The following is a 71,608-nucleotide window of genomic DNA, read 5'->3' as shown; positions in this document are numbered from 1 at the left end:
ATTTACCCAACTTATTCACTTGACTTTACTGTCCGTAGGCTATCTGATATCACCTAGAATTAGAACATATAAATGAATGTTCAGTTATCCAGGAAATTTAAATCAGAATATTGTTGTGGCATATTATTCTTATCAGTGACTTAATGAAATATGTTAACAGATGCTTGCTTTGCATCCTAAAAACAGCATCATTTGCCTCATCAATGTTTAAATCAAATAAAATAATTGTAAGAATGTGTAAGTTTAGTAATCCTGACTGTTTTTGTTAATATTACCTTTCTAAGGTCATGAGTCATGACAACAAACTGTGATCACAAACCCAGCTAGAAATTTTACGTTCCCACAACGTTCCCATTCATGATGTGGAGTTCTTTAAAGGGTTTGGGGACGTTATTTGGACCCTCAGGGAACATTCAGGATGTTCTGGGAACATTTAGAGGACAATATTTAATTCAGAAATCAAAAGGTTTCCAAAACATTCTGAGAACATCCCGCTGGTGTCAAAGACATCATCTGGTAATGTTCCCACAACATTACCAGACAGTCACGATGTGGAGTTCTTTCAAAGGGTTTGGATACATTATTTGGAGGACCTTCAGGGAACATTCAGGCCATTCTGGGAATGTTTAAAAGACCATATTTAATTCAGAAATCAAAAGGTTTCCAAAACATTCTGAGAACGTCCCACTGGTGTCAGGAACGTCGCTTTGGTAATGTTCCCACAACGTTCCCAGAATATCCTGAATGTTCCCTGAAGGTCCTCCAAATAACGTTTTTTAGTTCACTGGCAAAAACGAATAAATGACTTTAAAATTCGTTTTCCACATGTGGGCGGTCCTGAGATGCCCCCTTCCGCCGATTGGTCAAGCAAATCTGAGCTTACGACATCATCGGTCGTCACTCAGGTCTGTTCAACAAAATAGTCCTCTACGAGGACCCTTAGGTTTCTAAGGAGCCCCATGCACACATATGACATGCAGGAAAAATAGTTGGCTAAATTGCACGATTCACTAATTGTTACTTTTAGTTTAACGGAAGATTAACTGCTGAACTGAAGTATGCATATACGGTACAAGATCAGTTCAGATTTTAATGTTTATTTAAAAAAAATAAAATCAGTCAATGCAAAAGTCTATTTGATGTATATATGGTGTTATACTGATGAGTGATCTTCATTGAATGAAGCATCATCAAAAGATCATTGTTTATGAAAATGGAAGAGTACAAGAATACTTCAAAATAATTTGTAGTAACTGTTTGTCGCCCTCTTCTGCATTGCTGTAGTTATTACAAGGTTACAAATATCATCAACCATCAGAAAGTGTAACTCAAGACCATGAGAGTTTTTGTATGAGTGTTGAGTGTGTTTGAGTCACAGTGGGCCTCAGAGCACAGTAATACACAGCAGAGTCAGACACACTCACATCCTGGATTGTCAGAGGAACCGATTTTGAAGTTTTGGTGTGATTTGCAGTAAATCTCTCCTCAAAGTCTTTGTCATTTTGTAACAATTATCATCATCATGTATTTGGGGATTCCATTCATCTTTTGCTGGTACCAGAAGAGATACGGGGATAGATCACTGGTTTCATACGTACAGTTAATCGTTACTGATCTCCCTTCAAAAGCAGTTTGAACTCTTGTGTTCTGGTCAACACTCTCCAGAGAGTCGCATACTAGAAAAGAATTTAAAGAATTATCAAATCATATTCGGCATGTTTTAATATATTTATGGCAAATTTAGAGACTCCTTAGAGAAGGATCCTACTCACCCCAGAAATGTGTTATAAAGAAGATCAAATATCTTTCCCAGTGAGCCATTATAATAACAGATCTGTGTAAATGACTGAAATATTTCAATCCACTGGAGAGTGTGTGTAGTTGTTTCAGCTTGTCTTTGATGAGCCTGTTTTAAAACTGTCACACACACATATCGTCTGGAACTGGGAGGAGCTTGATCTGTTGAATGTTGTTGTCTTTCCTACATGTTTTTTCTTTTTAGTTTCAGTGGTGAAATTTCAGTGATTTTTTAAAAAAATTATTAATTTAGTTTATTTATAATGTATATTGTATCTTCTCTATAACTTAACTTTATCTTCTGTTTGAGTTACTGTTTTTGTCAATATCACCTCTGAATATTTCTGTAATGGATATCACTCTCTTCATCTTTTGTCATTATTTACTTTACATTTTACTTGCCTGATATCTTATAGCAAGTTTGGGGATCATTTAAATACGAAGTTTATATCGCACTCCCCTGGTTGAATTTGTTTATATGAGAGGTCAAGTATTTCAGCCCATTCTCACCCCCAAGGCGTCACTTAACTGACGCCTTGGGAAGCATTTGGACATGCTTCAATATCTGACGCTTTAGGCGCCCTTTAGCGTCAGCAAGATGACGCCCTAGGATCGCGTGTACCCTACCCCCACCCCACACCTAAACCTAACCGCGTCCTCTAACAGACGCTTTCCTATAGCGTCAGTTAAATGACGCCGTAGGATCGCGTCATGTAAGTGACGCTAAAGGGCGCCTAAAACGTCAAATATTGAAGCATGGTCAAAGGTGACGCCTTGGGGTGAGAATGCGTTGAGTATTTATGAATGCATGATGCAACACTTGTCATAACCTTTTGAGAAATCTAGATACAAATTTATGATGTGTTAAAATATTTGCACTGCATAACACGACAACAGAATAGCATTCAATGCAATCCTGTTTGTTTAGCAGGGGTTGCCACATTCTGTTGCAGTCTCTGTGGTTTTCCAAAAGAGGTTTCAAAGTAATATTCTTGTAGTTAATTTTTTTGCTGTGTAAATATTTTTGTGTGTCCTCCTTATTCTGGTTATCTATTAGGATCCTGTCTGTACCAGTTGCATCACTGAGCATTGTCACAGACTCTCCTTCTCATATATGCAGTATCATCTTTTCATTTGACCCAATGCTGTCTGGCGACACATCTGTCGCAAAAATTAAAACTATTGTAAAAAAAACCCCAAATGTTCACAAACTTCTAAATAGTTCAAAACATAGAAAATAATTAAATTAAAAGTCATTCGTACAATGTTATTTTAGGAATTTATCATTTGAAAATAAACATCAATAAATGTTGTGTAGACGTGTGTTTTCATTTTCTTCCCCCTAACACATTCAGCTCTGTGATTAATGGTTCAACTGTGAAATTACAGAACCAAACGAATCTTCAATCATGGCCCTGTCCCAAATGGACCCAGCACTCGAGGTCTTTGACCCTCTAAATAGGTGGGGCTTGTAATCAATAAGTTTGCAACATGTTCTGCCCGCTGCGTGGAACATGATCGAGAAAATCAAATCAAATCTGTTCATCTGTTTTCTGGATGTATCAGAAGCGCTCTTGTGATGTTGAGACTGTTGTATATTTGCAGTCCAATGTTATTAATTCTCCCTTGAATCCAGTAACATGTTTAAGTGGCTGATCAACTGTGTCTTCTGATTGACATCCTGGTAACAAACAAGAACAATTATGTGACAATTAGCAGTATCATGTAGAAATTTGTAAAAACAAACATGCAAAAAGTAACATTTTGTTTACTTGCATTGTTTGTTTTACGAGATGATAGAGTGGTGCCTGAAGAAAAGACAAATCAATCAGCAAAAACAAAGTAAGAAGAAAACAAAGAAAAGAGTGATTCAAAGCTATTATTATAAGGATGGAAGGAGCTCAAAACACTGTCAGATGCTCATTGTAATCAATATCAGTAGAGTGGTAGAGTACAGAACTACAAAGAAGTTGTGTGTATGTGTCACTTTGGATTAGAGTCTGCCAAATGCATATACAGTAGTCAACATTTGAAGTGGATCAAATTTTTCAACATACTGTTGAGAAAATAATTCAGTTTTGATTATCTATCTTAATGGACATGTTGAGGAATAACTTTAACTGTAAACAAACTTTATAAACATCCAATACAGCAAGTTAGTTTGTCATATCTTCTCTTCTCAACTGTCTTCATGTACTGTACTTTAAAATTGTTCAACAGGTGTTACCACATTCTGTTATTTTCAGTCTCAGTGGTTTACAATATATATATGTGGTGTGATAAACCTTTGATGGCTGGCTTTTTAAGTTTTTGTAAAGCCTCTCAGGCATTTTGTATCACTGGGCTGCTACTCTTAGAGCACAGTAATAGAGAGCTGAATCTGACAGAGTTACACTGTTAATAGTGAGATTAGTGGATGTTTGGGATGTGGTCGGTCGAAACCGTTCTTCTGTTTTATCCTCTCCTCCATATGATCGAGCACCTTTCCGCAGTAAATACTGAGGTTCTTTATTAGGATACTGTCTGTACCAGTAAAGATATACATAACTGCTGCTTGTATCATATGTGCAGCTCAGCGTCACAGACTCTCCTTCTCTGCTGGTCTTATTAGGATCCTTGTCATTTGGTCCAATGCTGTCAGCAGCAAACACACCTGCAATAAAATAGAGCAATTGCACACTAAACCATCAGCCCTTTTCCCTAAATCAAAAAATCATTGTTAAAAACACCATTTGATCTTTAATGTATGTATATTCACCTGAAATCGTCATGAGAGTCACTAGCAGACAGGCCTCCATGCTAATACTGTCCCTTAGTTTAAACATGTTTGAGTAGGTTTTGATCACAGTTTTAGGAAGCTTTGCTATTTATCATTTTTGAGATTCATATATGCACACCCATAAACTTTTGATAAATTAAATAAATGATGTAGATTGATGCATGGATTTATACTGTAGTGGGAGGTGCTAATGAATAGTGTGGGTGTCGGAGCCAAACCTCTATCCATTTGTATCCTTTCATAGGATACAAATGGAACAGTGCCATTTACTGATGTGAATTACTGTATATGTAATCAATATCAATCGTATGATATGGTGACACTTTTTATGCAAACTATTCTTCCCGTGGATCTTAAAATAATCTACAAAACGCAAATGGTTTCTTTCAAAACGGTTCTTCCAATTCATATTAAACAATTTATATTATTGAAACCGCTTCGAGTTTACAATTTTCCTTTCTTATTGAATATATTTTAGTTCACATGAGAAGACAAATGTCTGTAAAATGTCACATTTATTTAGCTGTAAAGCGCATGTACGGCAACTTGTTCTAGTTCATTATCATGTCACTCCTTCTCTACTCTCTTCATGCACTCCTGAATTGTTCAGCAGGTGTTATACCACATTCTGATATTTACAGTCTCAGTGGTGCATGTGGTATAATACACATTTGATAATTAAGTTTTAAACCAAGAACTGTGTGTGAGAGTTTTTGTAAAGCCTCTCAGGCATTTTGTATCACTGGGCTAATACTCTTAGAGCACAGTAATAGAGAGCTGAATCTGACAGAGTTACACTGTTAATAGTGAGTTCAGTGGATGTTTGGGATGTAGTCGACTGAAAGCGACGGTCTGATATGTCATCTCCGCTGTATGATCGAGCACCTTTCCACAGTAAATACTGAGGTTCTCTATTAGGATACTGTCTGAACCAGTAAAGCCGAACATTATTGCTGGTTGTATCATATGTGCAGCTCAGTTTCACAGACTCTCCTTCTCTCCTGATTTTATCCGAATCTTCGTCACTTGGCCCAATGCTGTCAGAAAACACACCTGAAAGTAATAAAAGACACTTCACAAATCCAATCCTTTCAATGAAATTAAAATATAAAGTGTGATTTACCTGATATAATTATGAGGATCAATAAACACCTCTCCATGTTGATATTTCAGATCTGAACTGTTTTTAAAAGAACAATTGAACAAAGTGAAAATTGTATGTTGTTTTGTATGATCATTTATACATAATACTTTACATAAATCATATAGGTAAATTAATGTCATAGAGAACCGATGTGCTTTATTGGGACTCCCTCGAAAATGAGATCTCAAGGGGCTATCTTTTAATAAACTCAAATTGAAATTCAAATTTAAATTGTGGGTGTGGATTGTGATAAAAAGACTCGCCCCCTTTTCTGCCATCAAGTGTCGCTTTTGATCTGATGACTATAATTGAAATCTACATGGTATCCAAGCAGTTTAATTCAATAGGTCGAGAGAAGTCTGTTATTCAAACTGGATTATTTTTTTTTTTTTTTTTTTTTTTGCAAATGTAATGAAATGCTGTTTTATCACAATAAACATTCACTGTAAAAAAAATTAGTGAATTTCACAATAATAAACTGGAAGAAAGTGACAAGAACTAACTGCAAAAACAGTAATAAATGTCAACAATTGTCAAGTTCATGTTAACAAATATTAACTAATGTTGAACAGAGATGTTAACTAATGTTAACTAATGGAACCTTGTTGTAAAGTGTTACCGCAAGGGCATTGTTAAAATAGTCCAAGTGACTACAGTGGCTCAACCATAAGTTTATCAAGCAACTAAATAATTTTTGTGTGCAAAAAAACAACAAAAAATAACGACTTTATTCAACTATTAATTTTCTTCTCTGTGGGCCTCGAGTGAGTAGTGTAACTGCGCATCGCTTCTGTTGTAAGTCTAAGCGGAGGAGTGAGACAGCTCTCAGATTTAATCAACGCATTCTCACCCCAAGGCGTCACCTTTGACCATGCTTCAATATTTGACGTTTTAGGCGCCCTTTAGCGTCACTTACATGACGCGATCCTACGGCGTCATCTAACTGACGCTAAAGGAAAGCGTCAGTTAGAGGACGTGGTTAGGTTTAGGTGTGGGGTGGGGGTAGGGTACACGCGATCCTAGGGCGTCATCTAACTGACGCTAAAGGGCGCCTAAAGCGTCAGATATTGAAGCATGTCCAAATGCTTCCCAAGGCGTCAGTTAAGTGACGCCTTGGGGGTGAGAATGGGCTGATTTAATCAAAAATATCTTAATTTATTTAGATTAACATCTCTTTGTTCCGAAGATGAACTAAGTCTTACGGGGTTGGAACAACATGAAGGTGAGAAATTACTGACAGAATTTTCATTTTTGGGTGAACTATCCCTTTAAGAATTCTGGGTCTATTTTTGTGACTTTTCTATGTTTTGATGTTTGTTTTATCAGTCTCTTCACATAAGTTGATTCAAGCACTGACTTTTTTCAATTTGATTAAATTGTATACGATAATTGACAGTTATTGTACTTATTAATTAGTAAAAAAAAATAAAAAGAAGAGAGAGAGAGAGAGAAAGAGAGAGAGAGAGAGAGACTTTTACCTTTAAAAAGATTGTATATTGTATGTTGTTGTTCCCTATTATTTGATTATTATTGATTCATTATTGTTATGCATTCAATGTCGAAGAATTGTTTTTGTATAAGTGTTGAGTGTGTTTGAGTCACAGTGGGCTGCAGAGCACAGTAATACACAGCAGAGTCAGACACACTCACATCCTGGATTGTCAGTATAACTGAGTTTGAGTCCAGTCTGGCATCAAATCTGTCTTCGAATTCAGAACTGCTACTTGATCCAAATTTGTATTTCATCAGTATATATTCAGGAAGGCCATCAGAGCGCTGAATATACCAGAAAAGATATGGAGCAGTCTGAAGTGTTTCATATCCACAGCTCAGGGTAACCTGCTGTCCTTCAGTGCCAGTTTGTGTCTCACTTGGCTGATTAACAGTGTCTTTCCCAAAGCTTCCTGTGAATAAATAATAACACAATTATACAAGCAATGCTATAATAATGAAGTTATTTTCAAACAATAAAGGTTTGCTCACCATAAAAATTAAAGGCAAAAAATATTAAAAGTCTAATATATAAAAATAAAAAAGTCATCATTGTGTATCTATGTTAGGAAATAGAAATAAAAAATGTCATTGAAAGCGTGTCCCAGCGCTGGAGGAGAAGCTTTGTTTCCTGTTTGTCATATTGATGTAGTGATGCTGTTCAACAGCAGATTTTCTTTTCAATCAAAGCTTGCAATTGTAAACATGGGGTGATGTCATGTGTATGTAGATATCGCCATCTTCAGGTGGAAAATATTACACATCTGTGGCCCTACTTCCAACTGTAATATAAAATCCACAACAATTACTTATCAATTGCAGTTTTTTTTTTCTTAACAGTTATGTATTGTCAACCCGTGTTCAACGCAGGTTGAATGAAGTCAATGACTTGAAAGTACACCGGAATATAAATTAAAGAAAAGTGTAAATATAAATATATGGATTTTGCCATTTTACATTTTTGTACATTCACGTTTTTTTCAGAGGTTTTCATAAAGTAAATAATTAATGTTATAAGTAGCAATTTGGCAGTTTATAGCATGTGTAACAAATGTGTTGGTCATCCTTTTTTAGATGGTAATAACTTCTAAATCTTAATTACTTCTGTAATAAGTATTTAGGTTTACAGAGGCTTTATAATCATGGAAGTAATCACATCACAACTGATGTTAAACAACAACACACACAGGTTTTTTGTTTGTTTGTGTGTGGAGTGTGTTTGAGTCACAGTGGGCCTCAGAGCAGTAATAGTGCAGTAATACACAGTCAGACACACTCACACACATGCTGGATTGTCAGAGGAATTGTTCCTGATGTGGAGTCCATTTTTGCATGAAATCTCTCCTTAAATTCAGGCTCAGTTGTTCCTTTCTCAATCGAAAAATCACTCAGAATGAGTGCGATCTGTTTAGTAGTTGTTTGTACCAGAAGAGATAAGAAGAGATAAGATTGTTTGTGATATGTTCAGATCTATTATGGTTAATGGTTTTGCATATTAAGAACCATCCCCAAAATTCAACATTATGTTGTGAAATAATTCACCAACAGTGCAACTAAAGTCAGAATCGATTAATTGGATTAAATCATAAGTAAAATGACATTTATTGGATAGATCATACTTTTTCAGGCAGACTCAAGCAGAAGAGATATCAAATGATAATGTAATGTTTAATTACATTTGTCAAGCTGCGATGTACTAAAGTCATGTGGAATGCTACATGTTTATTATTAGTTATTTTCATCTCTTTCAAAAGTTTTCTTACTTTTGCCTTTATAACTTGAATACAATTTAATTTGTAACCACACACAGGTGTTTCCTCTGGTGTAATTGGATTATGTGAATCATAGATTGTGGGTTTGATGTGGCTTGACATCAAAGTGAAAAATACATTTGAGTTTTTGTACAGCTTCACATAGACTTTGTATCACTGGGCTCCAGAGCACAGTAATAGAGAGCTGAATCTGACAGAGTTACTCCATTAATAATGAGTTCAGTGGATGAATCTGATGTAGTCGACTGGAAGCGAGGATCAGAGGGGTTCCCAGTATCGGTCCATGAACGAGCTTCTTTCCACATTAAATACCGAGGTTCTTCATTAAGATACTGTCTGTACCAGTAAAGTCTAACATAACTGCTGCTAGTTTCATATGAGCAGCTGAGAGTCACAGTCTCGTCTTCCTTCTTTATGATGACAGTTTCTTTATTTGGCCCAATCTGGTCTGCAGTCATCACACCTAAAACAAGCAAGTAAGAAAATTATGAGTTAAGTAACATACAATTATCTTTTACACTGTTTTTCAAAATCATTGATTAATAAAGGTAGTCATTGTACCTGAAGTCAGAACTAAAACCAGAAACAGGTGTTGTTCCATGTTTAGTAGGTGATCAGTGAATATATCACGGTGTTCTGATGCTTTTTACAATCTGCAATAGTGCATGAGGTGCTGTAATATTTTGATGTAGATATCGCCATCTTCAGGCTAAAAATATTTTTAGCATCTGTGTGTCATGAGTCAACTTCCAACATAATTGTAACATAAAACCAAAAAAGTTGTAGAATAAAATAAACATTTTTGGAATATCAGATAGCACAGTATCACTAAAAAACAACAAAATATCAGTATCAGCATTTTATTGTTAGATTTATAGTGCAAGGATGTTTTTTTTTTGTTTTTTTTTTTGTATTTCATTTTTTGAAGGTTCACTGCAGGCACTGCTGACTCGAAGATTAATTAATGAAAAGTTTTTTTAAAAGTACATAATTTACAGCAATTTAATTTGGCATTTACAGTCACGTTATTTTTTAGAGGCTTTTATAATATAATAATAACATAAGTAGCAATTGGTAAAGCAGTTTCTTAGCACTTAAAAAATGTAGGCAGTAAAATGTTTTATTAAATGTAATAATCATTTTATCTGACAGAGTGGAACAGTGGAAGATCTCGCATCACATGTTTTTTGTATGAGTGTTGAGTGTGTTTGAGTCACAGTGGTCGTCAGAACACAGTAATACACAGCAGAGTCAGACACACTCACATCCTGGATTGTCAGAGGAAATGATTTTGAAATGGTGTTGAGATCACCACTAAATCTTTCTTTGAACTGATAGTCAAATTTGCTCAGCATACATTCTGGAAATCCATTTACTTTTTGCTGGTACCAGTAGAGAGTTGGTGATATATCAGTGGTTTCATATTGACAGTTGATTGTTACAGCTGATCCTTCAACAGCAGTTTGAAATCTTGGATTTTGTTCAACGCTGTCCAGAGAATCACATCCTGTAATGTATAATATCACTGATGAGGATCTCATATTCATATTAGAGGAATATTACATACTTATGAATTTGACTTACCCCAGAAATATGTGAGAAAGAAGACTACAGTTTTTTTCCAGTTTGCCATCACAATAATTTAAATAAATAATATGAAATCCACAGCAGACTCTTGTTTCAGCCTCTCTTTGATAAGGTTGTACTAACACTGTCACACATGCAGAGAACAGCAGGAGGAGTCTGACTGCACCTGTTCCTGAATACTGAATTGTTGAATTACTTAATGATTCTGAGTCCATTTCAACAAATTTTCAGTGTTCTGATGTTTTAACATGCTGGTTCAAGCACTGACCCGAACTAAACCAATTCTAGACGCACTTGACGTTTTTATTGTACTTGGGTTTATAATTAGAAGAAACTTAAAAAAATAAGACACTTAAAGTCAATTTTTTCTAGACTATACTATACATTACATATTATCATGCCACCAGCATCGAACAGGTTTTAAAATTGTATTTATTTTTGTTATTCAATCTTAAAATATGTTTGGTTTATTGTTTGTTCTGATGATTGGTTTTGCATGCTTTGTATATATTAATAACAACCCATTATATGTTATTTTGATCTCTTTCACTTTTCTTACAATTTCCCTTTAATAACTAAACCACACACAGGTGTTTCCACTGGTGTAATCATATTATGTGAATTATAGATTGTGGGTTTGATGTGGCTTGACATCAAAGGGCAAAATTAAAACAAGTTTTTGTACAGCTTCACATAGACTTTGTATCACTGGGCTCCGACTCTTAGAGCACAGTAATAGAGAGCTGAATCTGACAGAGTTACACTGTTAATAGTGAGTTCAGTGGATGAATCTGATGTAGTCGACTGGAAGCGAGGATCAGAGGGGCTCCCACTTACGGTAGCTGATCCGGCAGGTTTAAATATTAAATATTGAGGTTCTCTATTAGCATACTGTCTGTACCAGTAAAGATAACGATAACTGTTGCTAGTGCTATATGAGCAGCTGAGAGACACAGTCTCGCCTTCCTTCTTTATTATGAGGCTATTTTCTTTATTTGGCCCAATCTGGTCTGCAGTCATCACACCTAAAACAAGGAAAGAAGAACATTGTCAAGTCACACAAAATAATTTCTTACATTCTACATCAATGAATAAAGGTCATTTTGTACCTGAAGTCAGAATTAAAATTAGAAACAGATATTTTTCCATGTTGACTACACTGTAGATCAATTCATGTTTTCTGTGCTCTAATGGCATGCTTTATTTCAGTGCTCACAGAAGAGGTGTGTCTTCAGAATTTGATGGTTTCAGATGCAGGAGATTGGTTGACAGTTTTTTAACGCATGCACAAGAGAGCCTTGAAAAAGACATCAGAATGTTCGGGATTGGGCTCTGTCTGATTAAAGAATGAACACCATCAGATTCTGGGTCATCGAATGTACTCCTAAAAAGAGTTGAAGATAAAAATAACTAAAAGAAAATAATGTAGATCTCCTTAGCTTGAGTAGAACTTTGCAACAATTTGCAGGTTCATCTTGAATGCGATTCTTGATGGTTTACCACAAAGATCACTTTTATTGATTAGTACTGATTATTACTCATTTGCATATAGAGAATATGAAGCTACTTCACGCCGCGTTGCATGCTGGGGCGGCGCTACCATCTTAAGAGAATGTCCAAGAAAAAATAATTTGTTAACGTTGGCTGGCAGAAGTGTGATCATGGTTTTCCTGATGCTAAATCCAGCCCATGAGAATATCCTTTCTGATGGTGTGCATCCACACTTTAGATTGTCTCATACCAGACATATTTGAAGATTTAAATCCCTGCCACTTTTATTTTAAACCAATTGAAACTCCGCCCACTACTTATTCTAAAGATTGTATTGGTCATGTTAACCATAGTACACTGATTGCCTGCACCAAACACTAATCAATAACCCTAATTTATTTAATTTGATCAAACATTAATTCATACTCAATTTAAAATGGAAGGAAATATGTTTAAAAATGTACTCAAGAAATGAGAATCAACACTAAATATTTTTGCTATGTGTGTCATCATCATAATATTGCAACGCATTCTCACCCCAAGGCGTCACCTTTGACCATGCTTCAATATTTGACGTTTTAGGCGCCCTTTAGCGTCACTAACATGACGCGATCCTACGGCGTCATCTAACTGACGCTAAAGGAAAGCGTCTGTTAGAGGACGCGGTTAGGTTTAGGTGTGGGGTGGGGGTACGGTACACGCGATCCTAGGGCGTCATCTAACTGACGCTAAAGGGCGCCTAAAGCGTCAGATATTGAAGCATGTCCAAATGCTTCCCAAGGCGTCAGTTAGGTGACTCCTTGGGGGTGAGAATGGGCTGAATATTGTAACTGTGCTTAAATTAAATTAAATTGTACTGAATTGAATGAACACATCTAGAACACGAGTTGTAACCCCCTTTTGATGCTTCAGTCTCTCTTTGCTAAAGTTACACTCCAAACACCAGGAGGAGACTGACTACCACAGTAGGCTATCTGAATAAAGATATAGCATAAAGGATTTGTGGTTCATTTTAAGTATCATAATTTTGTAGAATATTTTGCATTAAGTTTGATAGAATATGATATTTCAAATTGGTCATTGCATTCATGTGCTCAACATAGGCCTATTTGTTGGAATTGGCTACAATGTTTCAAAAACAAGTTATAAATAGAAACCTTAGATGCACTTCCCAATATTATGAAGCTGCAGACTGATAGATTCAAGATTTCTTTAATTAAGAAGACACAAGCCAGTGTGGATCTTCTGTTTTTATTTGAAGGTATTGCAATTTCCACTGATCTATGCACCCATAAACAAATTAAAAAATGGACATTTGATCTTTTATGATTTAATTTATAGACAAAAAAAAAAATAATGAAAGAGGTAGAAAATTAGATTTGTAATCGACATACCTGTTATTAAGTAAATGAAAAAGTAGTAGCTTATGATCCTGAAATAAGGCTTGATGATATTAATATGTGGTGCACATCGCCATCTTATGGTTACCAAAAAAATAAAAAATACAAAATGACAATAGATTCTCACTTATGGTTTATTTTTTAATGTAGCTTCATCCAAAGTTTAAAAAACAAAAATCTGCATTCTGCTTATGAATATAGTTTATTTGTGAAATTAAGCTTTGACTTAATGACTGTAATGTTGGGTTTGTACAACGATTTAAGTCTAATTTTAAACATGGGTATTTGGATATGTTCCATCAGACTTTTGTTCTCAGTGTCTGAGTTGGCAAATTGGGAATGTGATTCTTTCATTTATGTACTTCAGTCTGTTAGCAGAAGGCATAATAGTTATGCCTTTTTTTGTTGTGTCAGGTTTTTGTACGGTGTTCTAGTGTTTCCTGTGACTGTGGGCCTCAGAGCACAGTAATACACAGCAGAGTCTGACACTTCAGCAGAGGAGATCTCCAGATCCACACGTTTGATCTTTTCTTCTTTTCTAGTCTTAGTAGAGAATCTGGGATCTACCTCAGATGTCTTAGTCTCTTTCACACCCTCGATTATGAGCACAAGAAATTGAGGAGCTGATCCGGGAGACTGACGGTACCATAGAAGTATATCTGCAGAGGAATAACTGCAGGATAATGTAACAGTTGAAGACACTGCAGCAAACACTTCCCTGCGGTCTGGTGTGATTTCATCTCCAAAACTCACACCTGGAAAACAAAATAAAACATTTTTAATTTCCAAATAGTAATGGAATTTATATATTTTTTACAGTGATTTTAAATTGTATACATACAATAAACAATACTTATAGTATTAGATATTAATGTATACATTGTCATTATACGATATGAGATACTATATTGTATCAGTTTACAATGAAACAAAGTTCATTAAGGAAGATGAGAAAATTATTGATGATAAAACTCTCAAAGTATACCTGAGTTTTTTGGAAAGAAAATGCATGTAAAAATGTACTTACATGCCAAGGCAAAGAGCAGAATGACTGAAAGAAGTATCATTGTATATGTGTGTGTGTGTGTGTGTTCAGTACAGCAGGACTGAGCTTTGTGACAGTCTAGCAAATGTAACAAGATCATCTAAGATGTTAAACTCCTCCCCTCTCTCAGTTTGATGCCAAAACCATCACATATGTACACAGTTTAAAGCCAAACATTACATTTAGTCTAATAAATGTGATATCTGCTCATGCAAAAAGGCTGTCAAAATAAATACAAAAGATAGAGCAAAAGAACATGAGGGTAAGATATTAATCCATAAATCAGTTACATTGTATAAATGTTATGTTATGTTTAAATATATTTCACAAGAAATATTAGGCCTAATGCAGGGTCCAAAGAAGTTGAGACACTTACACACATATATAAGGCATCTTTTAAAAGCTTTTTTGTATAAAATGTATATTTAGTGTATATAACAACAAAAATTTACAATTTTTTTTTTTTTAAAATTAAAAAGTATAGAAATTTCTGTTGTAAGCTTCAGCTGATGGACACCATGCATTGTCAAGGGAACATTCCAGGTGAAAATAATGAGGAAATTACGCTGTCTTTCGTTGCTCCCTTCACCAAGTGCGATCCAAACGGCTACACACACAATGCTGTCTGAATGCTCACAAGCAATATGCATGTCCTAGCAGGTTCATCACTTGGTTCCCTCAGGAAACATTTCTGTTGTGGTCTATGCTATTTGAAGTGCGTGTCTGTTATTGGTTGGGTTGTGTTGTGAACTTTTGCAGCAGGTTTTTGGTTGTGCTGTGAGTATTTGGAGCATTTTGTAGTATTTTGTGTTGTGAAACTTATTTAATTTGCGGGTGTTTTTCAATTTGCATGTGTTTTCTTTAGTTGCAGCGCGTTAAGCTCTCTTGACCACTGTAGGATTTGCACTTTGTGATATAATTTGGACTTGAACACTGTTTTTGTATGAGTGTTGAGTGTGTTTTAGTCACTGTGGGCTGCAGAGCACAGTAATACACAGCAGAGTCTTTCAGAGTAGCAGAGGAGATCTCCAGATTCACATGGCTTTGTTTTTCTTTTCTGATCTCAGTAGTGAATCTGGAATCTACATAAGACTTCTCAGGGTCTTTTGCACTGTTTGAGATGAGCACAATGAATTCAGGAGCTGATCCGGGATACTGACGGAACCAGTAAAGAGTAAATGCAGAGGAATAACTGCAGGATAATGTAACACTTGAACCCTCGACAGCAAACTTCTCTGTTTCGGTTGGTTTTATTTCATTTCCATACGTTGCATCTGCAAAAGTAGATCAAATATTTAATAAACTGCTGTTTAAATTGAGTCAGTCCTTTTAGACGTACCAGCATAAAATACAATATAGTACAATAATTCAGAAATGAGCAATTCTGCTCAGAACTCTTGGATGCAATATTAAAAATACTTAAACACTTACATGCAAATGCAGAAAGCAGAATGACAGAATGGAGTATCATTGTGTTTGTTCCTTATGCTCTGTCGAACAGACTCTCTAACAGATGCTTAACAAAATCGCATCAGATGTCAAAGCTTTAAACCCTCCCTCTTCCAGAGAGCTGAATGAAAGAGCAGATCAGATCATACAGTAGTCCAGTGTCATCACTATTTATGCTATAGTGCATAGCTCCCTCTTGTGGTTACTTACTAACTTGCACAACATAAATGCTCAGAACACAAACAGAATGTAAGACAACAGTTCTTGTGTTGTTAGTCCACATCCTTTCTTGTACAATTCAAATCAGTCACTGTAAAGGACATGCAATCTACTGTAGTCAGGTGGTCAATGGATTACAGTTTAATTTCAGGGTATCTGAATTTATTAATAATTTTAAAAGGGGTTATTTAATTGCAGTCAACGCAGTCTTATCAAAATTTATCAGTGGGAAATATAAACTGAATTTAGTGTAGTAATTATAAATATATATATATATATATATATATATATATATATATATATATATTGTCCCCTATTCCGTACTTTAGATATTACTAAGCCCAGACAAAATCTGCAGACTTTTTTCTTCATTGAATTTGGGAAAAAGTGTGAAAAGGTTTAAACTTTGTTAAATGGAACTAAGAATACAGTTATTGGTAGCGGAAAACATTAATTAAACTCTTTGATATTATGAAAAAAAAGAATGCAAATTACAGTTTATGTGAATGGAAGTCATTCCAATTTTGGGAGTTTTATGCAGTTTCAGCCCATTCTCACCCCCAAGGCGTCACTTAACTGACGCCTTGGGAAGCATTTGGACATGCTTCAATATCTGACGCTTTTAGGCGCCCTTTAGCGTCAGTTAGATGACGCCCTAGGATCGCGTGTACCCTACCCCCACCCCACACCTAAACCTAACCGCGTCCTCTAACTGACGCTTTCCTTTAGCGTCAGTTAGATGACGCCGTAGGATCGCGTCATGTAAGTGACGCTAAAGGGCGCCTAAAACGTCAAATATTGAAGCATGGTCAAAGGTGACGCCTTGGGGTGAGAATGCGTTGGCAGTTTATACCCTTTATGGCTGATTATTGTATCCACTGTAATGTGTCTCCCTAAGTTTTTGTATGAGTGTTGAGTGTGTTTGAGTCACAGTGGGCCTCAGAGCACAGTAATATACAGCAGAGTCAGACACACTCACATCCTTGATCATCAGAGGAACTGTTTTTGTAGAGGTGTTGAGATTGGCATCAAATCTCTCTTTAAACTGTTCATCAATCTCACCAGATCCAGGAAATTTCTTTAGCATATATTTAGGAAATCCGTTTATTTCTTGCTGGTACCAGAAGAGATATGGAAATGAATCAGTGGTTGAATATGTACAGTTGATTGTTACAGATTCACCTTCAAAAGCAACTTGAGCACTTGTTTTCTGTTCAATACTGTCCAGAGAATCACAGCCTAAAATAGAATAAAAAAAAAGTTTTAATGACATGTAAAAATCTCACACACATTCACACACACAGTGAATATAAAAATGAATCTAAAACCACACATGTTTTGTTATGCCACTTACCCAAGAAATATATGAATAGAAAGATAACCACGCTTTGCCAGTTTGTCATTATGTCTGTTGTGCTTTCCAATCACTAAAGTCATAAACATATACTGAGGAGTTCTGAGCCTCTTCTTGTATTGGCATCTGTGATGTAGTAGACCTAAAAACTTCATAGGAGGAGCTTCTGCTGACATCAGATTTATAATTAGAAAAGAATTGTATGATTTACATCTGTCTGCTGTAACCAAACACATTTTTAAAGTATTTAAAAAGAATTCTTCTTCCATTTTGTCTTAGTTTTTTTTTTATTTATCTATTTTTTTTTTTTTTTTTACTTTTTTAAAGCAGGTTGCACATGGATCCCAATTCCATATTAACATCTGCATCATTACTGGTTTAGATTTTTACTGTTTTGAATCTGAAGGGAATAGATCAAAATAAATGGTGTTAGTAAATATTGATTGGATTATTGGATATCATCATGTAACTGTCTGTGAGGTCTGTTACCATTTCTTATTATTTTTACTGTAACCCTTTCACTGCGGCTAGTGCTTTCTCATATAATGTATTTATAGATGTATTTCTTTACTACTTATTTTTTGCATTAGATTTTTAGATGCATTTCTTGCATCTTGCATCTGGCTTGCATTACTGCTACTTTTCTGACATATAACACGTATGTCTGCACTGCTATATGCTATTTTAAAAGTGTTTTGTGATATAACACGTATGTCTGCACTGCTATATGCTATTTTAAAAGTGTTTTGTGATGCACTGCCCCTTTTCTGAAACTTCAGTTTATGAGGATAGAGTTGTATTGTTGATGATGTTTTTGTACAGTGTAGATTGAGTTTCCTGTGACTGTGGGCGTCAGTGCGCAGTAATACAGTGCAGAGTCTGACACTTCAGCAGAGAAGATCTCCAGGCTCACAAGATTGTTGTTTTTATCGACTTTAGGTAAAAAACGAGGAGGAAGATTGTCACTTGTTGTTCCATGTGGATAAATGAATGCAAGGAACTCTGGTTTGGATCCCAGATACTGACGATACCAGTGCAGGTTATTTATAGTTCCATCATATTTACAGGACAGAGTGACTTTTTCTCCTTCAGATTTAAGCACCTTGTTTTCCTGCGGCTTTATCGACTGTGCAAACGTCTCTCCTGCAAGAAAATATTACAGTTTTTTTTTTAATCAAACTTAAGCAAAGAAAGAATCATGTGGATTTGTCAGTTAAAAAAAGTTTAAAGCAATATTAAAACTCCAAACATTGTACAAAACAAGAAAGTATGTGATTAAAGGTCTAGTCTTTCAGTAAATCAGGTCTAGAATCAGTAAATTTCTCTTACTTTTTATCCACAATAGCAGAAGCAGAACATAAAGGATCGTCATGTTTGCACTGTAGGAAGAAAGAGAGTTTAGTTTGCTTTGCTCTATATCAGATCTCACAGGCTCCTCCTATCTGTCAATGTAAAAGAATGAGAACATTAATGAACACTGAAGTGTACATTTGAATCCATAATATACCATAACCATAATATAATACTGTACTGTAGAAGACATACAAAAAAATCTAAGCTCATCTAATCATAAAGATTCTCTTCTGCAATATGGATTTTTATGTAGCCCTACTGCTGGTTATTGTAATAAAGCCCTGTTTTTTGGTTTCACCTATACAATACATTATAGACCTCACTCATTACAGTTTAATTATTAAATGTTTATCCAAACTCATATTTTAACTCTTTAAAAAAGGATGAACACATGTTTAAATGACAATGTTAAGTGTATATCGCCCTCTTCTGGTCTGTCATTGCTTTCCCCACATCGTGATTTTGCCAAGTAAGACATGTTCCTGGATCAACATTCCTGTCCCAAAATGTAGTCCTTACCCAATCCCTACCCCTAAACCTAACCCTACCCATAACTTTTCCCTAAAATCAGAGGGTAATGATTGGTGAATAACACTGATGTTTATGTACTTCACCCTGGTTCTAAGCCTAAATTTGACATCAACTGTAAACTTGTCCCTCAAGTCCCTTGATTGGAAACTTGATCCAGGATCAACAAAGATGTTTATCCAGGTACATGTGGTACTTGGTAAAATCACGTTCACCGCTTTCCGCACATGCATAGATCTTCACAAAATAGATTTTAGCAATAACCAGATTCTTGGTGTTTCATATTATTTTAATGGTAGGAGCAATATGAAATCAATTGAAACCAACATTAAGGAAAGAGTGATAAAAATGTAAATATAACTAATGTAAAATTATATAATGAACTGAATGTAAACTATATTAATGGATAAAAGGTTTCCGAAATCGTATAGGCTAAGCAATTTATTCTAATATAAATTGAAATTGCATGATATAATTTATGCCGTTGCGTTGCACTGTGAGGGTTTTTGTGTGAGTGTTGAGTGTGTTTGAGTCACAGTGGGCTGCAGAGCACAGTAATACACAGCAGAGTCAGACACACTCACATCCTGGATTGTCAGAGGAACTGATGTTTGCTTGAAATCTCTCCTTAAATTCATCTTTATTCTGTCCGGTTGTAGAGAATTTATTTAGCATGAACTTGGGGATTTCATCTACTTTCTGCTGGTACCAGAAGAGAGTCGGGTTTGAGTAACCAGTCTGATATGTACAGTTGATTGTTACATCATCACCTTCAACAGCAGATTGAATCTTTGTATACTGATCAACTTTGTCTTGAGAATTACATCCTGAAATAGAATTAAGACAATATGGGGAAAAGATTCACCCGTTAGATGCAAGGAATGTGCACACGTGACAGACACATAAGGAGAATTATTATAAGCTAGAAAATAATCATTATTTGATAGTTCTACTTACTTACCCCAGATATATAAAAATATGATCACAATGGCACTTCCCCAGAGTGCCATTATACACAATTGAAATGACCAAAGCCTGTATGCAGAGATGTTGTGATCCTCTTTCTGCATCTGTTAAAGCAACAATAAATTCAAGTGATTTGTTCTGACTGCTGGGAGGAGCCTGTGCTACAGTATTAGCCAATTAAGACTATAGATTATGTACTACAGTTATCACTTCAAATGTATAGGCTATGTGTAGTAATGAATCTCAGGATGTATGTATGTATGTATCCATGTTTTTGATTATCCTATATCACGCTTTATTCACTGAAAATCACAGTACAATATCGTCTTTCTTCCAATATTTCCCAGCAACTCTGTATATCAGTCCGCTTGACGCCTTGGGGTGAGAATGCGTTGGAATAACTGAAACCGGCACAAGTTCAAGTTCATTTAACAGTTGTTATTAATAAGAATAAAATTAAATAAAAAAAAATAATAAACTCAGATTAACATAGATTATAACAGTCTAATAAATATCCCAGTGCAAATGTTTGCAGACATTACACACATAGAGGGAGTCTGTAATCATGGATACACAGGAGGCAAGTAGATGATGGCAGGATCACATGACAAACGTGATCAAGACAAGACCAAATCATAAATGAATATTTCCGATAGACAGTAAAAGAAAGATATTTCCCACCAACATAACAGATTATGCCACACTGGTCAATTTCTGAAATTACATTGTTTTTGTTTGATTAAAAAAGGATTCAAAGTAATAGCAGCTTCTGTTTGACTTTTAAGGTTTTTACCTTTTTTAACTTTTGAACAGTACTAAAAAATATGTACATGTTCATTTTATTTTATTTTATTAAAATATTGTCACATATGACTGTAGCAAACACATGTGGCTTTTCATTTTTCTTTTTTTTAGACATTTACTGTAATGGTCAAGAATAATCAAGAAAAGTATTGTTTATATAAGCTTGTGGGAATTTGCTTATATAAACCAGGTGTAAACTAAAAGTTTTGTAAAAAAGTAATGTCCTTAGTCATAACGATAATGATGGAAATTTTACATTTAAATTGCAATTAAAGAAGTAGATTCAACTAGAAGTAGATATAATTGAAGAAGTAGATTTAGATGTGTATTTGTGCACTATAGGGACCTCATAAAACATGATATCCTGAATATTTCTTTGAAGTTGTATAACAGGCATAATACCACCTCACACAGGTGTGACCACATATTTTATTACATTAGATTGGGGTTTTGATTGTGGTTTTCTCCAGATTTGTTTAAAAGTGAAAAGAGCTTCGGGTTTTTGTACGACATGTTTCATGTTTTGTGTCACTGGGCTACATCTCTCAGAGCACAATAATAGAGAGCTGAATCTGACAGACGTACATCAGTAATACTGAGTTCAGTGGATGTGTGTGATGTAGTCGACTGAAACCGGTCATCAGAGGTGTCTTTATATGCACTCCAGGATCGTGCACCTTTGCGTAATAAATACTGCGGTTCTCTGTTTGGATACTGTCTGTACCAGTAAAGATACACATAGTCACTATTTGTATTATATGAGCAGCTCAGCTTGACCGTGTCTGTTTCTTTGGCGGTCTCTGTATTTTTATCTGGCTCAATGTCGTCTCCAGTCACCAATCCTGTCAACAATAAAATGTGATTTTTGTGAAAGCAAAGTTGACAAAATATTACTGAGAACACATTTCACATAATGTTTTTCAAAAATACAATTAAATTAAAAGTTAGCCTTGGGGTTTGATAATTAAAAACAAAGTAAATATTGATGTACAGCATTTCATTAATCATTTAATAAATAATGTACCTGTTCCCACAATGAGAATAAGTATGAGGCATCTGTCCATGTTGAATCAGATCAGTTCAGTTCTCTGTTGAGGCTCTCAGTTCTCTGAGCTGTAAGTCACTGAAGATCACACAGAAACACACACAGGAACTTCCTCCTCGCTGAACTTCCTGCTGCTGTTTATGACTGTCATTTAACTATAACTACACAATTTTTACTTTATTTATTAGACTTTTTTGCATTGAAAGATGTTTGAAGATTTACAACAAATGCAATACAAGCAAGTTATATAACTTGTCTTGATGGAGTTCAGCTGTCGTGTGTATAACATGAAAGTGGTGACAATGATGATGATGATGATGATGATGGTAGAGTGTATTTGAATTTTTACAAAAAGTATTTTAAGAGTCTAGTGCCACAATAAAGTCCATAGTGGCCGGTGGAATACACTGTATTCTGCACACTGACCTTTATACCAAAGCATGAAATATTATTATCAAAGCATCATAATTATTATTCAGTCATTTGAAGAATGGAGAGGATAGAATGAAGAATGAGGATATTTTGGGAAAAGGTTTAATGGACAGACATATTAGAGCACCAATTGCGTATATGATTCAGGTTTGGGATTTAGAATATAATGTTTGTAATGTTGAACCCGCCATGGGGGTTGAGTGTGGGCGGAGGATACGCAGCACAGGATGAAGCTCAATGAAACCTGAAGCTATTGAAGCTATTGCAGGTATGATAAATGATGAAGTATGTGGATAACTCCTTAGGAGAAAATCGCCATTAAACATTGTCTGATCTCATTCCATGGCAGGCACGAAGTGGATACCTGCCATGTAACTCTTCAAATCCATTTCCAGTCACCTCTGTGTTTCCATAAAGGTGTATTTATCCTTCATCCTTAATCCGCATGTATTTTGCTTGCAGATTGAGAATGAAGGATCCTGCTCTCCAGATTGTCCATTACACTATTCACTTACCTGCTTACTGCTCAACCGCTCAATAAACATGCTTAATTATCAATAAACATCCTGTTAACTTCCATCCACCTTGTCCGAGTCTGCCTCCCTCCTCTCATGTAACATGTGAAACCACAGTATCTCCATGTGAATGTGTGTGAACACTGCCATCCTGTGGCAGACATGTACTGTACCTGCACATTGCACATGAGGCTCATTTGAGATGTTTTATTGTTTGTTTGACAGTATTCTGAATTACATACTAAACGGCAAGTTAATAGCGATTTAATGTATCTTTAATTTGAATGTAATATAAATCTTTCACATTGCCACACAAATTCTTACTTTACAATAAAAAAAACTGTGCACTTTTTGTTTTGGCACCTGTGATTTATTCATTGTTTCTATTACTTTTCTGACATACTGTGATTGTCAGTTTTTTTTTTCTATCGGTCTTCATCTATGTCTCTGTGTTTCTCTCATTGTAACAGGTTTTTGTATTGAGCTGATGTGTTTCCTGTCACTGTGGGCCTCAGAGCACAGTAATACACAGCAGAGTCTGACACTGTAGCAGAGGAGATCTCCAGATACACATGGATTTGTTCCTTTTTTTCAACTTCAACAGTGAATCTTGGATCTACAGCAGACACCTGAGCTTCTTTTGCATTTCCAAAGGTGAGTACAAGAAATTCAGGTTTTGATCTTCCATACTGACGATACCAGTGGAGATCATCTGACCCTCCAGAGGCAGAAAAACTACAGGATAATGTAACACTTGAGCCCTCCTGAGCAAAAACATCGGTTTTGTTTGGTTTGATGACATTTCCAAATACAGCAGCTGGAAGAGAAAATATACATTTGTAAGTTTTTAGTGAGATGTTTTAAAGAATATTTATTTTTAACAAACAAAACAAAATTATATGCATCTAACAAAATAACATGCCTACCAACTGATGAACAGAACAGAATAACTGAAAGAAGATCCATTGTTCAAGTGTTCACTGTGAGAAGAGTCAGACTGAATCGTTTCATCCACAGTCTCTTTCAGACACGATGAGATCATGTCAGATCTGTGAACTTCGAGTCCCTCCTCTCTGAGCAACATCATTTCTATATTTCACTCATGGGGAGCAGAAGAAAGAGCCAATCACACTAATCAGTTTTTTTCTTTATGCTATTACAGTTTTTCTCAGTTGCTTATTTCTTAAATCATCCTTATGATTTGCAAACCAGTAAGTGCATTTCTAAAAACAAATTTTACAAACAGCACCACACAATATATTCCATGCAAAAACCTCTATAACTTGCTCAAAACCCTTTGCTTATCTCTCAAAAGTAAGTGTTTGTTAATGAACACATCAGTGCCATCAGAATGACAAGTCCTTGTGTCATTGTTCACAAACAAGTTAGTCGAAATGCTTAGTCATGTTGTTAATCGAAGTATATTTTCACAGTATTCTTGTCGTGTCCTGTGTCCTGCTCCCTGCCTTGCCTGGTTTTCTCTTCCCTGCTAGTGTTTGGATTCAGGGTTTTCCTCCACGGGGTAGTTTTTGTTTTATTTTTTTTATAACAAATTAAAAGCCCATTGTTCTGCATCTTGAGTCCTCACCTCATCTGTCACCCCATATCCTCATAGCCATGGATTATAGAGACTAATACACAACTTATTTGTGTTTTCAGTCTGTCTAATTTCCTCTTATTTATTGTGAACATGAAAATATTAACTGATGGAAATATGAAGAATATTGTAATTATAGAATTATTAAGCTAGCTATTTTTGTAGCTAGCTTAATAATGGATCTTCAGAAATCGAGACTCATCAGACCCATTTTTTCAGTCTTCAACTGTCCATTTTTGGTGAGCTCTTGCAAATTGTAGCCTCTTTTTCCTATTTGGAGATGAGTGGTACCCGGTGGGGTCTTTTGCTCTTGTAGCCCATCCGCCTTAAGGTTGTGCGTGTTGTGGCTTCACAAATGCTTTGCTGCATACCTCGGTTGTAACGAGTGGTTATTTCAGTCAAAGTTGCTCTTCTATGAGCTTGAATCAGTCGGCACATTCTCCTCTAGCATCAACAAGGAATTTTTGTCCACAGGACAGCCGCATACTGGATGTTTTCCCTTTTCACATTAGTCTTTGTAAACCCTAGAAATGGTTGTGCGAAAAAATCCCAGTAACAGAGCAGATTGTGAAGCTGCAACGCATTCTCATCCTAGGGCATCATCTAACTGACATTTTTGACCATGCGTCTAAATCCGACGCACATGGCAACCTTTAGCGTGAGTTAGATGACGCGGGTAGGTTAAGGTCTGGGGTATAGGGTTAGACCACTAGGAGGCGCCTCTCTTATTAATGCTAAAGGGTGCCACGTGCGTCGGATGTTGACGCATGGGATGAGAACGGGCTGAAAATACTCAGACCGGCCCGTCTGGCACCAACAACCATGCCACACTCAAAATTGCTTAAATCACCTTTCTTTACCATTCTGAGGACAACCTAAATGCATTGAAACAACTGCCATGTGATTGGTTTATAAGATAATTGCATTAATGAGAAACTGAACAGGTGTTCCTACTCATTTAGGTGAGCTGTAGCCTATGTCAAAGGTAATATTGACTAACTACTGTCCTCTTATGGTTAATTGTGGGTTTTGCTTAGCTGAAACACTTCCATTTTATTGAGTTTAATGTATAAAGATATTTGTTTTCTGAAATACAAGATATTCTAAAGAGACTGGCGAACTAAAATAATATATTGGTATTCAATCTAATATATATTTCATACTGCCACAAGTGTGGCTTTTATATTTGGATTGTTTTGCATTAGATTAATTACATATTTGAATACAAGCTTCATTTTCACTATATCTGTGTTTCTCTCATGTAACAGGTTTTTGTATAGAGCTGATGTGTTTCCTGTCATTGTGGGCACCAGAGCACAGTAATACACAGCAGAGTCTGATACTGTAGCAGAGGAGATCTCCAGATACACATGGATTTGTTCCTTTTTTTCAATTTCAACAGTGAATCTTGGATCTACAGCAGACACCTGAGCTTCTTTTGCATTTCCAAAGGTGAGTACAAGAAATTCAGGTTTTGATCTTCCATACTGACGATACCAGTGGAGATAATCTGAACCTCCAGAGGCAGTAAAACTACAGGATAATGTAACACTTGAGCCCTCCTGAGCAAAAACATCGGTTTTGTTTGGTTTGATGACATTTCCAAATACAGCAGCTGGAAGAGAAAATATACATTTGTAAGTTTTTAGTGACGTTTTACCCAAACAAAAAACAAATACACTTTGCAAATTAACACACACACAAACAACAAAAGTAACATACCAGCTGAAGCACAGAACAAAATAACTGACAGAAGATTCATTGTTCAAGTGTTCACTGTGAGAAGAGTCAGACTGAATTGTTTCATCCACAGTCTCTTTCAGACACGATGAGATCATGTCAGATCTGTGAACTTTGAGTCCCTCCTCTCTGAGCAACATCACCAAAACATACCTAAATGTGCCACTGAATTTTAAGAAGACAAGATAGATCTAGTCACATGAACTAATGTTACAATTAGATTGGACTGAACAAGGCTAAATTGGTGGGGCTTATATACAGTAAATGGTTACAAAGCTGTTGTAATGAAATTTATCTACCTATCCGTGTTAAGCATAAAAATAGATAAGATCTGTGTTCAACAAAGAGTTGTGACTCTTACACGTTTTGTCTATCATAATCTTTACAAGTTAATCCAAAATGTATACATAAAGTTTAAAAAACCACAGACACAATAAAGTTTAAAAAACCACAAGCAGGTTATAACTGGTGTGTTTTATGTCAGATCAAAACATTGGCATAAATGGACATTGACCCCTGTCTGGACTGTTTTGTGAGTACGGATTTCCCCATTAAAACTTACTGTATTATTGTATCTCAGCCCATTCTCACCCCCAAGGCGTCACTTAACTGACGCCTTGGGAAGCATTTGGACATGCTTCAATATCTGACGCTTTAGGCGCCCTTTAGCGTCAGTTAGATGACGCCATAGGATCGCGTGTACCCTACCCCCACCCCACACCTAAACCTAACCGCATCCTCTAATGCAACGCATTCTCACCCCAAGGCGTCACCTTTGACCATGCTTCAATAATTGACGTTTTAGGCGCCCTTTAGCGTCACTTACATGACGCGATCCTACGGCGTCATCTAACTGACGCTAAAGGAAAGCGTCAGTTAGAGTACGCGGTTAGGTTTAGGTGTGGGGTGGGGGTAGGGTACACGCGATCCTAGGGCGTCATCTAACTGACGCTAAAGGGCGCCTAAAGCGTCAGATATTGAAGCATGTCCAAATTCTTCCCAAGGCGTCAGTTAAGTGACGCCTTGGGGGTGAGAATGGGCTGTCTAATGGCGCTTTTCCACTGCATAGTACGGTACGGTTCGGCGCAGTACGCTTCGACTCGGAGCGGAACAGTTCGGTTCGCTTTGCGTTTCCACTGCAGTAGTACCCCTTCAAAGTGTGTGGGACTGATCGTTATTTGCGCGCGCCTCTACTGCCATGACATCATCTTAAAAGCGCCACATTTTCAAACCCACAACACAGAAAGAATGGAGACTATCGAGGGGATGGTGTTCCTGATTCTCGGTATGTGGTTGTTTTTAACTGCTAGACGGAAAAATGTGTTTAAAATGAGGCTGATGGCAGCAAAACAAAAATACTGCTAAAAAAGTGTCTCGTGTCTCGTGTCGCAAATCCAATGACGCTAGTAGTGACGCTAGTAGTGACGATTCTGTCTGACCAATCAGTGATCTGCAGTGTTTCACGTCACATTTTAGTACCGGTACGGTACGCTTGGAACCTCAACAGACCAGGTACCATTTAAAGCGTCCTGAAGCGAACCGTACTGTACCGTACCATGCAGTGGAAAAGCACCACAAGTGAGCCGTACCGAACCGAACCGTACCGTACTATGCAGTGGAAAAGCGCCTTAACTGACGCTTTCCTTCAGCGTCAGTTAGATGACGCCGTAGGATCGCGTCATGTAAGTAACGCTAAAGGGTGCCTAAAACGTCAAATATTGAAGCATGGTCAAAGGTGACGCCTTGGGGTGAGAATGCGTTGTGTATCTTTTGTGTTTCCTGAGTGTGGATCGTGACACAAGCAGCTTTTCCACAAGTTGAGAGAGTTAAAGGATGTTTCATTGAACAAAGTTCGGGAGGAGCACGTTCAAATAATCAATCCAATTAACTTAACCAACTAACAGTTTTTCACCATAGCAATTTTACAGTCTTTTACAGTTAAAATCACAATAATTTTTTACAGAGTAATAAAGTTTATTGTAGTTCACTGTTACTTAGTTTCATCATGATTTTATTACAGTTTTTAAATGTCAAAAAATACTTTTTAAAGAGTCACATTCAAATGTTTATGCCTCAGTGTTTTTGGATGTGGTTTGACTTGAGTTTTGTCACAGTGGGCCTCAGAGCACAGTAATACACAGCAGAGTCAGACACACTCACATCCTTGATCATCAGAGGAACTGAGTTTGATGAAAGTTCAGAGTGAAATCTCTCCTGAAACTCAGTGCCATTTTCTCCAATTCCAAACTTGTCCCTTCTCAGGATGTATTTAGGAATGTCATTTGCTCTCTGGACGTACCAGAAGAGGTATGGCTGTGTTGAAGTTGTCGTAAATGTGCAGTTTAATGTCACTGATTTTCCTTCAACTTCAGTGACACGTTTGACTGGCTGGTCGACTTTCTCTTCTGATCTGCACTCTGTAAGGTTTTAAGAATATTTTTTTTTTATGTTTATCATGGAATCCATATCAACAAACAATCTATACAAAAATGATCTAAATGCTTAAAAATGAGTTGAAATGCATACCAAGACTGAATAGTGCAAATAGAAATATAATCCTCATCCACCTCATGATCTGTTTTAAATTGACACTGACAATCTGTTGACAGTTTTGCTTTCATAAATATCAAAAAGACTCTGAGGAGGAGCTTGTGAAAACCTAAAAGAGACTTCTTTTAGTGTAATACTGAGAGATATTGCCCTCTTTTGGTTTCTTACAAGTGTTACACAATTGAAATAAAGTCACATGATGTGAAACATGCCCAGCTATTCAAATAACCTGTATTATAATTAAAATCAGTGTTTTACTGTTTCTTGAAATTGTTCCTTTTTGAAAAACTTTGTTTAAAATTGTTTTGTTGTTTTGTGTAAAATTAATTTGAGTATTTGTACATCTTTACATAGACTTTGTATCACTGGAATCTGACTTTTAGAGCACAAGAATAGAGAGCTGAATCTTTTGACTTTCTTTATAGTAAGTCTTGTGGACGTTTGAGATGTAGTCAAAAATAAACATTTGTTATTGGTATCGATCAGATAGCACAGTATCACTAAAAAGGAACAAAATACCAGTATCAGCATTTTATTGTTATTTTTATGGTGCACGTTTTATTTTTTGTTTTTTGTTTTTTTGTATTGGGTTTTTTTAAGGTTTAATGCAGTCACTGCTGACTCGAATATGAATCAATGAAAGGTTTTAAAAGTACACAATTTCTACAGCAATTTAATTTAGCATTTACAGTCATGTTATTTTTAGAGGCTTTAATAAAGGTAATAATATAATATATAATAAGTTCGTTCTTTGCATTCTTGGTTTTGAGAAACACACAAAGATTTGGTGGAATCCAGCTTGTCCCGTATGATCTGCGTGCCAAAACCTTGGTGCACGAGCAGATTCGTTACCTGCATTCAGTATTTACTTCAGTCTTGTTATTAGCAATCCGCCATGCTTCAAGCACAACTGGCTTTTAAAGGGAATGGGAGATGAGACTCTGGTTGGTATTTCACGTTATCCCCAAAACACAGCCATTTCTCATTAAGAGAATAGGGACAACCCTTAGACCCACATGCAATCTCCTGTAGTCAGGTGGTCAATGGATTACAGATTAATTTCAGGATCATCCAATTTTTAAAGGCATTATTTAATTACAGTCATTCAGTCTTATCAAAACTTATCAGTGGGAAATATAAGCTGCATAGTGTAGCTATTATAAAAAAAAAATGTATGTTGTTCTGTATTCCACACTTTGGATAGTTATTAAGCCCAGACTAAATCTGCAGACTTTTTTTCATATTTTCTTTATTGAATTTTGGGGTTACAGTTGTTGGTAGTGGAAAACATCAATTAAACTCATTGATATTATGGGGGAAAAGAATGCAAAGACAGGTGATGTGAGTTTTATGCAGTTTATACCCTTTTATGGCTGATTATTGTATCTGTTGTAATGTGTCTCCCTAAGTTTTTGCATGAGTGTTGAGTGTGTTTGAGTCACAGTGGGCCTCAGAGCACAGTAATACACAGCAGAGTCAGACACACTCACATCCTGGATTGTCAGAGGAACTGATCTTGATGTGGAGTCCAATGTTGCTGAAAATCTCTTCTTAAAATCAGGCTCAGTAGTTCCACCAAATGTATATTTATTTAGAATAAATATTGGTGATCTGTTTGGTAGCTGTTTGTACCAGAAGAGGTATGGATTATTAGAAGTGGTAGTATAATTACACTTTAAGATTACTTGATCTCCTTCACTTGCAGTCCTTTCTCCATAAGACTGTTCAACCTTGTCCTGTCCCGAGGACTCTAGAAAAAAATGGTAAAAGTCATTAACATTAGTTATTTGCAAAGTAAGCAAACATTTAATAACCTAAATGAAAGTAGGCAGAAACAGAGTAAAAGTGCTTACCATCAAAATGTGCTATGAAACACAGGGAAATCAAAGCCCAGCAAAACATACTTGGTCTCTGAGGTAGAAGAAATCAAATGAACTCAACACAAGTCAACAGTGCTCTTAAAAAAACTGTCTCACTGAGCTCTACTTAAATGTATCATGTCAGTGTCACATATGTCAGTCTACTCATACACAAAGAGAGCAATGCTGACCTCTTGTGGATAAAGTTTAAAATAATTTAAAATGTGTTCAACCATGAATGATTTTCAGAATTATCTTAAAGTATTTTTGAACACATGGTCGATCCCCTCCACTAATACTATATCGTAAAGCCGTTTACTCACTGTTTTTCACTTTTTTCTTTTTAGTAAATGTTATCTGAAGAAGGAGTGCTTGACTGTATTGGCCACATTGTACATGCAAATTAGTAAAACTAACCCACTTTTCTACTTACAATAATCATGCATTTGTATTCCATGTGGCTCCTTTGACTGCAAGATGTTTTTATAAATAAGAGGACTCTAATTCAAGATTTAGGGGTCCATTTCTCCCGAACTGTGGAAGTGTTAGTTTACTCAGAGCTGCTTTGAAACAATGTGTATTGTATAAAGCTAAGCCTAATATAAAAAACGTGACTTGACTTTTTTGTACAAGCAGGTTTTTGTACAGTGTTCTAGTGTTTCCTGTGACTGTGGGCTCCAGAGCACAGTAATACACAGCAGAGTCTGACACTTCAGCAGAGGAGATCATGAGATCCACACGGTTTTGATTTTCTTTTCTGATCTTAGTAGTGAATCTTTGATCTACATCAGATGTCTTCACATCTTTTACACCGTCTAAGATGAGCACAAGGAATTCAGGAGCTGATCCGAGATACTGACGGTACCAGTAAATAGTATATGCAGAGGAATAACTGCAGGATAATGTAACACTTGAACCTTCGGCTGCAAACTCCTGTGTTTTGTCTGGTGTAATAGTATCTCCATTACTGGAACCTGCAAAGAAAAGTGAAATAGTCTCAGGGGGTGCAAATATCACTGCCGGTAAAATGTGAGCATTCCAGAAGTTCATTCACTTATAGTGCACTATTAGCATTTATATATAGTGTTTATATAATTTAGTGTATTTTATATATTAAGGCCACAAATAAGACCAATAACTATACACACTGTGTGATAATTAATTTAAGGACAGCCTTAAAGTGGTGGTACTTACATACTAAAGCAGAGAACAGAAGAACTGAATGGAGTATCATTGTTTGTGTGCTTACAGTCTCAGCTTGAATGATCTTATGACGGTTCACTAAAATACTCTCAGATACGTTAAGCTCCTCCTTCCTCTCCTCCTGGAGAAAAGAAAGCACATCTAAAAATCAGTTTATCACTGTCACACTGTTGCTTTACATAATGTCACAAAGACAGAGTAGCATCTTCCATGTAATGAATGTGTAATGTACTGTAGATCCAACACTGAATCAGGTTTTTGTATGGTGTGTCGAGTGTTTCCTGTGACTGTGGGCACCACAGCACAGTAATACACAGCAGAGTCTGACACTTCAGCAGAGGAGATCTCTAGATCCACACGTTTGATCTCTTTTGTAGCTTTTGAATAGAGACGAAGATCAGGCTCAGATTTGCTTGAATATTCAGTGACAAGAAGTAAAAACTGGTTTTGCTCTGAGATACTGGTGGCGATACCACTGGAGAGAGTTAACAGTGACACCAGTTGTACTGTAGTTACAGGAGAGAGTCACGCTTCTGCCCCCAACAACATGTTTTTCTGAAGTAAACGGCTGTATTGTATCAGCCAAAGAAGTTTCTGTGAAAAAGAAAAGGGCATAAATTAATCAAGCAAAAAAATATTAGCCTTAAACTTTTAGAATCTATACATTCACAGAACTTTTTTTGTTTTTATTTTGACTGACATAAAGCTGAAATGATTTCTTACCAATGTAAAGTTGGATTATTATCCAAGTAAAATGAAACATGTTGTCCTCAGAGAGACGATTAGTGATGCCAAAATTGTTGTTTAATTCCCCCTATCAGCATCTCTGTCAGTGTGAATCGGCTCCACCCACTGCTGGAGTGTTTTACACATGAGCAAGACACCTTTGTGGAAAAGGGTAATAATGTGACCTATGAATGTCATAATTCCGTATAACAAAAATATCCATAGTACTTTTTGCATTATGAGCAGCAGCACTTTATAGCCATTAAGTGGTGTATCATTCTGGATATATAGTTACTGAAATCACATTGATGCATTCAAAGAAGAGTAGAACATTTCATTGTTAATTATTTGTTTATTTGTTTGTTTGTTTTATGTAAAGGAAATCCACAGCTGTAATATGCATATTGAGGGAAACGTACAGTATCATGTTAAAAACTGCATGAATCAGAGCTCTTAGTTCCTCAGGATGTGTGTGTGTTTCAGTCACAGTGGGCTTCAGACTACAGTAATACACAGAAGAGTCAGACACACACACATCCTGGATTGTCAGAGAAACTGCTTGAGGATTTGTGGAGATCTGCATGAAATTTTTCCTTAAATTCTTTTTCACTGCTGCTTGATTCAGTTGAGAGTTGAGTTGAGGTCCATTTGAGATGTCAACTGGGAATTCATTGGATTTATGTTGATACCAATAAAGATAAGGACATCGGTCACTGGTACGTGCAGTGAAGTGTAACCACATCATGTCCAGCTGTTTGAACTCTTGTTGGCTGATTAACAGAATAAGTGAATGTGTTTTTCATGAAATAAATCACACACAGTAAACAAAACCTTAACAAAATAAAATTTATACGCGCAAACCGGGTGCCGGTGCGGTGTAGCCTACATGCTCGGGCAGATTCGGATTGAAGTTTACCAAATTTTACATTTGAAGTTTTTACATTTGAAAAAAAATATTTGTTCTTTGTGAAAAAAAGTTTGCACAGTTGACTCATTTAGGAGGAGCTTGCATACATAATAGGGTACAATTCTGCCACAGGGTGGTCATGTTCTGCAATTACATTTTAAAAGGTCATCATTTAAAAGGTCTAAAGGTCATCATGACACATCTCTAATAATAAGTTCAGTGAGTATAGGATGTATTTTTTTAAAAATACATACAATGTTGTTATTAGATCGACCATTTTTTTTACCTAACTTCTCAATATTTTTTAAATAATACATTGGAGTTTGTTGTTGATGTTGTTGAAGAAGTATATCTGTCTGCTGAAACCATATACGTGTTGGTATAAAGTATACTTCTTTAAAGCAGGTTGCACATGGATTTCAATTCCATATTAACATCTGCATCATTACTGGTTTATGGTTTTTACTGTTTTGAATCCGGAGGGAATAGATCAAAATAAATGGCGTTGGTAAATATTGATTGGATTATTGGATATCATCAATGTAACTGTCTGTGAGGTCTGTTACCAAATTAGCTTAGTTTATTTGTATTACTGTAACAACCCTTTCACTGGCTAGTGCTTTCTCGTATCTATTTATGAAGTGACGTAGTTATAATGCATTCTTGTTTTGCATTAGATGTTTAGAATTAGATGCATTACTGTCTGCTACTTTTCTGACATATACCACCACTGTCTGCACTGCTGTATGCTATTTTAAGTGTTTTGTGATGCACTGCCCCTTTTCTGAAACTTCAGTTTATGAGGATAGAGTCGTATTGTTGAGGAAGTTTTTGTACAGTGTAGATTGAGTTTCCTGTGACTGTGGGCGTCAGTGCGCAGTAATACAGTGCAGAGTCTGACACTTCAGCAGAGGAGATCTCCAGGCTCACAAGATTGTTGTTTTTATCGACTTTAGGTAAAAGACGAGGAGGAAGAGGGTCACTTGTTGTTCCATGTGGATAAATGAATGCAAGGAACTCTGGTTTGGATCCCAGATACTGACGATACCAGTGCAGGTTTTGTACAGTTCCATCATATTTACAGGACAGAGTGACTTTTTCTCCTTCAGATTTAAACACCTTGTTTTCCTGCGGCTTTATCGACTGTGCAAACGTCTCTCCTGCAAGAAAACCATTACACTTTTTTTTTTTTAAACCAAACTTACCCAAAGAAAGAATCATGCAGATTAGTCAGTTAAAAAAAGTTTAAAGCAATATTAAAACTCCAAACATTGTACAAAACAAGAAAGTATGTGATTAAAGGTCTAGTCCTTCAGTAAATCAGGTCTAGAATCAGTAAATTTCTCTTACTTTTTATCATCAATAGCAGCAGCAGAACATAAAGGATCGTCATGTTTGCACTGTAGGAAGAAAGAGAGTTTAGTTTGCTTTGCTCTATATCAGATCGCACAGGCTCCACCCATCTATCAATGTAAAAGAATGAGAACATTAGTTAATGAACACTGAAGTGTGAATCCATAATATACAATAACCATAATATAATACTGTACTGTAGAAGACATACAAAAAATCAAAAAACATCTAATCATAAAGATTCTCTTCTGCAAAATGGATTTTTATGTAGCCCTACTGCTGGTTATTGCATAAAGCCCTGTTTTTTGGTTTCACCTATACAATACATTATAGACCTCACTTATTACAGTTAAATTATTAAATGTTTATCCAAACTCATATTTTAACTCTTTAAAAAAGTATGAACACATGTTTAAATGACAATGTTAAGTGTATATCGCCCTCTTCTGGTCTGTCATAGCTTTCCGCACATGCATAGATCTTCACAAAATAGATTTTAGCAATAACCAGATTCTTGGTGTTTCATATTATTTTAATGGTAGGAGTAATATGAAATCAATTGAAACCAACATTAAGGAAAGACTGATACAAATGTAAATATAACTAATGTAAAATTATATAATGAACTGAATGTAAACTATATTAATGGATAAAAGGTTTCCGAAATCGTATAGGCTAAGCAATTTATTCTAATATAAATTGAAATTGCATGATGTAATTTATGCCGTTGTGTTGCACTGTGAGGGTTTTTGTATGAGTGTTGAGTGTGTTTGAGTCACAGTGGGCTGCAGAGCACAGTAATACACAGCAGAGTCAGACACACTCACATCCTGGATTGTCAGAGGAACTGATGTTTTGCTGAGATTTGCTTGAAATCGCTCCTTAAATTCATCTTCATTCTGTCCGGTTGTAGAGAATTTATTTAGAATGAACTTGGGGATTTCATCTACTTTCTGCTGGTACCAGAAGAGAGTCGGGTTTGTGTAACCAGTCTGATATGTACAGTTGATTGTTACATCATCACCTTCAACAGCAGGTTGAATCTTTGTATACTGATCAACTTTGTCTTGAGAATTACATCCTGAAATAAAATTAAGACAATATGTGGAAAAGATTCACTCGTTTGATGCAAGGAATGCACACAGACACATAAGGAGAATTATTATAAGCTAGAAAATAATCATTATTTGATAGTTCTACTTACCCCAGATATATAAAAATATGATCACAATGGCACTTCCCCAGAGTGCCATTATACACAATTGAAATGACCAACTATAGCCTGTATGCAGAGATGTTATGATCCTCTTTCTGCATCTGTTAAAGCAGCAATAAATTCAAGTCATTTGTTCTGACTGCTGGGAGGAGCCTGTGCTACAGTATTAGCCAACGATGACTGTATGTAATATGTACTATCACTTACTGTACTAGAACGCTTGATTCTGATTGACAAGTCAGCATCAGTCTAATATTTCCTAAGATGGGCTATCATCCAACACTATTTCAGTCTGCTTATCTGAAACCGGCACTTAATAAGCTCTAATTCATTTAACAGTAGTTACATGCCGAGAACTGCAGCCATTACAAATAAATTCTTCATCCAGATTAACATAGATTATAACAGTCTAATAAATATCCCAGTGCACAAATGTTTGCAGGCGTAACACACATACAGTGTGAGCTTTAATATTGCACCAACATCATTATGCCAAACTGTGGACAACTTCTGAAATGACATTGATTTTGTAGATTAAAAAAACAAAAGTGATGGCAGCTTATGTTCGACATTTAAAGTTTTTACCTTAGGCTATTTAACTTTTGAACTGTGGAAAAATTATATTAAATTAATTAATTAAATTAATATTAATTATATTAATATGTATATAATATATATATATATATTCTTTAAATATGGTCACATATGAATGTAGCAAACGCATGTGGTTTTGCATTTGCTGCGGAGAAGTTTGAATTATATATTCAAGCAAGACAATGTCCGGTTAGTTTTTCAGTGTGAGACATTTAAAAGTCATGAATAACCAATAATAGCATTATAAGCAAATGTTTACTAAATATTTTGTCAAAGTAATATTCTTAGTCATAATGATAAAGATTGAAATGTAGTAGTAATTAAAGAAGTATAAGATGTGCACTGAAAGGAAACTTATGAAATGTGATTTCCTGAACATTTCGTTTCTTTGAAGTTGTATAACAGGTATAATACCAACTCACAGGTGTGACCACATATTTTATTACATTAGATTGTGGTTTTGATTGTGGTTTTCACTAGATTTGTTCAAAGTGAAAAGAGCTTCAGGTTTTTGTACGGCATGTTTCATGTTTTGTATCACTGGGCTTCAACTCTCAGAGCACAATAATAGAGAGCTGAATCTGACAGACGTACATCAGTAATAGTGAGTTCAGTGGACGTGCGTGATGTAGCCGACTGAAACCGATCATCAGTGGTGTGTGCATAACTATTTGATCGTGCACCTTTGCGTAATAAATACTGCGGTTCTCTGTTTGGATACTGTCTGTACCAGTAAAGATAAACATATTCACTATTTGTATTATATGAGCAGCTCAGCTTGACAGTGTCTGTTTCTTTGGAGGTCTCTGTATTTTTATCTGGCTCAATGTCGTCTCCAGTCACCAATCCTGTCAACAATAAAATGTGATTTTTTTATTTGTGAAAGCAAGGTTGACAAAATATTACTAAGAACACATTTCACATAACGTTTTTCAAAAGATAATTAAAAGAATATAAATGTAGCCTTTGGAGTTTGAGAATTAAAAACAAAGTAATTGATGTACAGCATTTTATTAATCATTTAATAAATAGCGTACCTGTTCCCACAAAGAGAATAAGTATGAGGCATCTGTCCATGTTGAATCAGATCAGTTCAGTTCTCTGTTGAGGCTCTCAGTTCTCTGAGCTGTAAGTCACTGAAGAACACACAGAAACACACACAGGAACTTCCTCCTCCCTGAACTTCCTGCTGCTGTTTGTGATTGTCATTTAACTATAACTACACAATTTTTACTTTATTTATTAGAGATTTTTTTTTGTATAGAAAAATATTTGCTTGCAGATTTACAACAAATGCAAGCAAGTTATTTAACTTGTCTTGTTGGAGCTCAGCTGTCGTGTGTGAAAGTGGTGATGATTATGATGATGATGATGATGATAGAGTGTATTTTAGTTTTTACAAAACGTATTTTAAGAATCTACTCAATAAGTGCCACAATAAAGTCATAAAGTCCATCTATTGGCCAGTGGTATACCCTGTATTCTGCACACTGACCTTTTATAATAGCTTATAAGTCTATAATTTGTAGTAACTGTTTGTCGCCCTCTTCTGCATTGCAAGAGTTATTACAAGGTTACAAAAATCATCAACCATCAGAAAGTGTAACTCAAGACCATGATAGTTTTTGTATGAGTGTTGAGTGTGTTTGAGTCACAGTGGGCTGCAGAGCACAGTAATACACAGCAGAGTCAGACACACTCACATCCTGGATTGTCAGAGGAAATGATCTTGAAGATGTGTCGATATGTGCATTAAATCTTTCTTTGAACTCTTTGTCTTCGTCTCCAGTTTTACCAACTCTGTTCAGCATATATTTAGGACCTCCGTTGACTTTTTGCTGGTACCAAAAGAGTGTCGGCGAAAACTGGGTTTGATATGTACAGTTGATTATCACAGCTCCACTTTCATAAGCAGTTTGAACTCTTATATTCTGCTCTACATTGTCCTGCGATTCTATTCCTGTAAAACCAAATCATGAACAACATCAGAAAAGAAATATTAACATTCAGAATTACTTAGAAGAAAATTAAAAACAATTAATCCCAAAACACTTACCCCAGACATATATGATAACAATGATAATTTTTTGAATCCAGTGTGTCATCTTTTTGATCTGATTTTAATTACCGGTAAGTCTCATCTAAATCTAGATCTTATTCTCACCCCGATCTATGTGAAAAAATGACTGTAAATACTGTAATGAGCAAGAGCACTTGATCTACATAGTGTCTGCTTGAGGAGATTTCTTTGACTCCTCCCTCTTATTTTGCTGATAGTTTATTGGGTACATACGGTATTTGTTATAATGAGTTAAAATGAACTTTAGTCATAATTTGGTGTCAGTTTGTCTCTTACTGTCAGACAGTAAGCTTTAAAAACAAAATTATGAAACATATTTATGTTTCCAGTGAAAATAATATCACAATCTATTGTGCTATTGTTTATGTTGTAGCAATACAATGTATCTTGTGATCAAAATATATTGATTGCAAGTTCATATGTTCATTCATATCACATCATCGCTTTATACACTGTCTATTGCTTGTTCTCAATGGATTGAATAAGGTTTTTGTACAGTGTTCTTGTGTTTCCTGTGACTGTGGGCCTCAGAGCACAGTAATACACAGCAGAGTCTGACACTTCAGCAGAGGAGATCTCCAGATCCACATGGATTTGTTCCCCTTTTGTGACTTTAACAGAGAGTCTTGAATCTACATCAGACACCTCAGCACCTTTTGCAGCACTGTGGGTTGATACAAGAAATTCAGGATTTGATCTTCCATTCTGACGGTACCAGAAGAGATACTCTGTAACCCCAGTTGAGGAATAACTACAGGACAATTTTACATTTCGTCCCTCGTCAGCACCAACATATGTTTGGTCTGATTTGATGGTATTTCCAAAGACAGGAGCTGAAACAGAAGAGGAACATGTTGCTTTATAGAAAGATTTATTTGTAAACAGTCAATCAATCAATTAAAGAAACACATACCAGCTGAAGCACAGAACAGAATAACTGACAGAAGATCCATTGTGCAAGTGTTCACTGCGAGAAGAGTCAGACTGAATCGTTTCATCCACAGTCTCTTTCAGACATGATGAGATCATGTCAGATCTGTGAACTCTGAGTCCCTCCTCTCTGAGCAACATCATGTCCATATTTCAGATTTGGGGACCAGAAGAAAGAGCCAATCACACTAATTTGAATGTTTTCTCTGTGCTATAAATTCATCTACTATATATGATTCCATAATATACAATTACAAGGTCTGTGGTCAGTAAGTTTTTAAAATGTTTTTGTAAGAAGCCTCTTATAGCCATCCAGTCTTCTGTCACACAATGCTTCAGAAATGATTCTAAAAAGCTGCTTCGCTGCTCAAGAAGAATTATTATTATTATCAAAGTTGAAAACAGTTGTTTAGTATTTCTGAAACTGTGGTGCATTTTTTTTTTTGAGAATCCTTTGATGAATAGAAAATTCAAAAGAACAAAATTTATTTAAAATAGATTTTTTCCTTACTGAAGTAAAAATGTAAAAAAAAAAAATCTGTTCTAAAACCATTGCTTATCTAAATTTATTGATGATGATGTTATAACTAAGAATATCATCAGCATAGACTTTATTTGACTGTTGCACAGACTAAACCATCCATAAGCATGTTTCTGCTCTTGTGTTTTTGTGCATGGTTTGACTTCAGTTTTCTCACAGTGGGCTTCAGAGCACAGTAATACACAGCAGAGTCAGACACACTCACATCCTTGATTGTCAGAGGAACTGTAAATGCAGATGTGTTGAGATCTGCATTAAATCTCCACTTGAACTCTTCATCATTGTTGCTCGATCCAGAAAGTCTCATCAGCATGTATTTTGGGGATTCATTTGTCTTCTGTTGGTACCAGAAGAGATTCGGATACTGAGTGCTGGTTGCTTTGTAAGTGCAGTCAAGAGTGGCTGTTCCATCTTCAAAAGCTGTCGTAACTTGCTTGGACTGTATAACATTGTCCTGTGCTGTGCATCCTGTACAATCAAACATAAATTATTGTCCACAAAAACATAACTTTATGATTTTGAAAAAAATCAAGAATACAAATGCATACCTAGGATAAATGCTGCCAGAGAAAGTAAATTATTGTAGCACAGTGCCATAATTGCAGTGTTAAGTATATGCAAAATAATAGATATTCACTAGACCTAAACACCTATGGTAGGTCTTGTTACTGTTTCCATCACTTCCATCAATGCTATACAAAAAACCTGGGAGGAGTCATTAACATGTAGACTTTCATTATTGCCTCACAGGCAACCTATTGGTTTACACTGTAGTTTCTTGTACATTATTCTCATATTATTTATTTTAACAACAACAAAATTACCATTGGGCTTGCTTCATATACAATTTAAAGCACATTCTTTGATTTAAAGGTAGGCCTAATTGAATCCCATTGAATGCCATTAATAATGGTGTAATGTCTGGTCCAATAGGCTAAAAAAATCTTTTCTTTTCTAAAATTGTCTTTTTTTTTTTTAGCCCAAAAGTATTACTCTATTTAAAATATATGTCTATGGTGTTGCAGCCCAACATAGTGTTTTTGAATGAGGGTTGAATGTGATTTTGTCACAGTGTGCCTCTGAGCAACAATGCTGAGGATGACTTCGGGCCTCTGTTATATCACTTTAACTCCATTAGACAGCCGTGCCATTTGTCCATTTGCTGTATTCATGCTGAGAAAATACGGAACAAACTCAGTAGTTAAACTATCTGTTGTAGGGTATTTCACTTAACGAGGCTTTTCTGTAGGCCTTTTTTTAAAATGAGGCGCAACTTCTCACTTCACTTGATTGCTTAGACGACACTGCCACCTTGTGGTGAGTTGAACATAGTAATATCATCGCGTTGTCTTGTCCCTCATTTTTTAAGAATAATATAAAATTAATAGGGTAGCAGTTAATATTAAGAAACCAACGATATGGTATACAATATACACTTAAAATTTGTTTAATACACACCACCAAAATCCACTGACTAGGCAATTTCATTTATTTCTTCCCAGACAGAGAAGCAGCGACCAAACCTAAACAAATCTCCACTGCAGTAGAGGGCGATCTAGATCAAGTTGTTACATGATGTAGTACATGTTACTTTGCAATATATGAGCTACAAACCACATGGACAGTCTTATCTGTAAACGTAATAGCAGTTTGGTTGATCAATTTCATATAAGAATCTAATAGTCTGCACAGAGACTTCAGGAAAGGAAATCAGCGCGCGCTAAATAAACCATCGTAACTTACACGGCTTCAGTACAAAGACCATACCAACAAAAATGGCGAAAGGAATGTACTTAGAACACTATTTAGACAGTAAGTTTCTTAAATGGTAATCTTCTGAACTTGTTGCCACATTTTAATTATAGTAACGTTAATCTGTCAATGTAAACAACTCAAACTCTTGCAGCTCTTCTGAGTTAATTGTGTTTCTACAAAACAAATGTATCAGTCTTATGTGATAAACTGCTGAAGTATATTTGACAGTGTGACTGCATAATGTTGTGCATCTAATAATTTTATATAATCATTTATTCTAGGTATCGAGGGACTTCCCTGCGAGTTGCAAAGAAACTTTTCATTAATGGGGGATTTGGATAAAAGAACTGAAGGTAATGTTTGGACCACTCATCACAAATACTCAGGTCATTAAGTTACTGTGAAATACCTTTTTAATGTTCTCTAATCAATTACATTCTTACTGTTTTCACAGAGAAAAAAGCAGAGATAAGTGAACTAGCTTCTGAGTATATTGGAAATGTTAGAAATATGCCATCCGAGGAGCGTGTCCAGCATTTAAAGAAGATTGAAAATGCTTACAGCAAATGCAAAGAGTACAGCGATGACAAAGTTCAGCTTGCGATGCAGATATATGAAATGGTGAGATGGAGTCTTCTGTTTTATATATGCTTGTCCTACTTCAAGTATCAAGCAAAAACAAGTCTGCTTGTGTTTCCAGGTGGATAAACACATTCGGCGGTTGGATGCAGATCTTGCACGCTTCGAGAATGATCTGCAGGAAAAACTGGACTCAGGTAGCCCGGATAGCTCTGATGAAAAGCAATCTCGAAGTAAGTCTTATTGTTCAGAATATATGGATGTTTATGTTCATATGTACAATTAATGCCTATTTAATACATTTTGCTGTAATTTAGGGTAAGACTAAACAGACTAATTTGTTGTTTCAGAGGATAAGAATATAAAAGACAAGAGGGTATCTAATGGAAGAGACAAGAAAGGATCGGATCAAGATTCACCCAAGCAGAAAAAACTGAAAACTGGGTAATAGTGATTTTATATGGATGCATTGTACTGATGCAAAAGTAAAATATTATAAGGCTTTGTATTCAACTCTTTCTTTGTGTCTTTTCTCTCTCTAGTTCCAACATAAGTGAATCTCTGCTTGCCATGCATCCATCAGATGTCCTGGATATGCCAGTAGACCCCAATGAACCCACATATTGTTTGTGTAGTCAAGTATCATATGGAGAAATGATTGGATGTGACAATTCTGATGTGAGTAATAATGTGTGTGTGTGTGTGTGTGTAATAATGATTATATATATATATAATCTCACACGCATGAATGGTCTTAAATGTGCATCATGATATCCGGTGGGGATAATGGATAGACACTGTTGTAAATAACATAAGTCCTCTTATTATTGTTGTTAACGTAAAAATAATTTTCTAAAGGGTTTCTTCTCTTTTAACAGTGTCCAATAGAATGGTTTCACTTTGCTTGTGTCGGCCTAACAACCAAACCAAAGGGAAAGTGGTGAGCTAATTTCCCTTATTTTGTACTACTTTTTATTTGCACATTCCACATACTGAATGACATCTCTGTGTAGTTAATATTGCAGTTGTCAAATATTTTGTTCTCCAATTCCAGGTACTGTCCCAGATGTACCCAAGATATGAGAAAAAAATAGCATATTGCAGTGTATCCTGAATTAAATATTCAGTCCCTTTCTTGATTAATGTCCTAATCAGTGGAAATCAATTGACTTTTTGTATCAGTGCCTTTCTCTTTGCTATGTAGATGACCATGAATGTTACAACAGAGAAGAATAAAATGAATTTTCCAGTTGCTGCCAGCAGAGGGTTTGGATCTCTTTTTCATAGCTTTAAAAATAAAGTTTATTTATGATGATGCTCACCATTGTTACTTCTTATGTCCTGTCTAAGCTATTTAATCTTGTATTGTACTATCTATAAAAAAGTTAAAGTTTAAAATAACGCCTTAACTTAAATTAAAGCCTTAAATGAAAATTAAATTTTGCCAGCCTGACGTTGGCAAATTCGATTAGTGTAGGGAAATGTAGTTTTAGAGGTAGCCACCTAATCGCAGTGCAATGAGATCTAAACTACATTTACCGTCATGCAACAGCTGTCGGAACTCATGGAAGGAACCCATTTGCAAACAGGAGTAGTTTGAGGTTACAGAAAACTTATTACATTCAACATTTCGCTCAATTTAATATTTTTTTATTTATATTTTTATGAATAATATATTAGTTTAAAAACTCACCAAACTAAAAAGCTACGTTTTGTGAAATACAAACATTGGGCTGGGTCGACAGTTCCGCTTCCCCTCCGCCATAGCAGACAGATCCCGGCCGGGTCCAAGAGAAGTAACGTTAGTTAACTAAAAAAAAAACAAGCACGTCGACACGGCGTCCAAAATCATAATCTCTAGGGAGATATTCTCATTATACTTGCAGCGAAATTAATTTATGAACGTGAAAAGGCGGAGCTAAAACTTTGAAGAGGTTTGCGGGAGTTCTGGTGAGTTGAAAATGCTAAACTAGTCTAAACCTGATATTTGCTCTGCCAGCAGTACGCAGATAACTTGAGAGTTACAAAGTATGTATTTGGTATTGATGGTTTATCTTTGTATTTTTGTTGTTATATCTCCTTGACAGTCTTGTTTTTGATAATGCTGTTTGATATATTCTGTCTTGTTTCCCCACAAAGTAATATGAATTAAATCAAGTGGATAATAGTCAACAGACGCAAAGCCAAGCAATACTTTTTTTCCAGAAAGCTCAGAAAGGGTTTTTATTTACGCATTAGTTGTAGTTAGATATTAGCAGTGTTTTGTTGAAATGTGCATGTGTGACACGTAAGTCTCATCTTTTGGGGGGAATTTCTATCACGTTGATTATATTTTCTTCATGGGACATTAAGATGTTTGGGCAAAATAGCACCATGTAGGCTAAGTCAGCATGTACTTTCGTTGTATGGGAGAAGGCTGAGTCTGATAGTTTCCTTTGAGAATTCTGCCTAACATCTCTTTAGGTTCCCAAAAAGAAGTAAACACCAAATTATGACGTAATTTTAATTTAGTTGATGACAAGCAATAATTTGGCAGTTAAAAAGCGTGTCTCTTGTTTCTGGACCAATTCATGCCTTCATTCTCCAATAAATTGGAAGGAGGATGGCAGCTAGGCTTGTTTCAGGAAGTCTTGCTCAGTATTTCCTTTTATAGAAGCTGCAAATACAAAAGACCCTTGCCTTGCTCTCTCTTCCTGTAAACAGTTCCTCTACAGTATACAACCACACATCTGTAAAAGAGAGGCGTGCTCTGATATCTTTGTTTTGGTCCAGTTGGTCAGATCTGATGAAGTGCAAGTGTGTTCCCTATAGTGGTCGGTGCTAGTAAGATCAGGAAATGCTCATTATCTGTCCACCAATCAGAAACTGAGGGGATGTGAGTAATAGGAAGTGGAGGCACTCTACTGTTTTTTTTTTTTTTTTTTTTTTGTCTTCAGTGTTCTCTAGACCTTGAAGATTGTAATCAGCAGCACTATCAGAGGTTACATAGCTAGAATTTTGTGAATTTGAAAAAAAATGCATCATAAATGATATGTGATGGTCACTGAACTTGGTATTAGTGCAGAATGTCTGTTGGTTTAGTGGGAAATAGGGGTGGATATGGAGGAGTCCGAGTCTGACCCACATGGCATGCATAGTCACTGGCACCTTATGTTTACTTTTGGTCAGCTAGCCTGCAACTGTGAAAAAACAAAAACAAATATAGGCTATGCTCGTTAGTTTAGGCCTGGCACGACTCAAATCAAAGAGGCTCAGGGGAGCAGACAGGAATGTCCACAGTCCCGCTTCCCATGAGCTTTCTCTGGCATTTTCCTCTCACTTCCCCTTTTCGTCACACAAACTGAGAGGAGACAGTTTGCAGCCTTTGGCTGAATTCATACGGTATGCTATAGAGTAGCATCTAATGCTGTGTTATTGGAGAAAATCTTATAATTTGTAACAAAGTGTAACTTTGTGATATTACTGTACATTTGTGCATTTGGCAGATGCTTTTATCTAACAGAACTTGCGCTACATTTTAAGGTTCGTATTTTTATCAGTAATGGGTTCATGTGTTCCCTGGAAATCAAATCCATGTCTTTGTTCTGTCTAGCACCAAGATCTTATTTTTTGAGCAACTGGAATGCTGTTACTTTGTTATATATATACGTATATATCCAATATACTCTAGTTTAAAGGGATAGTTATCCCAAAAATGAAAATTAAGTCATTAATTTCTCACCATGCTGTACCAACCCTGTAAGACCTTCGTTCATCTTCGGAACAAAACTGAAGGTATTTTTGTTTAAATTTGAGAGGTGGATCACTGCTACATAGACTGCCTAAGGGATTGAAACTTGACGGCCCAGAAAATCATTGAAGAAAATGTTTAAATATTCCATTTGACTACAGTGGCTCAACTATGAGTTTATCAAGCAACGCGAATATTTTTTGTGCGAAAAAACAAACAAAAATAAAGACTTTATTCTCGTTTCAGGCCTACAAGGAAGAAAAGGAATAGTCGAATAAGGTCGTTCGTTATTTTTGTTTATTTTTTCGCACAAAAAATATTCTCGTCGCTTGATAAACTTATACATGAGCCACTGTTGTCACATGGAATATTTAAACATTATGTGAAAAAAAATCTGCCAAAACGCGTCGCCATGTTTGCCGACCTCCAGGGGTTAACTAAAAAAAGTTGGTTTAGGGTTTAGTTACCCTTTAAAGAAGCCATATGTAAGATTGTGGCCAAAACTGGTACTGCAATCACTTTCAAATTACTGTAGAGTGGTGTATCCACCCCCCCTCCCCCTTGACTCGAGGTTGCCAGATAGGCTATCTGACAGGTTTTTATCTGCAGCTGTGGTAACTTGAGAAGAGCTGGCAACCCGGATGCTGCAACACTACTGACTTCGTGATTGGTGGAGGGTGGAGCATCAGACCGAAACACAACATGACAACATTAACATCAGTTGAGGGCTGCAACTTCACTTTTTAACAAATTACAATATCCTGGCTGGACTACTGTTGTCTATGATATAAGTATTTGAAATTAATATGATTTCTAGTGACATATCAGGGCCATTTTATGATTATTTGAAATACATTTCTGACATACAGCTCCTTTAACTAAGGGATAATATTGAACGAGGCAGTTATAGCAAATACAACCCGACAGCTTGATCAGGACCCCAACGCAGTTTACATTATATAACTACTTAACTAACGAAGATAAGTAACAAACCCTAATGCAAGCCTTGAGGTCCGATTTACTGACCAATCGTTCTTAAGAAGATTCACGAAACATTCTTAAACTCTTCTCAATCCCTTCTAGTCAAGTCACCTTCATTTATAAAGCACTTTTAACAGTGTGGATTGTTTAAAAACAGCTTTAAAGTTGCAGATTGTTTAGGCTTTACAACAGCATTAGGATAAAGTTATTGTCCTGTAACAAATGATTTTGTAATTTGTGTAAAAAGTACTTTGTTTTAATGGAGATTATGTGAGTATGTATGGCTTGGCAGAAATGGTTGTGGATATGAATCAGTAGCTCGAGGCTGTAAGATTCACAAGCGCTAGACTAACCATTTTTGAAGCAGAAACATAAAACACTGGCTCAAGTTGGAAAAAAATACCTCATGAAATGAACCATGCAGAAGTGCGTTATAAAACACTCCCATCAAGTCACACCCATCTCCAAATCACTGTCATTACTGAAAGGCAAGTTAAGACCAAATTAAATTCCTTAGAAAATGTATTACTGAAATCTGCAGGAGTCTGTATAGCATTGCTCAATATTGAATGCTTTAAACAAGAGATTTTTCTTCTCAGATTCTCCATAGGTATGTGGGGGTGAAAGTGCTTTCTATTTAAGCTCCTAAAACACCTCGCATAATCCTGATTCATTTGTGATTGTGTAACGGCGGTAGTTTCTCGGAGCGAGAGTCAGTGGTGTGTAAAGGTATGTCCGGTCAAATATCTCTGCTGTAGGGCCTAACATCAAGCCCGAAGGGTGGTACATCAATATAGCAATGTGCAGCACAAAGGCATGACTGCACTCGCTCTGTGGAATGAAGCATGCCTGCATCAACACGCCTCTCTCTCGGCTCACTTTAGTGGAAACACAGGGAGAAAAGAGACTTGTGGACACCATACAGAAGACCTTTAATGTCTCAGGAGTGTGCCAGACCAGAGCCAGGGACATCAGCTGGATCTTTCCATCGGGGTTCTTCAGGGTGAGATGGTGTTATAGTGGTGGCACTGGAATCTATTTGCATCCTTTTTCCTTGATCTTTTTCATTTTTAGTGTTTATAATGCCCCCTTCTTACAAGCTGAAATGTATGGTGGGAGCTTGGGGGAAAAAAGCTCTTTCAACTCAAACTGATCATGCTCCAAAAGCAATGAATTGAATTAATTTAGACTTCTTCTGTTTGATATGATGTATTTATGGTGTCTTTCTGCATTCAGATTGATTCAGGGATTTCTATCTCAAACTCTTAGTTTTAGTTGTGCAAATTTTATTTATTTATTTTTTCATTAGATTGATGTCTCAATACATGCTATGTATACAGTATATGAGAATTTTCTTCTGAGAATCTTCTCACACTGCACTGATCTTTATTCTGCCCTTAGTTTAGTTTTTTTAGGGAATCAGGAACTGGCTCACAAGTGTTACTCTAAGATCATGCAATACTTGTGTAATAGTTCTCAACTCTTCGTTTCTCATTTCTCAACTCTTCAGAAATATCTTTGTTATAGTTCAGGTAAAATTGTTTCAGAACACACTTGAAAGTGTATAATCCATGGCTGCGTGGCGCAATCGCTCATTAAAACAAATACAAATTGGTCGTTCTCAGATTCATTAAACCTAAAAACTCATTGCATTCTCTTTTATCTTTGTGTAGTTGTTATTATCATTCAGGTATAAGTCATTTGCTGTGTGAAAACAATGCACAGTCAAACTGTGCTGTCAAACAGGAAGACATTGTGGTTATGTCGAGGTTAAGTTGCACATGATTTGCTGTATTGACCTCACTAAGGTGAGACAGGATTTTACCTTATTTGAACATGTTGATGACAGGGGCGGAGAGGATGCAGACAGCCGCATGATGGCACTGATTTTTAGCCAGACTTGACTGGTGATGAAGACATCTTTGTACCATTTGAGGCCACACACACCTGATGAGGTTTTCTATTAGGCTGCTGAACAAAATTCTCTTCCTTGCTAGCAGAATTTTTAAATGTTTAAGATAAAGATTCAGGCCAGGGAGAAACACACTGTTATATTCACCTCTTTTTCAAAATGTAATGATTTGAGCGCATCATAATTTTGCTTCCAACATTCAAATTTTGAAACTTTTAAAACAAATTTGAAAGTTTCTGTAAATAAACTTGGGTAATCAATCTCTCTGCTGTACAAGTTGTTGGAAAGTCACCTCTTGATATTTCAGCTGAACAAATTTTCCAAATATTGCTATTAGATGCTGAAATATGCTAAATAGATCATCAGAAAAGCACTGTTTCAGTCAATTATTATTATTTTTTATTCTGTTTCAACTCAATATTTCTGCTTGCCCAAATTTCAGTGCATCACTAAGATAATTGTTTTTAATTCCATTCAAATGTACTTTCTTTGTAGAGTACTTTTCAGAATAAATACTGTTCAGAAGGAGTTTTGCAGTTAGCTTTGACAGACCTTAAAGGAGTGGTTCACTTTAAAATGAAAATTACCCCATGATTTACTCACTCTCAAGTTATCCTAGTGTATTTGACTTTCTTCTTTCAGGAGAATACAATCTTATAATAATAGCTAATAGCTCTTATGTTATTGGAGACTAATAGCTAATAGCTCGTTATTTTACATTGTAAAGTTTTAAATATGGATATTTTTCTTACACAAACTAATCGCTTTGCTTCAGAAGGCCTTTATTAACCCCCCGGAGCCGTGTGGAGTTTGTTTATGATGGATGGATGCACCTTTTTGAGCTTCAAACTGATGGTTGCAATCCACTGCCATTATCAAGCTCGGAAGTGTCAGTGTGTTTGTTAATATAACTCTGATTGTATTCGTCTGAAAAAAGAAAGTCGTAAACACCTTGGATGGCTTGGGTTCAATTTGTTAAAGTGGGCTAATTTTCATTTTAAAGTGAACTACACCTTTAAAAATACATAACATAAAAGTACTCGCAAAATTTCCTTAAAACCTTATTGTGGCCCCAACTGGAGATCCCCCAGAAATCTAATCAGTATTGTATCATATCCTTCACAGAGAAGGCAAACATGCAATCCATTGCGACTACCTCAGTGAAAATACTAGCAGACTGAGGCAAGAAAAATGTATAGACAATATAATTAATTCAGTACTGAAAGTATTTATTTTGTCCTTGTATGTGCCATGTATGGAGTCGAGTTTCTCGAATACTTCACACGAGGATCACTATTTGTGTGTTTGCTGCATATGTTGAAGACAGCAAATCAGTTATGAGGTTCCAGTTTGGTTAAGATTCTGTGATAGACAATTGACAGCAAGGTACCAAAGCTCACTAGATTTGATTGAGCTTATGTCACACAGTCATCCTTAGCAAGACATCCTGTTGTTCAGTCTTGCACTTTGAATTGAAAACCTCAGCACTTTCATTTGAATGAATGACTTGCTAGAACTCTCTAAGCTCTCAATGCTAAGCTAGCTCACAGCTGCTAGACAGTGAAGTCTCCAAAAAGTATCAGTGACTTTCGCACAGGGGTGGACATTGTTTGCACTTCTAAAAAACAGGCAGCTAGCAGAACTTGAGACACAGCCTCTCTCTGTCCATGCTAGCTTGTTGACTGTCTGTTTTTGTAGTACAGAAGCAGCTGTTGTGCTTTAGCAGTACTATTTTAGCAGACTCTTGGTGTGGCCATTGTGGTGGCAGGAAAGCTTTTATAAAAGGTCTGTACAATAAAATTCTGAAATTGTTCTTCTGAGATTTTAGTTCCATTGTTTTTACGTGCATTTTGAGCAGCACATCATTGGACGACCAGCCTTGGCTGGTTTGCTTATTTTGCTTGTATTCTGCTAGTGAGAGTCACAGATGAAACTGATGTGCAGTGAAATCTCTTGCAAAAATAGCCATACAAATGTTCTGTCATCTGTAATTCTTTCCTTTTACAACAATTCATTTATCAGCTAAGATGGTTGTTTATCTGCCGCCCTCTGCAGGTTGACCTCTGAAACCCAGTAACCCCTCTGAGTGTGTTTCCCTGTCATGTCTGACAACGGAGAGCTGGAGGACAAACCCCCTGCCCCCCCTGTCAGAATGAGCAGCACCTTTAGCACCAGCATCAAGGACAGTATGTCAACTAACCCCAGCTCTAAACCCTTGCCCACCGTCCCTGAGGAGAAGAAGGACAAGCCCCGCAATAAGATCATATCCATATTCTCAGCAGAGAAAGGTATGGGGTCAATACAAAACAGCATTTGTGTTGAATACCACAAAAAAAACTTGCAACTTTAAAAAGTTCTATAAGGCACAAAATATTACTTAATAAAGCACTTTGGTTATTTTTTCCTTTATTACATTGCTACTATTGTTATTCAGATTTGACAAGTTGTTATTATTGTTATTTGCAGTAGGATTGTGGTTATTGTTATTGTTGAAGTTATTGTGGTTTAATGAAGTTTCAATTTAATTCAGTTAATTAGTTGTGTTTTATATATATATATATATATATATATATATATATATATATATATATATATATATATATATTGTCCCAACCTGTATACAAATTTACAATTATAAAGATTTATTTTGGGCTTTCCTCAGCAAATTATTTTTTTGTGATTATTTTGAAATATTAAAATATTTTTTAATTTATTTAACTGAACTTAAACTTTGTAGCAGTTATGTTTGTTCACTTAAATTCACATTCTTTTTTTTATCATTCTAATGAAACAGCCTCAAATGCTGAATTATTCATGCAAATAAAATAAAAAAAATTAAATTTGTGGGGTAAAGCAGTGATGTTTTACTTGGTCAAAACAATTTCATTTTATATTTATTTGTGTAGTGCATTTCACAATACATATCATTGCAAAGCAACTTTTTTTAGTGTTTTTTGGTTATTTTAATTAAAAAAAAATACTTGACGACTTGGACACATGAAAAATTGACTCAAGACTTTACTTGGACTTGGAAGACAGAGACTTGTGAAAAACACAAGTCATTTTGATAGGCATTCCCAATTTTTTACTTTCTTTACTACCCCACAGGACAGGATGTAACACCACATTTTACTATTCATTCCTCATTCATTCATTCACTATCAGTGTGTGCTGCAGCAGCAAATATAGGCCTATAATATAACCACACTAAGCCAGCGTTATTATATTTGTGTGTGAAGCATCTAAATTGTCACCAATTGGAAAAGTGCTGTTAAATAAATGAACAACAAACATCGTTGTCAAATCTTACCTTGCGATAATTCATTTTGGTAATTTCATTTGAAAAGCAAACAATTAATCCAAAAGGAAAGCTGTGGTGTTCCACAGCTGTCAAGGGGCTTGCTTTCTGTTCATTTTCAAGAAGCACAGTTTTCCATGTTCTTTTTTTTTTTTCAGAGAATTTACTACCATGTGCATATAATATCCAAATTTAGCAAGTTAACTTGCATCTGGACTGAACTGATACTTCCATACACATTTTATGACCCTGTCTGGCTCATTTCCACAGATCGGTTTGTTGAGTCAGGGTGCATTATTAAATTGCCTTTATGCCTTATCACAAACCACACACAGACGAGAATCTTGTTCTAAGTTTACTGGAACACTTGTCTATACACAGGGGTTTTGTAACCACCGGCGCAAACTTTCTTTGTTAAAAAATTGACGGGGAAGTATTATATGTGGTCGGCGGCCCAAATTGATTTGACAAATGGTGACTATAGAGTTCAACTTGTATTGCACTCGGCACATTCCTTTAATCGTCTTTTCTTTTTTATGTTGTAATTTATCAAATTTTTGCACACATCCCAGACATAGGATCATTTATTGTCAAATTGTACGCTGGAATCTGTCATTTTGCCAGTGACCAGAATTATCTAACCACAACCATCTTTCTGTTGAAGGACGGAAAAAAGACAAGGACAAGGAGCGTCCAGAGATTTCTAACCCTTCAGACTTTGAGCACACCATACATGTGGGCTTCGATTCTGTCACAGGGGAGTTTACTGTGAGTGAGACATACTCAAATATTCCTCTGGTGCAATTTACCCAAGCTGCCCCTGACCTGTCTTAATCCATCAAATGCTGGAAGGAATTTCCAATTCAATTGCCTAGATTGAATTGTGTGACCATTTGTCTCCTGTCTGTCATAGTCCACTGATTTGATTTGCCTCCTGCATTTTAATTCATCTAATTAATTAATTTAATTAGATGGGCCCTTACTCACTTTCTTTTTCCATTCCATTTTCTCTGTCTTTCTCCTTTCTCTGTCCCAGGGCATGCCAGAGCAGTGGGCTCGGCTGCTGCAGACCTCCAACATCACGAAATCCGAGCAGAAGAAAAACCCTCAGGCTGTGCTGGATGTGCTCAAATTCTATGACTCCACAGGCAACAGCAGGCAGAAATACCTCAGTTTTACAGGTAAATGAGTGCATGAACATACACCCACTCCAACTGTATTCGAGTTTATCCTGTACTGAAGTTGTTCCCCTTGATTTCAGATAAAGATGGACCACCAGCAAAAAAAGGCTCAGAGCAATCACCAGTCAAAGACCCTGATGATGATGACGATGATGAAGCCCCGCCCCCAGTTGTAGCACCACGTCCAAATCATACCATATCTGTGAGTAGATGGGAACTTTGCAGTCTTTCTGTCATATTATGTTTTTATATAGATTCATATTTTTGATTGAGGCGGTATTCATTCTTTTTTCAGTTTGTGCTTCTTGGTTTTTGAGTGACCGCGATATTGTTGGTGTCTTTGTTGTCTCGATAGGTATACACTCGTTCGGTCATCGACCCCATCCCTGCACCTGCTGCCGCTCTGGAGACAGATGGATCCAAAGCTGCAGACAAACAGAAGAAGGGCAGCAAGGGCAAGATGACCGATGAAGAGATTATGGAGAAACTTAGTATGTTCTTGATGGTTACTAATCATTACAGATGCTCAACACAACATTACTATTCTTATATGCACTGTAGCAAATTAGCAGAATGCTAACTGTGTTGTGATTGATTTTAGGGACCATTGTCAGTATTGGAGACCCCAAGAAAAAATACACAAGATATGAAAAAATTGGACAAGGGTAAATATATTTAATGATTTATTGTCATATTGGAAGTTTTACTTTCTATCTGTCAGTCTGTTTCACAAAAACATTTGATTATTCATATTTACTAGATTGCTTCAGTTGAATGTTGTCTCTTTACAGTGCGTCTGGTACGGTGTACACAGCCATTGACGTTGCTACTGGCCAAGAGGTATTTTGTTCTCTTCAATTTAGAAAAAAAAAGTAAATCAACAAATTACATGATATGTTGTATAATCAATCAAATTATTTGCTTATATCGGTATTTGCTGAGAAAAGCCATTGAAAAAATCCTCATAGTGGAATTTGAATACAGGTTGGGGCGGTTAATTTACACCACTACAAAAGTGTGGGATCAGAACAATATACTTTTTAAGAGATGTTAATTATTTTATTCAGTATAAGGATGCATTAAAGCGATCAAAAGTAACTGTAAAGACATGTATAATGTTGTAAAATATTTATATTTCAAATAAATGCTGTTTGTTTCTATTCATCAAAGACTTCAACAAGCATTGCGGTTTCCACAAAATATATTAGAGTTTTATTAACATAAATCATATTAGAAATGTTTCTTGAGCAGCAAATCAACATATTAGAATGATTTCCAAAAGGTCATGTGACTGAAGACTGGATTAAATTACATTTTAAAATATATTAAAACCGTTATTGTAAATTGTAATAATGATTCACAAGAGTACTGTTTTTACTATAGTTTTGATCAAATAAATGCAGCCTTGGTGAACATAAGATACCTTTTACAAAATAATTTAAAAAAAAATCTTAATGACCACAAACTTTTGATAGTAGTGTATTAATTATAATTAATCACACTGAATTACCAGTAAGTGGACCACTGTAATTTTTTCCGAACAATTTAAATGTTTGAAGTCAATTTTGGCCTTCCACAGTTAGTTGAAATAGGCCAAGTGAACTGACTATGGTGTGTTTTCATAGGTGGCCATTAAACAGATCAACCTACAGAAGCAGCCCAAGAAGGAGCTGATCATCAATGAGATCCTGGTGATGAAGGAGATGAAGAACCCCAACATTGTCAACTTCGTAGACAGGTAGTTACAACCTTTAAAGAAATGTTATTTTGTGCACATGTTTCCAATCCAGTCGTTTATTGTAGCATCTGCTTTCTGTTTTATTGTGTATGTGTGCAGCTTCTTGGTTGGAGATGAGCTTTTTGTGGTGATGGAGTACCTTGCTGGAGGCTCTCTGACCGATGTGGTAACAGAAACCTGCATGGATGAGGCACAAATTGCTGCTGTCTGCAGAGAGGTACAGTATTTCTGGGATAGTTGTGAGATCTGAACTGTTTGTGTTCTAAACTGTTTGCCTAAGCATTGTGGTCTGACTCCTTCACAGTGTTTGCAAGCTCTAGAGTTCCTTCATTTGAACCAGGTCATCCATCGAGACATCAAGAGTGACAATGTTCTATTAGGAATGGATGGATCTGTCAAGCTAAGTGAGTCTATGATCCCACTGTCACGTCCTGGCTACATCATTCAGCACATTTTTAACAAATTGTTTCTCTTTTTTTTTTCCAGCCGATTTTGGGTTCTGTGCTCAAATTACCCCTGAGCAAAGTAAGAGAAGCACCATGGTAGGAACTCCCTACTGGATGGCCCCGGAGGTGGTCACACGTAAAGCCTACGGTCCCAAAGTGGACATCTGGTCTCTGGGTATCATGGCCATTGAGATGGTAGAGGGTGAACCTCCTTATCTCAATGAGAATCCTCTGAGGGTGAGACAGTCTTGTCCTGGACATTTATTTCTTCATTACCAATTCATTTGTAAGGCCTTTTGTGGTTAAAGATGATGGCTCAAGACAATTGTTTAACTTTTAAGAAAAGATTAATTGCATTAATGGATAATGCTCATCTCCAGGCGCTGTACCTCATCGCTACTAATGGCACCCCAGAACTCCAGAACCCAGAGAAGCTGTCACCCATTTTTAGAGACTTCCTAAACCGCTGCCTCGAGATGGATGTGGAGAAGAGAGGTGGAGGAAAAGAACTCTTGCAAGTAAGGAGCAAAAGTGTAGCACTATGCATATTTACATGCATACAGAAGCTTGCACAAAATGCATGTTCTTCGAGTTTAACGTGCATTTGGGACTGTGATATGCGCTAGGTTCTCTTATATTCATTTGCATAATCTCCACCATTTTTGTACATAGAGGTTTACAGCATTTCACCTGTATTCAGCCAAAAAGAAATGCTCAGGATTTGATGTGTTATAAGCTTGGGGGTTTGAACATTTGAAAGTGAAGAGTTAAACATTAAACTTGTTAAACTTGTAGTGTAAAACCTAATTATTTTTTAAAATGATCAAATTTTAAAATGATAATTTTTTTTATCTTGCAGTACAATTTACAACAGTAATACATTTCGGACTGTTTTTATGTGTCCATTAACAGTCATAGAGAAGTCTGAATTTGCAAATTTATAATAAATTATAGACATTGTATTGTATTGTATTTATTTATTTCTTCGGTCGGTCATTTTGAAGATTTACAACTTAGATCATATGTAATGCAAAAAAAATCCTGCCATAATACAATGCAAAAAAAACCAAAAAAAAACCCATAAACAATTAAACAAAATAGAAAAGGAAAAGATGAATGAAATACATCAGAAAAATAAAAACATTAGGATTTTTTTATGCTAATAAATAAATAATAATATAGACATATTAACCTAAATTATCAAGGGGTACACCAAATGAATATTTTACATCTTAAGGCCATTGCACACTGAGTCCGAAATTCGCATCTGAAATTTTCGCACGTTAAAAAAAAAATTCAACCTCACCTTATGTCAATCACGCTTGCACACCCCCTCCGAAACTTTCGTCCGTCATAAAATTAATCGGATCGGGTTCGATTTTCTACGTTTTTCGCATCCACAGCATTTTGAGAGGTTTTTTGACAATTCAGGGCCGGCTGGAGCTCGCCGCACATCATTGCACATATGCGCAGGGCTTTCAGTTTCGGTTTTCAATTCGATCGAGTGTTTGTGTTCTCTTCTCTCGATTGGATTATGAAAGGATAAGGAATAACCTTCCCTTTCAATCAGATTGAAATTTCGGATCGATTAAAATGTGTGATTGAGCAGCCAATTCGATAAATAATGTATTATTTGGGTACAATATATAACAGCCTATACAGCTGTTCTGTCTGCCCAGCGCTTCCACCGGGCCGGGTGCGTGTGTGTGTGTGTGTGTCTCCATACCTTAGACATACTGCCAGTCTCTGTTCAGAATCGATTGGTTCACTGAAATTGGTTGTCTTGTTTTTAAAATGTGGCTCCAGCATCAAACTTTTCCACTGACATTCTGAAGTAAATTTTGAATCGGAACTCGTTGATAAGGAGGTGCTTCCTCACGGCGTAATTTCAGGATTGGATGGACGCAAACGCAATATTTCCTCTTTCTTCTCTTTTCAATAAGAGAGAGGGCAACAAAATCATCATCATTCAATCAATTCATTTTGTATTTTTGCGGGGGGGGTTTTCCGCAAAGGTTTAATAATTATGCATCGGACTGAGTGTGCAAGGCTTCTCTGTGCATGACGAATTTTTAGGCTGACGAACACGAACATACTCAGTGTGCAATGGCCTTAAGAGCTGATGGCTGACAAATTTGGGAACGCCTGGAATAGACTATGGAAGTATTAGAGAAGTGATGATGTTGAGGACTTTGCAATCTTCTAGAAAATGTAGTAATGTCCTTAATTTGTCTCACGCAGCATCCTTTCCTCAAGCTGGCGAAGCCTCTTTCCAGCCTCACTCCCCTTATACTTGCTTCCAAGGAGGCAATGAAGAGTAACCGCTAGCCCTTTGTCACTGCGCCAATGCTCAGATTCCTTCTCACGACCAATTCCTGTGAGAACCCCTGTCACTCCAGCAGAGTCACCTTCTAGTCTCGTGAAGGACCTTTGCTATTCAGCCCTGAAGACCTTAGTCATCTCCACCTGGGCGACTAACTTGCACAATCACCATGTCTTGCCTCCTCACACCAAACTCTCCTTTAATGTGCCTGAAGGGGCTACAAAACCAGAGGAGCCACTGACTGTTTTCTACCGATGTCTGTCATTTTATGTGTTTTATGTAAACGGTTTGACACCATTGCATTGGTCATTGCAGTGTGTACCTGAACATTTTAATGCATTTCTGTCCGAATTTTCTTGTATTTTATTAGTTTTAAGTATTGTTGAGCTCTGGCCTAACAAAGTACTTTTTTTATCTTCCAGAGTGTAATACTTGAATTTATCCCATCCTCTCATATAGACCTGTCCCTTGTGCCTACTACCTATTTGCCTTTACTTGTATCAACAAAATAGAACAATTTTGCTGTGTGAAATTAAATGAACCATTTCTGTTTTTAAATTTTTATTCCAAAACCTAAAGTTTATTAAAGCGTTTTGTATATTATGTATTTTGGTTAGCATACATAAATGGGGGTGGAAAATAACAAGAATCAGGACATTTTTGACTAGCTGTTTTATATTTATGTGTATGTAAACAGTATTTTACAATTTAACTAACAATCTGACTGAATACCAGAGTTGAATGCGTCTTCAGTTGTTGTGTTAGAATTTGCTATATTCTTTGCATGTTAAATCTTAACTTGTTTTATAACAAAACATTTTGATGAGATACACTTTCAGACATTCCAATTGAGTAAATACACGTTCTGTCTGTTTTCTGCTTATTTCCTATGAGATACAATGTTTTTGTTGATGATGAACATCTTAAAAACATCCTTTGTAAATTATTATTAAAGACCTGGAGCAAAAATGGTTGAACCTCTAACATTGACTGGTACAATTCTAGAACTTGCATCATTCTTTTATGACTCTTAATTAAAAGAGATTGGTGTGATACTGATACACTTATTGACGAAATCTAAATGAAATTCATCTTAGTATTACCATGAATCCTTTTTCTTCTGCCTGTAATGTTTAATCATCTTTTGTGTTTTTTATTTTAATTTGGAGATTTGTTCTCTTAATGTTGTTAATGAAGCAGTGAGATCTGTTGCATAGCCTAAGCATGTGAAATTATATATTCACCCTTAAATTCCCGTTTCTCCTTAAAATACAGAACTTTTAGACAACAGAGTCACAGCCATAATCCAAGTAACTTGCCTGGTTGCAGAGCTGAATTTGAGAGGTTTCAGCACTTCCTCTTTGTAGGCCGTAATAAAAACAGGAAGCTTGCGTATCAGGAAAGAACAGTTCAGCTTTAGGCTGTAGTTATTCGCCCGATGTCTAGTATCACGTTGTTAAACTTTATTTAGAGGTGAAATCTGTAACGTTTGCTTCCGGGACTCCAAATCATGGCTAACACTTTAGAGAATATCTCAGAATGCCCTTCATCTGACAAGAAAGAAGCTTCAGTAGGGGGTCTGAGCATTCTGGAGACCTCAATGCAAGAGAACCAGGAAGATGGTCATGTTATGTTTGAAGACTCTGTGTTTGCTGGACATCTGCAGGATGGACTGCACAGTCTTCGGCTGGAAGACAGTTTAACAGACGTCAGTCTCCACGTACAGGGCCAGAGCTTCCAGTGCCATCGCGTGGTCCTTGCTGCAGCCAGTCATTATTTTAGGTCAGTAGCACATTAAGGTCATTTGATGTGATGTGCAGAGAAATGAGTTTGCTTGTTTTTTTGTTTTTTAAATTAAAGAAAAAGAAATCAAGAATTGTGTTTCTAGTGCAGGTACAGATTTTTAAGTCAAGGTAAGTTTCATTTTTATGCTATTTGTTTTTATATTTTACAGAGCAATGTTTTGTAATGACTTGAGAGAAAAACATGAAGAAACTGTAAATCTTAAAGGCCTTGATGCTGACACCATGAGTATCCTGTTAGAATACACTTATACCAGCAAAGTCACCATTACCAAGGACAATGTTCAGAAAATGCTTGAGGCAGCCAGCCTTTTTCAGGTTTGTTATTTTTTATTTTAACATATTTTACCATGTGACCGCTAACAGGACTTCCAGTATGGTGCAATAAACTATCTGCAACACTGTCTCTGTACAGTATAATAGTTTTATGTTCCGTTATGTTTGTGCTGGGTACAAGTGATATTACTTCCCCAGTGCAACAGTTGTGGTATTTTGTAAGGTTTTGTTTTCTTTTTTCGAGGAGAAGACATCAAAACCACCTAAAATGTACCAAGCGTAACAGGGAAGTGAAAAAGTGCAAATGAACATTGTTTACAGAGAGGATTTTTTTTTCATAACTGTTATATTTGTCAAATCTAAAGGTAGCTGCTGGGTGGAGTCATATGTTTGCTAAATATAATTGATCTGGCAATTTGGTGTATTTGAATTTGATGAATTTTCTGTAAAGTCCAAAATTGTTATCAGGCTATTTTAGATTATTAAAACAGTTAAAGCATAAATTAATATAAAAAGTTCAGGTTTATTTATAGCACCTTTTAAAACAATGCTTACAAAGTCCTTTACAGAAGATGTTCACAATACTGTTCAAAAGTTTGAGGTCTGTAAGTTGGAACACAAAGTCTCTTATTTAGCATAAAACTGGTTTACTTGATCAAAATAAAAACAGTAATATGGCAAAACCCTAGTCTTCAGTGTCTAACCTTCAGAAATCATTCTATATGTTGATTTTGTGTTTAAGAAATATTTCTTTTCATCAATGTTGTAAAGATGTTGTAATGTTTTTTTACTGTCGCTTTTGATCAATTTAATTGCTGAATAACAATATTTCTTTCTTTAAAGAAAAATTTTACTGACCCATAACTTCTGTAATGGTAATGTCCAAAAATGTGTAAATTCATAAAAAATTATGTTATGCTCTATAATGACTTAAAATTCGATCTATGCTTGCAGTTTCCTCGTATAGTGGACGCCTGTGCCAGTTTCTTAGCAGAGGCATTATACCCGGAAAACTGTGTGGGCATCCTGAATCTAGCTGATGTCCACTCGCTGGAGTCTTTGAAAGCCCAAGTCCATGCCTACATTATCCAAAACTTCTCTCAAGTAGTAGAGCATGATGAGATCCTGGAGCTTCCTGCAGATGTGTTGGTCAGTCTGCTTCAGCATGATGACCTGGGGGTAACAGAGGAGGAACAGGTTTTTGACGTGGTTATACGTTGGGTCAGGGCCCGTGAGGATGAAAGGCGGGGTCTGCTGCTCCGTGTCCTCACACATGTGCGACTGCCATTGTTGGACCCTTGGTACTTTGTAGAAAAGGTGGAAGGAGACCCGCTAATCCGCCAGTGTGCCGAGGTGTTCCCGCTGCTGCAGGAGGCCCGGGTTTATCACCTCTCCGGGAAAGAGGTTAGTTTGACCAAGGTGACCTTTCTTCTCAATGATTAATGTCATGCACAAGTGATCACAAGACAGTTTAGTCAAATAGGAAGTGAAATACACGCTTAGGAATTATAACAGTGCGTCATAAAGGCATGGCAAGCCTTTTTGGAGGAAGTGTATTTCATAAGGGGTTTTCGTCCTTAGGAGTATTTGATTTGATTCCCAAGATTCGATTCTGACTTTAATCAGTTTGGGCATATTTACGTCACAATGTCCACTTTGCTTTTTTTTCTTCCCAAGACATGAAAACCTACTTTTCAGGCACCAAAATAAAACCTTTCATACCCTTTCATAATATTTTGCATCAACTGAGAACTTAAATCCTCTTGGTCTATAGGTGATCTCAGAGCGCACCAAACCAAGAGTGCGGGAGTTCCAGTCAGAGGTGTTTATGATCATTGGAGGATGCACAAAGGAAGAGAAGTTTGTATCTGAAGTGACCTGTCTTGACCCACTACGCAGGAGCCGTTTAGAGGTCGCAAAACTTCCAAACACGGAGATGGAATCTGAGAATGAAAATAAGAAGTGGGTGGAGTTTGCGTGTGTCACTTTCAGGAACGAAGTCTACATTTCGGGTGAGAATCGGTACATCACACCGTCTCACTGAGAAGGTGATAGAGTGACAGTAACTATGTATTTTGCTTATTTGCATGGACGCTGTTGTGCAAGAAATTTGTAAAAAACACATGAATTGTTTTCAATTTAAAACAGGTGGCAAGGAAACATTGCATGATGTGTGGAAGTATAATGCATCACTAAACAAATGGATCCAGATAGAGTACCTCAGCACAGGACGCTGGAGACACAAAATGGCTGTTGTTGGAGGAAAGGTGTATGTTTTGGGTGGCTTTGATGGAACTCAGAGATTGAACAGTGTTGAAGCCTATGATCCATTTCATAACTGCTGGACAGAGGTGAGTTCTGAAGACAAATATTCGGTAAATATTTGGTATGGGCAATGGGCTCTATGCACGGCGGTATTTCCAGTGAAGGTGAAAGGATGCTCGATAACTTCCACCGATCGTAGAGTCCAATGCAATACCGAGAATTTATATTGAATTTTATACTCCATGGTTATACTAAAGAAACGTTAGTGACAAAAACAGATAAAACAGACACCCCTCGTTATTGTGTCTATGCTTCTTTTTAAAATGATATTAAATAAACATAACTATGTATAAAATTACATCTAAACGTGTGTACGTTTCGTTTCAAAGACGGGAGGACAGTAAATTTTGAAGACTCTGCCATAATCCCGTTTTCCTCGGTTTTCCTCCGCTTTAATCTACACAACCGGAAATGGACGAGCATCCTTGTGTCAAATGTGGAATTTATGCGTGCATATAGCCCATTATGTAACTACAGGCCTTTTGCAGTCCCAGTAGTAAAATATACCTTTTCATTTTTAATGAATCTCACCGAAAGAGTGTTTTTTAGTCATTACCACAATATATAAATATGATATATGACCAAATAGTGTGGAATGATCATTTTAAATATTTAAAGCAAGGGTGCGTTCAATTGAAGACAAGTAATTGATCTTCAGTGTTACATGATCTAATTATCATTCTAATGTGATTTGGTGCTCAAGAAACATTTCTTACTTTATTAATGTTGAATCCAGTTTTTGCTGCTTAATATTTTTGTGGAAACTGGGATGCAGTAACATTCAAAGGTTTGCGGCAGTGTATATGCATTAATAATATTGATCTCAGAACAGGTCAGGTAAACATCCACTATAAAAGTCCATTTAAAAGTCTTAGGCATTTGAATCGTTGTCTGAATCATAACTTTTCAGTGGATCTTTGATGGTTATTCCATATATACAGACATTTTCATCACAAATCACGAGTTGAGGTTTTATTATTATGAGGTTTTATTCTCTTTCCAGGCAGCGCCTCTCATGCTGAGTGTAAGCTCCTTCTCTGCTGCCAGCTATGACAAATGCATCTTTGTGATAGGTGGAGGCCCCAATGGCAAACTAGCCACAAACAACATGCAAAGCTTTGATTCCCTATCAAATAAATGGAGCTTAAAATGCCCAATGCCAACTGAGGCCAAATGCACAAATGCAGTGACCTTTAAGGACGCCATATTTGTTGTTGGTTTGTACCTTTTGCATTCTTTTGGTCTTGATGTTAGAGCTTAAAAACTTCTCAGCTGAGATTACTGCAATACTCTGATGATTGAACTGTTACTTGTTTTAAAATAAAGGTGGAGCGATGAAGGCCCTGTACTCGTACAGTCCTCTTGAAGACTCTTGGACGCTGATAATCCAGCTGGGCTGTGAGAGGGCCAGCTGTGGCATTGCTGCCTGCAATAACAAGCTCTTCATCACTGGTGGCCGAGACGACAAGAACGAGGTGATTGCTACCGTTCTTTGCTGGAACCCAGAGGCAAACAAGTTGACTGAGGAGTGCGTGCTTCCACGTGGAGTATCTCACCATGGTAGTGTAACGCTCAGGAAGTCCTACACACATATACGCAGAATAACGCCTGGAACAGCCACGGGATGATAGATACAAACGCTTCAGAGACTACTAGATGATTTACTCTCATATGACTCAACAAACATTTTCAGGAACCATGCAACTCAGTGGCATCTATTACACTGATACTAAAAGTGACCTCTTTTGACATTTGACAGCAGTTTTTACACATTTTGTCAATGCAGAGAGACACTTGCACTTTTAAAAGTTATACATTTACAGTACAGATTTTATACACAGATATTTATTCGGTTGCAGTTAATAACATTCTATTCATTAACATTTTACCATTACGTACTGTATAATGTACACAAAATGCAATTTATTAATCTACAACATTTTTAAACAATGAAAACATGTACATTTCTAAACGTTTGTTATTGATCTTGTTAATGATACATGCATGCTGATTTTTTTATATATATATCTAGTAAGATTGACAGATTTCTTCTTAACCCCATCAGACCTGAATTATGTTTCAAGTTTCTGAAATGATTCTTACTAGGACTAGTTGTTGAGGATCCCTAATTTTCAGCACAGCAATTGAATGGGGATGTCATCTTGGGTGGGGTGAACTTTGGCACAGAACTCACGGTGCCGCCTGTGCGATACATCTTCAGTTGTGTGCCCGACCTCATTGGGTGTTTCGGCCACTTATCACAAGACACCCTCCGCCGGGGTTGGCCCACCACGGGTTGATCAGACCCGGGTGTGTGTCGCAAAGTGGTGACATCATGCGATCACTTGGCAGCCCAAGCTGCATCCTTACATTTCAGCCACAGCCAGTGACTGCTCTGTTCCGTTACAGTGGCAAGTTCTTTGATTGTCCTTCGTTGGGGCTGCCCTCTGATCCCTACTTCCTTTAAGAGCCTTGTGGTAGAACTGGCTACAAAACCCCTGTATCCCACCTCCACTGGCCACACCTTCACATTCCATCCCCACCCCTCTGCTTCAGCTGCTAAGTTTGCATATCGCAGATTCTTCTGTTCGAATGCCTCATCAATGGCATCCTCCCATGGGACAGTCATTTCAACAATGAAGACACGCCGGCAAAACTTGGACCAGAGGACAAGGTCTGGGCGCAGGTTGGTTGCTGCAATTTCGGGTGGGAAGTTGAGCCTCTGGTTAAGGTCTACTCGCATTTCCCAATCCCGGGCTGCGTTCAGCGGGCCAGAGTTTGGGAGTGGTGGCTTAATCCCCTGTTTCTCCCCTTCCCGCATGAAGGTTGTTCTCTGTGGGATGGTAGTCTGGGCATTTAGAGGCGTGGCGTTGGTGGTTACCCTCTTGTTCTCAAGTTCGGCAGCCAAGCACCTCAGCACTTGGTTGTGGCGCCAGGTGTACCTTCCTTGAGTTAGGCTGGTCTTGCAACCCACCAGGATGTGTTTAAGGTTTGCTGGGGCTGCACACCGGGGACAGGCTGGGTCTTCTCCATACCAGAGATGTAGGTTGGTTGGGGAGGGCAGGACATCATAAGTAGCTCTGATGATGAAACTTAGCCTATTAGCCTCCATTCCCCTCATCTCACTCCATGTGATTTTTCTCCTCTCCACACCCTCCCACTTCATCCATCGGCCTTGCTGGGCTTGGGAGACTGCCTTGGCACACCTGGCTGCTTCCTTTTGGTGGCACACCTCCTCCACCACCATGTGCCTCCATTCAGTTAGAGTAGCCTTTTGCCATGTGAGTGTTGCTGCTTCCAATCCAAGGCCCCCTCTGCCATGTTGGACCTGCCCCACTATATCTCGGTGTCTGAGGGCAGCCTTTGCCGCCGCAACCGCTGTCGCCGGCTTCCATTTCCTCCCCGTTGCTAGGGTAGGATCAGCACCTCTGACTACTGGATCCCGGGAATCTGTCAGAGTCATTTCCAGCCTTGCTTTGGCACATTTGTACTCCTCCACCAGACTCGAGATTGGCAGGGAGAGGGCTCCGTTGCCATACAGGCCAATGCTGGTAAGGCATCTCGGCAGTCCAAGCCACTTCCTCACTTGTGCGTTCACTAATCTCTCCAGTCGACTGGCATGGGATAGTGTGACCTCATAGATAGAGATTGGCCACATGAGACAGGGCAGCAGCCCAAACTGAAAGCACCACAGCTTCAGCTTCCCTGGGAGAGCAGTGTTGTTGATCTTCTTGAGGCCACTGATTTTAGCATTGACAAAAATATATCTACTTAACCCCCACAGACCTGCATTATGTTTCAAGTTTCTGAAAAACATAAAAGTACATTTTCCCAGCTCATGAGGTTTATATAAATGAAAACAAATGAAAAAATATATATATATATATTGCTTTCATTGTGATTTTTTTTTGTCCATATCAATGTGTACTTCCCAAAACAGGTGTACTTCCCAAATCTGTACCAACATGAAATAAATTATTAAACATAAAATTTGTTTGTCTATACTTTAAGCTTTTTCTCAAGGTAAAAAAAAATCCAGCAGTATACCATTTCAGCTATAATTTTGAGGTTTTTGTTTTACAGATTGCACATTGTTTGTAACAAACTAAATATATTCGAATCAATCAATCTGGTCATATTAGAGTCATTTTCTGTGTGCATCGTTCTTTTTTTACAACAAAAACTTGAACATTATAACTTTACAACTTTAATCGTAAGGTTTTTACTTTATATTGCACATTTGTTAATTCATAACAAAATAAACCAAGGAATCAATCAATGCATTCATGTTAGAGTCATTTCCTGTGTGCATCCTGTGTTTTCTTGAATTTTTACAGCACTGGCAGGATGGTTGCCGGCAAGTCACTGTATTTCGATTTCCAGTAACTCTAGCTAGTCCAAGGCCGAAAAAAAGGTCCATTCCATCCTTGGGCTGTAGGCAAACAGCCGTGGGTTGGCAGACGAGCGTGGGTCTCCCCGACGGGAGAAGCCCGAAGTTTCGGGACCCCCGAGGCAGTTCTGCAAAGGCCCCTTCGGTGGAGCCACCCTCGAAACGTCCCACGAACCCACTATTCGCCCGACCGACCACCGCTTCCACAGGGCGTCCGGGGACCGGCCCCCCCGCCCACTGATATGCCCCCGTCCCACGAACTCGCTAGTTGTCCGATAACCCACTATATTTGAAAAGTACTAACCCCAGTGTTCATGCAATAAGCTGCAAATGGACAGAATCCTGCCTGCAATCTATTGAATGGGGATTTGGGTAGTGTATTTTTTGGACATTTTAATTAAAGTTTCTTTCATGATAAAAAACTATTTTACTGCACTCAGCTGGGGCCCCTGAGTCCGTAGCACCAAGCGCCATCCCATAATTCCACCGTCCACTAGGGCTGTTGGAACGAATTCGGAAATTCGAATATAATTCGAATATTTAAAAAACCAATACTATTCGAATGCTGAAGTTACTATTTGAAAATTGCTTTTATATATATTTAAAAATATATATCTATATGCTATCTTTCTCGCGGCTTACACGCATTTGAAAATGAAATGCTTTTGTTTCGTCTAATGAACAATAAAGTTTTTGAATCGTAACACAATTGTGCACGTTATCCAAGCTGTTAGGCTATCATCAGGGTTTCCCATACAGACATCCGGGAAGATCCGGGAGTCTCCCGCATATTGATTGCATCTACCTGATGCCCGCAAATTAGTTAAAATCTCCTGGAATCTAGAGCGAGAAAGAACATACTGCGGCGTGTGCATGGCAGAGACAGAATCCAAGAGTTTCAAGAAGATTGGAGAAACTCAAAATTTCGACCCAAAACAAAAATGACAGTGTTACCCGTGTTGTTGTTTTTTTTTTGTGCGAAATAATAAGTTTCTCCAATCTTCTTGAAACTCTGGATTCTGATAGAGGGCCATGGGACTTAGACATCAGTGCAAAAATGGAGGCTCTAGACCCTTCCAGAGCTGAGATATCGAAACTCAAAATTTCGACCCGAAAAAAAAAACGATAGTGGTACCCCTTTCGCTTTTTTTTCGAGGTGAGAAATTGAGTTTCTCCAATCTTCTCAAAACTCTGGATTCCGATAGAGGGCCATAAGACTTAAACCTGAGTTCAAAAATGGAGGCTCTAGACCCTTTCAGAGCTGAGATATCGAAACTCAAAATTTCGACCCGAAAAAAAATGACAGTGGTACCCCTTTCTTTTTTTTTTTTTTTTCAAGGCGAGAAATTAAGTTTCTCCAATCTTCTCAAAACTCTGGATTCTGATAGAGGGACATAAGACTTAAACCTGAGTGCAAAAATGGAGGCTCTAGACCCTTCCAGAGCTGAGATATCGAAACTCAAAAATTCGGCCGGACAAAAAAACGACAGTGGTACCCCTTTTGTTTTGTTTTTTCGAGTGAGAAATTAAGTTTCTCCAATCTTCTCAAAACTCTGGATTCTGGTAGAGGGCCATGAGACTAAGACCTGAGTGCAAAAATGGAGGCTCTAGACCCTTCCAGAGCTGAGATATCGAAACTCAAAATTTCGACCCGAAAAAAAAACGACAGTGTTACCCGTTTCGTTTTTTTTTTTTTCGGGTGAGAAATTAAGTTTCTCCAATCTTCTCAAAATTCTGGCTTCTGATAGAGGGCCACGAGACTTAGCCCTGAGTGCAAAAATGGAGGCTTTAGACCCTTCCAGAGCTGAGATATCTAAACTCAAAATTTCGACCCGAAAAAAAAAACGACAGTGTTACCCCTTACGTTTTTTTTTGGGCGAAAAATTAAGTTTCTCCAATCTTCCCAAATTCTGATAGAGGGCCATGAGACTTAGACCTGAGTGCAAAAATGGAGGCTCTAGCCCCTTCCAGAGCTGAGATATCGAAAATCAAAAATTCGGCCCGAAAAAAAAAAAACGACAATGGTACCCCTTACGTTTTTTTTTTTTGGGCGAAAAATTAAGTTTCTTCAATCTTCCCAAATTCTGATAGAGGGCCATGAGACTTAGACCTGAGTGCAAAAATGGAGGCTCTAGCCCCTTCCAGAGCTGAGATATCGAAACTCAAAAATTCGGCCCGAAAAAAAACCGACAGTGGTACCCCTTACGTTTTTATTTTTGGGCGAAAAATTAAGTTTCTCCAATCTTCCCAAATTCTGATAGAGGGCCATGAGACTTAGACCTGAGTGCAAAAATGGAGGCTCTAGCCCCTTTCAGAGCTGAGATATCGAAACTCAAAAATTCGGCCCGAAAAAAAACGACAGTGGTACCCCTTACGGTTTTTTTTTTTTTTGGGCGAAAAATTAAGTTTCTCCAATCTTCCCAAAACTCTGGATTCTGATAGAGGGCCATGAGACTTAGACCTGAGTGCAAAAATGGAGGCTTTAGACCCTTCCAGAGCTGAGATATCGAAACTCAAAATTTCGACCCGAAAAAAAACGACAGTGGTACCCCTTACGGTTTTTTTTTTTTTTGGGCGAAAAATTAAGTTTCTCCAATCTTCCCAAAACTCTGGATTCTGATAGAGGGCCATGAGACTTAGACCTGAGTGCAAAAATGGAGGCTCTAGCCCCTTCCAGAGCTGAGATATCGAAACTCAAAAATTCGGCCCGAAAAAAAAAACGACAGTGGTACCCCCTTACGTTTTTTTTGGGGCGAAAAATTAAGTTTCTCCAATCTTCCCAAATTCTGATAGAGGGCCATGAGACTTAGACCTGAGTGCAAAATTGGAGGCTCTAGCCCCTTCCAGAGCTAAGATATCGAAATTCAAAAATTCGGCCCGAAAAAAAAACGACAGTGGTACCCCTTACGTTTTTTTTTTTTTGGGCGAAAAATTAAGTTTCTCCAATCTTCCCAAATTCTGATAGAGGGCCATGAGACTTAGACCTGAGTGCAAAAATGGAGGCTCTAGCCCCTTCCAGAGCAGAGATATCGAAACTCAAAAATTCGGCCCGAAAAAAAACCGTCAGTGGTACCCCTTACGTTTTTTTTTTTTTGGGGCGAAAAATTAAGTTTCTCCAATCTTCCGAAATTCTGATAGAGGGCCATGAGACTTAGACCTGAGTGCAAAAATGGAGGCTCTAGCCCCTTCCAGAGCTGAGATATCGAAATTCAAAAATTCGGCCCGAAAAAAAAACGACAGTGGTACCCCTTACGTTTTTTTTTTTTGGGCGAAAAATTAAGTTTCTCCAATCTTCCCAAATTCTGATAGAGGACCATGAGACTTAGACCTGAGTGCAAAAATGGAGGCTCTAGCCCCTTCCAGAGCTGAGATATCGAAACTCAAAAATTCGGCCCGAAAAAAAAACGACAGTGGTACCCCTTACGTTTTTTGTTTTTTTTTTGGGGTGAAAAATTAAGTTTCTCCAATCTTCCCAAATTCTGATAGAGGGCCATGAGACTTAGACCTGAGTGCAAAAATGGAGGCTCTAGCCCCTTCCAGAGCTGAGATATCGAAACTTAAAAATTCGGCCCGAAAAAAAAAACGACAGTGGTACCCCTTACGTTTTTTTTTTTTTGGGCGAAAAATTAAGTTTCTCCAATCTTCCCAAAACTCTGGATTCTGATAGAGGGCCATGAGACTTAGACCTGAGTGCTAAAATGGAGGCTCTAGCCCCTTCCAGAGCTGAGATATCGAAACTCAAAAATTCGGCCCGAAAAAAAACGACAGTGGTACCCCTTACGTTTTTTTTTTTTTTGGGGCGAAAAATTAAGTTTCTCCAATCTTCCGAAATTCTGATAGAGGGCCATGAGACTTAGACCTGAGTGCAAAAATGGAGGCTCTAGCCCCTTCCAGAGCTGAGATATCGAAATTCAAAAATTCGGCCCGAAAAAAAAACGACAGTGGTACCCCTTACGTTTTTTTTTTTTGGGCGAAAAATTAAGTTTCTCCAATCTTCCCAAATTCTGATAGAGGACCATGAGACTTAGACCTGAGTGCAAAAATGGAGGCTCTAGCCCCTTCCAGAGCTGAGATATCGAAACTCAAAAATTCGGCCCGAAAAAAAAACGACAGTGGTACCCCTTACGTTTTTTTTTTTTTTTTTGGGGTGAAAAATTAAGTTTCTCCAATCTTCCCAAATTCTGATAGAGGGCCATGAGACTTAGACCTGAGTGCAAAAATGGAGGCTCTAGCCCCTTCCAGAGCTGAGATATCGAAACTTAAAAATTCGGCCCGAAAAAAAAAACGACAGTGGTACCCCTTACGTTTTTTTTTTTTTGGGCGAAAAATTAAGTTTCTCCAATCTTCCCAAAACTCTGGATTCTGATAGAGGGCCATGAGACTTAGACCTGAGTGCTAAAATGGA

The 71,608-nt window shown here is 37.0% G+C and overlaps 4 protein-coding genes and 1 gene segment (V, D, J or C); 3 read left to right on the top strand and 2 right to left on the bottom strand.

Annotated features, from left to right (window-relative positions):
- Positions 1-9,120: 9,120 nt before the first annotated feature.
- LOC120465002 (T cell receptor alpha variable 18-like) lies at positions 9,121-9,584 on the bottom strand. The segment is given in 2 exon segments: positions 9,121-9,446; positions 9,545-9,584. Coding segments are annotated over 2 exon segments (366 nt in total).
- A 1,691-nt stretch (positions 9,585-11,275) lies between these two features.
- LOC120464983 (uncharacterized) lies at positions 11,276-14,729 on the bottom strand. The gene is made up of 4 exons (XM_089131695.1): positions 14,489-14,729; positions 13,853-14,216; positions 11,680-11,768; positions 11,276-11,595 (listed from the first exon to the last, which is right to left on the bottom strand). Exons 1-4 carry the CDS (start codon positions 14,604-14,606, stop codon positions 11,276-11,278), a joined length of 891 nt encoding a protein of 296 aa, XP_088987821.1. The 5' UTR covers positions 14,607-14,729.
- An 8,952-nt stretch (positions 14,730-23,681) lies between these two features.
- On the top strand, positions 23,682-44,060 carry ing5b (inhibitor of growth family, member 5b). Of its 2 annotated transcripts, XM_089131188.1 has the most exons (9): positions 23,682-23,825; positions 26,037-26,220; positions 42,504-42,575; positions 42,677-42,843; positions 42,923-43,034; positions 43,152-43,245; positions 43,344-43,479; positions 43,680-43,741; positions 43,856-44,060. In XM_089131188.1, the coding sequence occupies exons 2-9, from the start codon at positions 26,139-26,141 to the stop codon at positions 43,893-43,895; spliced, it is 765 nt and encodes a 254-aa protein (XP_088987314.1). In that variant the 5' UTR covers positions 23,682-23,825; positions 26,037-26,138; the 3' UTR covers positions 43,896-44,060. The 2 variants fall into 2 exon arrangements, with proteins under 2 accessions (XP_088987314.1, XP_039510507.1); XM_039654573.2 differs by lacking the exons at positions 23,682-23,825; positions 26,037-26,220 and adding an exon at positions 42,124-42,279.
- Positions 44,061-44,411: 351 nt separating this feature from the next.
- On the top strand, positions 44,412-59,400 carry pak2a (p21 protein (Cdc42/Rac)-activated kinase 2a). The gene is made up of 14 exons (XM_039654585.2): positions 44,412-44,751; positions 51,480-51,712; positions 53,387-53,490; positions 53,759-53,903; positions 53,984-54,105; positions 54,259-54,394; positions 54,505-54,568; positions 54,695-54,743; positions 55,529-55,641; positions 55,741-55,858; positions 55,946-56,045; positions 56,128-56,324; positions 56,468-56,605; positions 58,329-59,400. Exons 2-14 carry the CDS (start codon positions 51,526-51,528, stop codon positions 58,413-58,415), a joined length of 1,560 nt encoding a protein of 519 aa, XP_039510519.1. The 5' UTR covers positions 44,412-44,751; positions 51,480-51,525; the 3' UTR covers positions 58,416-59,400.
- A 131-nt stretch (positions 59,401-59,531) lies between these two features.
- klhl6 (kelch-like family member 6) lies at positions 59,532-66,803 on the top strand. Of its 2 annotated transcripts, none has more exons than XM_039654584.2 (7): positions 59,532-60,192; positions 60,365-60,530; positions 61,443-61,892; positions 62,263-62,500; positions 62,637-62,839; positions 63,817-64,030; positions 64,140-66,803. In XM_039654584.2, exons 1-7 carry the CDS (start codon positions 59,921-59,923, stop codon positions 64,439-64,441), a joined length of 1,845 nt encoding a protein of 614 aa, XP_039510518.1. In that variant the 5' UTR covers positions 59,532-59,920; the 3' UTR covers positions 64,442-66,803. The 2 variants fall into 2 exon arrangements, with proteins under 2 accessions (XP_039510518.1, XP_088987313.1); XM_089131187.1 differs by having other exon boundaries at positions 61,443-61,907.
- Positions 66,804-71,608: the final 4,805 nt, after the last annotated feature.

This window comes from Pimephales promelas, chromosome 5 (assembly GCF_988280905.1).
Source record: "Pimephales promelas chromosome 5, fPimPro1.hap1.1, whole genome shotgun sequence".
In the NCBI taxonomy this organism is placed as follows: Eukaryota; Metazoa; Chordata; class Actinopteri; order Cypriniformes; family Leuciscidae; genus Pimephales; species Pimephales promelas.
This window is presented reverse-complemented; position numbering and strand designations above follow the sequence as displayed.

What these genes read in the sequence shown, in the direction of transcription:
- LOC120464983 (XM_089131695.1), bottom strand. Translation starts at nt 14,606, where the DNA reads ATGATCTTGTTACATTTGCTAGACTGTCACAAAGCTCAGTCCTGCTGT. An exon ending in TCTGCTCTTTGCCTTGGCAT is followed by an intron (nt 14,217 to 14,488) that starts GTAAGTACATTT and finishes TTTGTTTTCCAG; the next exon opens with GTGTGAGTTTTGGAGATGAA. An exon ending in ACACAACAAAAAAAGGCATA is followed by an intron (nt 11,769 to 13,852) that starts ACTATTATGCCT and finishes ACTGAAATAAAG; the next exon opens with CATGCCATTAGAGCACAGAA.
- ing5b (XM_089131188.1), top strand. Translation starts at nt 26,139, where the DNA reads ATGGATTTGTTCCTTTTTTTCAATTTCAACAGTGAATCTTGGATCTAC. An exon ending in CTTCTTTTGCATTTCCAAAG is followed by an intron (nt 26,221 to 42,503) that starts GTGAGTACAAGA and finishes CATTTATTCTAG; the next exon opens with GTATCGAGGGACTTCCCTGC. An exon ending in TGATGAAAAGCAATCTCGAA is followed by an intron (nt 43,035 to 43,151) that starts GTAAGTCTTATT and finishes TTGTTGTTTCAG; the next exon opens with AGGATAAGAATATAAAAGAC.
- pak2a (XM_039654585.2), top strand. Translation starts at nt 51,526, where the DNA reads ATGTCTGACAACGGAGAGCTGGAGGACAAACCCCCTGCCCCCCCTGTC. An exon ending in GAAATACCTCAGTTTTACAG is followed by an intron (nt 53,904 to 53,983) that starts GTAAATGAGTGC and finishes CCTTGATTTCAG; the next exon opens with ATAAAGATGGACCACCAGCA. An exon ending in GAGGAAAAGAACTCTTGCAA is followed by an intron (nt 56,606 to 58,328) that starts GTAAGGAGCAAA and finishes TGTCTCACGCAG; the next exon opens with CATCCTTTCCTCAAGCTGGC.
- klhl6 (XM_089131187.1), top strand. Translation starts at nt 59,921, where the DNA reads ATGGCTAACACTTTAGAGAATATCTCAGAATGCCCTTCATCTGACAAG. An exon ending in GAACGAAGTCTACATTTCGG is followed by an intron (nt 62,501 to 62,636) that starts GTGAGAATCGGT and finishes AATTTAAAACAG; the next exon opens with GTGGCAAGGAAACATTGCAT. An exon ending in TTCATAACTGCTGGACAGAG is followed by an intron (nt 62,840 to 63,816) that starts GTGAGTTCTGAA and finishes TTCTCTTTCCAG; the next exon opens with GCAGCGCCTCTCATGCTGAG.